This window comes from Triticum aestivum, chromosome 1A, assembly GCF_018294505.1.
Source record: "Triticum aestivum cultivar Chinese Spring chromosome 1A, IWGSC CS RefSeq v2.1, whole genome shotgun sequence".
In the NCBI taxonomy this organism is placed as follows: domain Eukaryota; kingdom Viridiplantae; phylum Streptophyta; class Magnoliopsida; order Poales; family Poaceae; genus Triticum; species Triticum aestivum.
The window spans coordinates 316974627-317046715 of record NC_057794.1 but is presented as its reverse complement, the minus strand read 5'-3'; the positions used below and the strand labels follow the sequence as shown (position 1 = coordinate 317046715).

At 46.4% G+C, this 72089-nt stretch overlaps 1 long non-coding RNA gene across 1 annotated transcript; it reads right to left on the bottom strand.

Annotated features, from left to right (window-relative positions):
* Nucleotides 1–38209: 38209 nt before the first annotated feature.
* LOC123122761 (uncharacterized) lies at nucleotides 38210–48039 on the bottom strand. The gene is made up of 12 exons (XR_006460368.1): nucleotides 47685–48039; nucleotides 45756–45898; nucleotides 45553–45628; nucleotides 40613–41213; nucleotides 40313–40532; nucleotides 40026–40220; nucleotides 39766–39939; nucleotides 39303–39680; nucleotides 39048–39212; nucleotides 38893–38955; nucleotides 38685–38797; nucleotides 38210–38262 (listed from the first exon to the last, which is right to left on the bottom strand). It is a non-coding gene; the product is annotated as an uncharacterized lncRNA (long non-coding RNA).
* Nucleotides 48040–72089: the final 24050 nt, after the last annotated feature.

Here is a 72089-nt window from a genome sequence, read left to right as displayed (position 1 = left end):
TAGTGATTGGTTTGAGTTGTATGTTTTATTTAGGTGTTGTCCTATGGTGCCCTACATTTTGCGCAAGCGTGTGCGATTCATGCTTTAGGGTGTTGCAATACGTTCATGATTCGCTTGTAGTAGGTGGCGTGAGTGACTAAAACACATACCCGAGGAAGGCAGTTGATGCGTATGGGAGTAAAGAGGACTTGATACTTAACGCTATGGTTGAGGTTTACCTTAATGATCTTTGGTTGTCGCGTATGTTGCTAGAGTTCCAATCATAAGTGCATATGATCCAAGTATGGAAAGTATATTAGCTCATGCCTCTCCCTCATATAAAATTGCAATAATGATTACCGATCTAGTTATCGATTGCCTAGGGACAAATCTTTCTCTTCTGTTACAAAAGCTTTCTACTAAACAACTAACTTTTATTATCTTGCAAATTACTTCTAGTTTTATTCTCGCTAAGTACATCTAGGTTTATTCTTGCAAACTTATCCCTACACCTACAAAATAGTTTCATGCTTGTTCCAGGTAAAGCGAACAATAAGTGTGCCTAGAGTTGTATCGGTGGTCGATAGAACTTGAAGAGAATATAAATCCTACCTTTAGCTCCTCGTTGGGTTCGACACTCTTATTTATCGGAAAAGCTACAATTTATCCCCTATACTTATGGGTTATCAGTGACCTCGCGAAAGGGATGAAGGCTAACATTCTCGTAATCGTTGGTGAGGTAGATTGGTGGTGTATCATCCCTCTCGTCGTCCGAGGCCGAGCTGATACTCACCACATCGGTGTTTTCATGGTCTTCTGGGTCGGTGACGAGGCATTCTTTCGATGCTCGGTTAAGGAGATAAGCCCACGGACCATCACGACCAGCTAGACTGCCGGCGCAACCTCCTTCTCATGATGGTGCAGAGGCAGCTCATGGGTCGCGTTGGGGCCGATGGTGCGGTGCATTTACCAGACCCGTCACTACTTTTGTGAGGTCCTTTTGGAGATCTCAGGGCGGCGAGGTTGGCCGATGGTTTGAAGTCAACTCGGACCGCCCCGTCAGCAACAAATGTAAGGGAGCTAAAGGTCAGGCTCTCTCCCGACGATAGGCCGCTGGAAGCAGAAAAAGATTTGATCCATGATCAGTCTCTAGCCGGTGCCGCCCGTGCCTGGCGCGCCAACTGATGGAGTGAATTCTCGTCAGATCCCTCGGTAGGGGTCCAAGCACAGCTGGAAGTCATGGATCGAAGGTCACATGAGGGGTTTATCCAGGTTTGGGCCTCCGGAGAGTAATACCCTACATCTTGCCGGGTTTTATGATTCATAATGGAGGGATACCTCGTGTGAGGGATTACAATGGTGTATGAAATTTCTACCAAAGTTCTCCTATCTATGAATGGATGATTCAGGAGGAACCCTAGACCTCCCTTTATATAGACATGATAGGTCTAGGGTTTACATGGTAGATGTGATCTGGGGTGCCACCGCCCCCTAGTCTTGGGCATCAAGAAGGTCGTCTAGCCTCCTAGGGTTTGCACCTGTCATGGGCCTGTTGAGCCCCCTTGTGGTTGATGAGGACATGCTCCTTGGCATTAGCTACCCCCAGTATAGGACCCCGCCAGAGAGCAGAGAGTAGAGAGGATGAGAGGGTAGAAGAACACCCTTATGTTTATCACCTCCGTGCTGTCACCTCTTTGTCATGCCAAAGTCGCGGTCAAGTTGCATTTAGTGCTTTGTATAAAATTTTAAATTTTATGTTTGGTATTTCTTAGCTATATGCCTGTGTTGTGGTGTTTTTGCTAGTAATGTGAGTATTGTGGTGGTTTTATGCTTTTCACCCTACCAACGAAGATTAAAATGTTGCACCGTCGGTCAGAGTATTCTCCTCTCCAAGCCACATAAAAATGCCAATAGTTATTGGAGAATGAAGTTTCACTCACACTTATAATTATGTTCCTTGATTTTTTGTGATGAGAAATCTATACCTACTAATAAATAAATTGATATTCTTGGTCTGTCATGCACTTTTACAAAACATGTTAAGGAACGCAGTAATTTTAAAAAAATTCCTACGCACACGCAAGATCATGGTGATGCACAGCAACGAGAGCAGAGAGTGTTGTATAGGTACCCTCACAGACCGTAAGCGAAAGCGTTATGACAACGCGGTTGATGTAGTCGTACGTCTTCACGATCGACCGATCCTAGTACCGAAAGTACGACACATCCGCGATCTGCACACGTTCGGCTCGGTGACGTCCCATGAACTCATGATCCAATAGAGTGTCAAGGGAGAGCTTCGTCAGCACGACGGCATGATGATGGTGATGACGATGCTACCGGAACAGGGCTTTGCTTAAGCACCGATACGATGTGACCGAGGTGGATTATGGTGGAGGGGGCACCGCACACGGCTGGAAATAATCAACTTGTGTGTTCTAGGGTGCCCCCTGCCCCCATATATAAAGGAGAAAGGGGGGAGGACGGCCGGCCTTGGGGCGCACCATGGAGAGGGAGGAGTCCAACTAGGAAGAAGGAGGGTGTTGGGAATATAAATACTGAGTATAAACCGCCCAGGAGGGGCCGGGTTATACCCATAAGGAGTTATGCATATTGAAGCCTATGAAGACTAGGAGCATGGCGCTTTGTTATAGAGATCTAAAGGCCCAGGGCCCAAAGATGGATTAGGGCCCGTAGACATAAACCGCCATATGGTGTGTAACTTGTGTTGTAAGATAGAAAAGGGTAGAAACCGAGCCGGACATGTTTATGAGCCGGCTGGGATTCTGTATACCACCGGGTGTCAACCTATGTACATAAAGGGACGGCCCGACGGCAGTTCAAGGATAGACAACAACAACTTGAGAGCCAGGCAAAGCGGATTCGCTCTCTGGTCATCGAAACCCTAGCAATCCCATCACAACTGGATTAGGCTTTTACCTTCACCGCAAGGGCTCGAACCAGTATAAACTCCTTGTGTCCTTTGTCCTGCTTTAACCCCTTTAAGCTAACTACGTTCCGATGGCTCCACGACTAAGTCCTCACACTAGGACATCTGCCGTAACAATCCCATGACAGTTGGCGCCCACCGTGTGGCTATTGCACGATGGTTTCAAGTTCTTAGAGGGCAGCTTCGAAGGGCTCAAGGGATACGTTGTGGGCCGGATGACCTAGAGTCATCGCGGCAAGCTCTACATCGACGATGCAGGCTGGGGCCCCGAGGCCGGTTCAATTGAGTATGGATATCGGGTCCCCTTTGGTAGTATTCACTTTTTCATTGGCAAGATCGGCGAACCGGGCCCTGAGTCGGACATCTACACCGACATCGTCGAAACGGCTCAGCATGCGAGATCCGCCTGGGTTCAGCCTGCCATGAAGCGTGCATTCGTGGAAGTCATCCACGGAGTGGAATCTGAGGATAGATCGGTATCTGGTGGTGAAACCGTCGTTTACTCTGATGACGAGTCATCTACCGGAGAGACCGAGTCATTGTACCAACTGCAAGATGGCCGGCTTGGGGGCTGTTCCGATGGCGACAGTATTCTGGAACCCTTTGATCTGCCGAGCCAAGTTGCTATTTTCATGGCCGGTACATAGTCAACACATCATTCTTCAACCGCAGCAGCAATGATCTCCGGTTCAGCAGCAGCGACAGCAGCTGGGGCAGGAGGCCCTGTGCCACCGCCGACTCAGGTTTTGTCCGATTTATTCGACACTTTGGCAACACTGATGGCGACTAAAGTTAACCCGGCGAATCAGGATCAGCATAACGCAGAAGTCGCGAAGGTGAAGGATCAGATAGCTCAAGCCAAGGCAGACCTAGCAGCCGAGAACACCAGAATGGCTGTGGAGCGGGCCAAGTTGGATGCACAGGCTTATCGGCTTATGTTGGATCAGAACGCATCAAATGATGTAATGAGGAGAAGGTACCGGTCCCACCTGCCTCCGGTTTATGAGTCAAGGAATCTCTTTAACACGCCAGGAGCAGGACAAGTAATCAGCCAGTGGTAAAGCGGGTAGAAGCGCCTGGAACAAGGGCGCCAGTTCAACCGCGCACAATGGATCCACCTCGTCCGAATATCCCGCCGCAGCACGTGTCAACGCCTCCGGGTCATTACTCCAACCCCCTGGATAACATAGTCGCTGCCACTTCATGATTGGCAGCCCTCCCAGTCGAAGGTGAGTCCCCCGTAGCGGTTGAGACGCGACGGGCTAGGGAGATCCTTCAGACAGCTTTGACTCAGCAAAAGGCGTATTCATACAGCTGCGAGAGGATTCATTCCACCCCCCGCCCAAGCCAGAGTTACAGCAGGCACCTTGATGAAACGACCGTGTCAAGCAGTGTGCGGGACCGTAACCCGCCTCGAGGGCATAATCCGGCAGGTGGTGGTACTAATGCTCAAGATTTGGTGGATCAGGGCAGAGCGCATCGAGAAGCCGAGTTAGCGGCGCAGTACGCGGCCCGTCAACTTAGTCTGGTTCGTCCAACAACTTCGGTGGAGCCAGGAGTTACCTCCAGCTCTTTGGGGGTATCGTGTCTCGCCCTGGCTCGACGTAATGTACGGCTGCCCAAGGATTTCAAAGGTCCCCGCAAAGTGCCCAATTATACTGCCGATTTACCCCTTGAGTCATGGCTCAAAAGCTATGAGATGGCAATGGAGATGATGGATGTGGATGATGCGGCCCGTGCTAAATACTTCACCATCACTACAAAAAAATACACTTCCGTGATGATACGTGTTTGTCATAGTAGGTCGCGTTTTCTGTCATGCATGTACATCCATGACAAATTTATGACAGAATCAAGATAGTCATACATGTGCTGTCATAGAAGTGTTTCATGACATTGCCAAAATTATCATCACGAAAGTGTCCACTCCCATAACGATAAATCGCGTGTCACAGAAGTTCTTTCGTCAAGCGTGACCGACACATGGCATCCACCGTAACGGAACGCCATTAAGCTATCGGGTCGGATTTTGGATCCGATAACCCGTTAACAGCCACGACCAATGCCGATTTTCCACGTGTAAAATTCTCATTGGCTGACGGATCCACGCGTCAGCTCCGCGTTGGCACATGTGTCACTCATCAAACGGTCGAGATGGGCCTATGATATGTTGACATGTGGACCGGCCCAAAAGTGGCCCACAAAGATTAAATGGGCCGGCCCAACCGAAGGACCATAAGATTTAGCGGACCATAATGGGCCGGCCCAGCTAAAGGCCCACAAAATTTAGCGGACCAAATGGGCCGGCCCAGCTAAAGGCCCACACGATTTTGCAGACCATAATGGGCCGGCCCAGCTAAAGGCCCACAAGATTTTGCGGACCACAGTGGGCCGGCCCAGCTAAAGGCCCACAAGATTTTGCCGACCGTAATGGGCCGGCCCAGCTAAAGGCCCAACATTCTTTGTCAAATCGGCCCGTCAACGGCCTGTCCTAAACTTGTCATCAACGCGGCCCATGGTCACTTCTGGCCCGTTAATAGTCCGCTAAGTAATTGGGCCGAATTACGGCCCGGTGTATTTCCGGCCTGTAAAAGGTCAGGCTTCATTTGGGCCCATTTATAGGCCATCAAAACTTTTGGCCCATAAACGACCGTGAAGGATTTGGGTCATATTCGGCCTGTTAGAGGCCCACTATAGCTTTGGGCCACTTTCAGCCTGTTGTCATTTTCGGCCTGTTAACACCGGACGTAAACCATGGGCCATATGTGGCCCAACGTCATATCGGGCCCATTAATGGCCCATATAAAAATGACGATAATCTAGCCCGACCGAAGTTTTGGCCTGTTAAAGGCCCGTGTATTAGGTCGGCGCATTTACGGCCCGTCCGAATTTTGGCCTGTTAAAGTCCAGTGGGTTATTTGGCACAATCAGGGCCCAATCTCACTTTCGATCTATTAAAGGCCCATGTATTTTATGGGCTCGAGATATTTACACCTGTAAACGGCCTATTTTTACTGAGGACCTAAATTATGCTTAGGCCTGTTAAAGGCCCACTATGGGCACATGCCTACCCGAAAAATATGAAAGCTTATGCTGATTTAGGCCGAGATATTTTTAGTGGGCTACATGCCAATTTCGGCCCGTAATCGTTTTTAGCCCAATTGGAATGGGCCCGGTGAATGTTGGCATGTTGGGCTCCTACGAAGGTTTCGGCCGAATACATTACTAAGATAAACCTACACTATACAAAAATAGCGTCGTAATTACTGCAGCCTGAGGCAGCATCATAAATGTTGTATCACAATAAAATAAATTCCAACCATACAACAAAAGGCCTGTTGGCATAAAGTTTACAGTCCTTCCAGATAAAAGCACCATCAGATGTATAGAAGCATAGATCATTTGACCTGGGTGCTAATGTTTCAGGCTGTAGAATCTGATGGAGCAGCACGATCTCCACCTTTTTTCCGCCATTGCTCTTGAACAACGAAGCGAATGTCTGATTGTCTGGTTTCAAAACCATTCATATCTTGACGACATTTATCAACCACTATTCTTGTTTCTGAAACAACGTCCATTAGGGACTGAACTTGTGTCTGGAGCACAGATATATCACTCTGTCTAGTAGGAAGATTTTGTTCAGTTGGCGATTTGGACGAGGTTACCTTGACAACCAACCCAGAATTACGCAGGAAGGTGCTTTTTGCACCATTAGTGGAGAGATACTGACGCACTGCAGCAAGAGGTGACATTGTGCCTGTAGTAGCCTCGTCACCTTCGGGTGGTTGTGGCTATTCAATCATTTGTTCCATAGCTTCCTGAAAGTTTGAACTTGTAGATTAGTGTACCAGATAAGTTGCTAATGAGACAAAAACAAACAAAGTAGGTTAAACGTTTATACATAACTTATTTTGGTGAACTACTGTAATACATTAGCATGTATTGTAGTGCCAACTACATAATAAAATCACTTTCGAAACATATGTCCATGTAGCATGCCTACTGTATTGTCTATTTCCTCACATTTGTTGACATCTAAGGATAAAGAGACATGGTTTAAAGTAGGATGAACATAGTATGACATCATTCATATCATGGGCAAACAGATATAAAACAAACAGGCTATTTTATCATTGTGTGCGCACGTGAACATAACAACTAGATTGCAGATCAAGACCAAAAGAATATCCTTCATCTCTTTTAAACCATGTAAGATGAAATGATACATTAAGACAACTGTGAATAAAAGTGAACAGAGTAACTGACATTGGCTGCAAACCAAGTAGTTAAATGAACACATCACAGTACCAATCAGCTCAAGGCAGTAGGAGTAAGGACTTACAACAGCGGCTTGAACTGGTGTGCTCATGCCCTTCATCTTGCTGGTGTGGCAATCCTTGAAGATTTGCACTGCATTCGGTTCAGTTTCTTTTTGGTCTGCACGGGATTTCCTCTGTATTTGGAACAAGTCAATATAGATACGATAATACACTACTAGGGAAAACCTTATACACAGAACATTAGTAGTAGCGCAGGATAAAAACGCACGCTGGTGCTAATTAGCAGCAACGCGGTATTTAAAACCACGCTACAGATACAGTTATAGCAGTAGCGCGCCCGAGCACAAAAGCGCTACTACTAAAATTCCCACGGCTTAGCTGATAGGCTACACATAGTAGTACCGCGCTACCGCTACTTGTTTTGTAGCAGCGCGTTTACGAACAAAGGCGCTACTACTAATGAAAATAAAATTAAATGGAAAGCAAATAAAAAGAGAAGGAATAGCAGTAGCGCTTGTTAGGAAACGCGCTAGAGCTACCATAGCAGCAACACACATCCTGGAACGCGCTACTGCTACTTTTAACTTAACCACGCGGTTCGTTCTTCCCCCACGGCCACTTCCCCCAAATCCCTACTCCTCCGTCGTCGGCCGCCCTGCATCGTCGTCGGCCGCCGCGCACGACCCGTCGCTCTCCGCACACCTTTGACGCCGCCCCCGCCCCCGACCGCGACCTCGACGCCACCCCCGACCCCGACCTCGACACCCCCCCTACATCGCCGCCCTCCGCCTTGCGCCCGCCGCCCCGACCCCGTCCCCAACCTCGACGCCGTGTGCCCCTCTCCCTAACTCCGCCGGCGCCAGAGGTGAGCACGCCCTCCTCCTCCTCCCCTACCTCTTCCTATCTAGGGTTCTTAGGGTTAAATTTCAGAGTTCATCTAATTAGTTAGGGTTCATCAAATTAGATGCTAATTATGGCAATAGTTGTTAAGTAGAATTAGTTTTAGAGTTCATCGAATTAGTTAGGATTAAATTTTAGAGTTCATCAAATTAGTTAGGGTTAAATTTTAGTAAGTCTTTAATAGAATTAGTAAGAAAATTAATATAACTAGTTGAACTAGTTTATTTTTAGTAAAAACTAGTTTATTTTTAGTAAGTAAATTAATAAACTAGCTGAACTACTTTAGTTGTAGTTGAACTAGTTTAGTAAGTAAATTAATAAACTAGTTCAACTAGTTGAATTAATAGAACTAATGTATTTTTAGTAAGATAATTAATATAACTAGTTGAACTACTTTATTTTTAGAAAGAACTAGTTTTTTCTATTTATAGTAAGTTTATATTTAGTAAGAACTAGTTGAATTAATAAAACTAGTTGAACATGTCATATTTGCTCAAATAGGATATGTGGTTGCCCAAGTGGCCGTTCATGTTCAGTTTACACCTCCGAGTGGCATATGTTTTGTCAGAGTGTTGATTAATTTCCGTTCCGGCAAATTTCAGGCGCTTGATATGTCCTTTTTTAGAAAAGGTCATGCCGTATTTTTTCGTGAATTCTGGCATGACTTGTGCTAGAATATGTAGGAAATATCGAGTGGCCTGGATTTTCTCGAAAAATAATGATCTAATTTAGGTTTTTTAGTACATATATTTAATTGTACGAGTTTAATCTTTGAATTATGAACGTAGGAAATATCGTACTCGGACAACGACAGTCTCCCGGGGTAGTGCAGCTGGTGCCACGACGATCGAGGTATGTGCGACATGTTCGTTGAGCTAGACGAAGATCGGTGCTTCAACATTAAGCTTGAGGAGACCTTGGATGTTGAAATGGTACGCAACAACGACAAGTGTTTTTTTCGTAATTAAGCATGACTTCAACTATTTCAATGTCTAATTTTCATCTTTTACAATTCGACTAGCTTATCCCATGGCATGCAAGACGCTATGTCTTGGAGAGGATGACTTTTGAAGACCATGAAAATTTTCAAACAAAGAAAATACACCTAAAGACCCATCATGATATCGATTTTGAAGTAAATCTGTACAATTCTCAGAGCGTAACCCATTTTGGTTGCCAAAATTGGGAAGCACTTTGCAAAATGTATGGTTTTTATGAGGGTATGATTGTCACCATGGATCTTGGTGATCCTGACATCGAGCAAGACAATATGGACATTTGGGTCCTTGTTGATACACTTTCGATTCTACCGCAATGTGAGTTTCTCAAACATAGTTATTAACTAATTTATATTGATTATTTCAAAATAGTTGACAACTTATATCCATTGACAGCTTATTTTGAATCTTCAAAGAATGTGCAGAAGATGGTAGACAAAACCCACTACACTGATGGCTCCGAATTAACTTATAAGGAGAAAAGTCATCTGATTGCTTATTGTACTTATCTTGAGAATTACAATGCCTATTATCGAACTCCTCCAAATTATGGTGAATACGTGCCACTAGTGCACGTGTTGAACCACGATAACTTCTATGGAGATACCCTGGTAAGATTTTTTACTATTACGACATCCATGCATCTTTTGCATACTTCTAAAACTAGTACATCATTGCTAACTACGAAGTTATTACTATGTTTTTCAACAGAAAATCCCGATGGATTGTGTGCCTCATCTGATGTATCAGAATGGTCGCCTTGCAGCTCTGAACATACAGCCAGGTCAATCTAAGGAGCTCACCTGTTCATATCAGATTTCTAAAACCGGTGAACACATGCTAATCAAAGAATGGAAAAAATGTTTGGACATTCGCAAGGAGGTTCTTGGAAGTAACATTAAGCAAAAGGCAAGAATTGGAGACAGGATAATCTCCATTCTCCATAATGGAGAGTCAGGGGCTATCTTGTTTTTTGCTATTTTACCTTAGAGAATATAGTAGGTCCTAAGAGAATGTAGTAGGTCCTATGAGGTACAATATGTTTATTATGTGATACAATGTGTTAGAGTTGATGATGAGGAGTACTTGTGATTACGACTAGTCACCAATTTGCTATGTGATGTCTCATTGATGAAAACGATGATCTTGAGGAGGTGTTATATGACAATGATGTATTATGATGATAAGTTGTTAATGATATGATGATGATATTTATTATATCATTGGGTGAAAGAACCGCAGATTAGTTTCAAGTGGATGTCCATCCACTTGAAACTAGTCCACGGTTCTTTCACCCCGTGATGTAATAACTCATTATGATGTAAAAACAATTTCTAAATTCCTGTTATATGAAAACTTGTGTAAAGGGGTAAGAATACAACATGAAATAAAAAAGAAATAAAATACGAAATAATAGTAGCAGCGTGGGCAGGGAGAAGCGCTACTACTAATTACCAGTAGCGCTCCTCCGGGAAGTCGCTACTACTAAGTCGATTTAGCAGTAGTGTGGTCGGAGGCACACTACTGCTATACGTTAGCTGTAGCGCCTTATCAGTAGCGCATCGCCCGGCGCTACTGATAGGCCTAAAACCCGCGCTGCTGCTAGGATTTTCTCTAGTAGTGATATGGCACAAAAAAAAGAAGGAAGTAGCAGCTATTTACAAGAGCCTTGTAGTGTGCAATATAGCTACGAGATCCCGTGGTCTGTTGGAATTTCACTTTAGAACGGTTGGTTTTGTTCTTCAAACAGTTAGCCTAGAAGAAGATACACTTATAAGGCACATACATAAATACAAGTTCAATATGTGGTCTGATCAAATACATATAGCCTACCTGATACTTTGGATCAGACCAGTGTTTAACGAGGGTTGTCCAGTCTTCATCTATAATATATTCCACTGGAGATGTTTGGGCGATTTCATTGTTAGCCTTGCCTTCAAAGTGAGATTTTCTAAGGTGGTACCGATACTGTCGCAGAGCAGACTGAAAAACATGAGTGCATGCTTGTCTAGTTGCATCATCTTTCGGATCCAACTTGAACCTCATCTGTTGAAAAAAGAATGTGAGTCTTATTAGGAGGAAGCTAGAAAGTATGGGACAGAGGAAGACAATATTACTAATTGCGATGAATAACATTACTTACGGATAAATGGTCAAGGAAGGTGTTAAATTGGGTATTGTATTTCTCATTCCTGTATTGGATCCACGTTGGGAGGATATGTGCATGACACCTAAAGGCAACGGCTGCCTCTGATACTAACTTGGCTGACTCTGTAGCATCACGTGGCCTTTTTAAACCTACCTCAAAATGGATCTCCATTCTTCCTCCTTTAGATTTTGTTAATCTGTCAAGCATTATCCCTGATGTCCGTTTTCCGCTTGCGCCGTGGTGCTAGTTCAACAATGAATATGGAAAGTGTTAGTGTACATCAAACTGTGAGAGTACATATAAAGGAGCATGCAACTCTAACTTGACTCGGTCAGGTACCGTCTTGGTGTTGATGCTCATGATGTTCATCTGATCTTGCCAAGTCCTGTTGTGTCAGTAGTGCTTCAGAAGTATTGTTAGGTGTGAAGGCAACTTGGGAATTGGCCAGTTCCGGAGCAAATGAACGAGAAACTGGTTGAGATGCTAGTACAGTTGAAGCGGATGCTGCAACTGGTGGAGCAGGTGATACCGTGTTTGTAGATTTAGCCGGTGGACTTGGACCTTCTACTGCACTATAAGTACCAGCAGAATCTCGACGGCATCACCTTTTCCGTTTCACCCGACGAGTAACAACACTCCCTACTATATTATTTTCCTTGCTCTTTTTTGACTTTGCCATGTCAAGCTGTACCCACAACACAAAAGAATAAAATCACTCTTCAGAACTCATTGATGCATGATACAGACAAGCAATACTTTGATGTAAGACAATCGTATGAGGATGGAATATGTAAGAAAAACAGGACGGCATGACATATTTACAGCTACGATGTGCAAACTAAGTAGAAGGATTTTCAAGAAAATAGAAGTAATGCAAGCTAGACACCATATGAAAGATGCAACCAATATTACTCTGCCAAGTTAAGAGTGTCTTTTCATAAGTCGCAATTCGAAAAATTAGAAGCAGTACAACGTAGAAATCAATGCAAGATGCAACCACTATCAAACTGCCATGTTAAAAGCATCCAATCATGAGTGACTAATGCGGGATACACAACAGCAGTACTTTGATGTAAGAACATGGTATGATAGATAGATGAAGTGTATTCTAGACACAGAAAGCCATGTCATGTGCACATGTATAACGTATAAACTCAGTAGGTACAATTTAATCAAAATAGAAGAAATACAGTCTAGACAACATATGCAACATGAAACCAATTATCACACTGTCAACTTAGAGCAAGCACCCGCGATGGTGGAGTACGGGAGATGAACTCATCATGTAGACTTGGGACTTCAACTTCATTAGCAGTAGCAGTGGCAAATCTAGAGAGTCTCTATTTGCGTCGGTGCGGAGGAACACCAACATCCCCTAACTTACTCTTTTCCTTCCTATTTTCTGATATTGCCTTATGAAGTCAAAACCACAAGAAGATGAACACAATTAGCTCCGCATAACTGGTTGATGCATGATACAGACGAACACTACTTTGATGTAAGGCAAGCGTGTGATAGGAGGATGGAATATATACAAAAAAGACATCGTTTCATATTCACACGTACGATAGGAGGATGGAATATGTATGAAAAAACAATAAGCGGAAGGCAATTCAACAAAATTAGAAGAAATGAAAGCTAGGCACCATATGAACATGCAACCAATATCACTCTATCAGGTAAAAAGTGTCTCATCGTAAGTGCCATTTCAAGAAATTAGAAGCAGTACAAGCTAGAAGACAATGCAAGATGCAACCTACATCACAGTCCCAAGTTAAAATGTGTCTTATGGGTAAGTGATCGTTGCAGGTATAAGTTGTAAGCTACGCAGATGCAATTCAACATAATCAGAAGCAATACAAACTAGACATCATACGGAAAATGCAACTACGTATAACAGTTCCTAGTAAGAGCAAGCACCTGTGATGGTGGAGTAGGGGAGATGTGCTCATCATGTACACGTATGTTCTAGAAATAGGAACACGTGTCATATTCACATGCATTATGTGTAAAGTAAGCAGATGCAATTCAAGTTAGAAGCAATACAAGCTAGACATCATACGCAACATGCAACCACATATAATAGTGTCAAGTTAGAGCAAGCACCTGTGATGGTGGAGTAGGGGAGATGTGCTCATCATCTACACAGCTATGTTGACTGTCCAGCCTTGTGTTGTCTTGTGAATCTTGTTGGGAGGATGGCGGAGTAGAATCTGTAGAGACCCCCTGTTTGAATTGTTCCGAAGGACCACCATCATCCACTGCCTGACTAATTTCCTTCAGCTGTAATGATTTTGCATTGTGAAGTCAAACCGATAAGAAAAAGGAATAAAATTCGCTCTTCAGAACTCATTCATGCATGATACTGACAAACACTACTCGGATGAAAGGCAAACACATGATGCGAGGATGGAATATGTATGAAAAACATGATGGTGTGACATATTCACACCTATGATGTGGTAACTAAGCAGAAGGCATTTCAACAAATTAGAAGCACTGCAAGCTAGACACCATATGAAAGATGCAACCAATATCACTCTGCCAAGTTCAAACTATATGTCGTTTCAACAAATTAGAAGTAGTACATGCTAGAAATCATATGCAAGACACAACCAATATCACAGTGGCGACTTAAAGGTGCCTTATCATAAGATATAGTATGTACCAAAAACAGGGAAGCGTGTCATATTCACATGTATCATGTGTAAGCTAAGCAGATGCAGTTTACACTAATTAGGAGCAATACGAGCTAGACACCATATGCAACATGCAACCAGATATCACACTGCCAAGTTAGAGCAAGCACCTTGGATGGTGAGTAGGGGAGCGGAGACTTGGACCTTGTAATGCACTATCAGTACAAAGAAATCGGTACAGATGCTCCGTTTACGTTGCTGCAGAGGACCACCATCATCGCCTTCCTTACTCTTTTCCTTCCTCTTTCTTGATTTTGCCTTGTCAAGTCAAACCCACAAGAAAAAGGAATAAAATTTGCTCTTCAGAACTCATTGATGCATGATACTAACGAACACTACTTTCATGTAAGACGAACACTACATATCACACTGCCAAGTAAGAGCAAGCACCTGCGATGGTGGTGTGGGGGAATTGCAGTGATCAACTAGAGAGATACGTTGACTATCTTCATTTAGCCTTGCTGTTTCTTGAGAATCATGTGGGGAGGATGACACTGCACTCTTTAAACGAGTATGGCGCTCACAGAAACCCACCCGAGTGACTATCTCATCATAAGTGATTGACGAGGGATACAAAAAAGCATTAGTTTCATGTACGAACATGGTTAATAGACATATGTAGTATGTATCAAAAACAGGAAGGCATGTCATTATCAAAGGTATAATGTGTAAAGTAAGCAGATGCAATTTAACCAAATTGGAAGCAATACAAGCTAGACACCATATGCAACATGCAACCACATTTGACAGCGCGAACTTAAAGCAAGCAGCTGGGATGGTTGTGTGTGGCAATTGAGATCATCAATTGCAGAGCTAAGTTTACTGTCTCCAACTGCTGACACTGCACCCGTTAGAGCACCGGAATGCTTAGTGCTTATCTTCGAATTACACTGGAGCGACTTCTGTCTTTTCTTTTCTGCATTCATCAACACTGCGTCAGAGTCTGAAATACCCATGCATAAAAAACATTAGTGTGAGTATGGGTGAAGTGTGTGCACAATTAGTACAGTGTAAAGGTAGCAGATAGCAGGTCGGTGAGAAATAAATGACGGGAGACATATGATAGCTCTACAACATGCATGGCACACTAAATTACTATAGGATCCTATGAAAATAACAGTCGACTGAAAGCAAATAGGTCAGTCCTTTTTTTTGCACCGTCCGATGTACAAAGAACGGATGGATCGCCTTCATCTACCTCCAGCGAGTCAGTGTTGACGATCTTCCTCGAAACGCCAGCGACCACCGGCCTAGTATTCCTCCCCTGCCTGCACCCTCCCCTCGACCTCGCCGCACCGCCGTGCTTGGCACCGCCCCCCGGCCATCCATTCAAGCCCCGCCGACCTCCAGATCAGGCGCAAGCAGCTCCTCCGCCCCACACCCCTATGATAGACACTGATGCGCCGCTTCCCCGGGGAACAGGCGTACTAGGTGCTCTGCGCGCCTAAGCGGGTGCTGCTTCTTTTAATTGCGGTTCGACTGACCCTAAATTGAAATCCAGGTGGGCTACTGACCTCTAGCAAAGGTGAAATAGTAAAAGGGAGGAAACCTTGTGCATTTAGTATCACGAAGAAGATGCAGTAAGAAGCGCTCAACTAGTTTCTTTTGTGGGATGCATACGGTGTGAGCAGAGACGTAAGATTTGCATGAATAAGGGAAGAGGAGTACCTCTTTCTGCTGGCAGTGCTGTGTCCTCCTTCTGTTTTTCCGACGATCTTCTTGTTGTTCGCCAGAAACCAGAAGTTGTGGAAGACGGTGCAGCCTTGGACGAACCCATGGCCAAGTTGTTGAGTGTGGTGCGGTGGCCGTCTGTCGGTGGCGGGGAAGCAGATCCGAGGCGGCGAACGACGGCGTAGCAGGAACAGCTCCGGTGCGGTGGACGGTTGCGATAGTGGAGCCGCAATAGTGAGGCGCAGGACGGCGTGGTCGGAGTGGTTCTGGTACGGCGCACGTCGGTGTCAGCGTCGGTGTCGTGGAGGCATCTCTGCCTCGGCTTCAGCTGCTAAGTCCTTGAGGGCGTTGCGGTTGCGGTTGCATTGGACGACGACGTCGGGGTACCGGCTCCGGCGTGATGGAGGAGGGCGGCGATGGATTGGCCGCTATGGGGTGGAGGACGGAGGAGGCTGGGGTTTCGCGGCTGGTGGAGAGGGCGTTTTCGCACCCACGGAGTATGAATGGGGAAATGGAGGGAGGCGGGGAACTAAGGGGGAACAATGTTTCGCTTCGAGACGTGCTTGTTTGAAATTTGGGGAAAGTTACAAACTTTCCCCCCATCTAAAATTTCAGACATATTGCGGGTTGGGGGTAGGATAGTCATGTCAGGTGTCCCAAATGTGGGCGGGATAGATTTCGGCCGAGCGCATGGGTAGGCGCCCACGGCATATGAATGCTTCTCTGGCGTCTTGGTGAAGTTACAAACCTACCCCGGTTTAGACCTTTGGACATTGGGCCGATAGGCTACACGGGCCAGAGTCAGGACAGTAATTTCCTACCACCAAAACATTAGTCTCGCGCGGTTTCGGGTGACCAGAGGCCTATTTGGCGCTTCATTCAATATTTGGGAGTAGAAGCATTAGGCCTCCTTTGGTTTGTAGGATTTTTGTAGGAATTCTATAGGATAGGATTTGCAAAGGAAAAATTCCTTTGAAGCCCTTTGGTTTGTAGGAATGGATTCCTATTCCTATGTAGGATAGGAATCAATCCTTCACGTTTTGGAGGAAAAAAACATTAGCCTAGACTCAATGGAAAAAATCCTATCCTATGCACCAAATGACATCTCTTTCTCTATAGGAATTGACATGCATGTCGTCTCACTTCCTATGATTTTCCTATTCCTATAAAATTCCTATCCTATGAACCAAAGAAGGCCTTAACGTTTTCGGTTCTCTTGAATTGAACTTTCAGGATTTGTCAAACTTCACAAATCTTTACTCTTGAAAATCCTAAAGCTACGATTATTTTGGAATGGAGGGGGTGCATTTGAATATACGTTGTACACGAGTATATATTAAAAAATATGCAACTTACCTCAGTTCATGCATGGTTCCAGATATAATCTCCTTGGTTGCAAAAAAAGTTAGATATGCGTATGAATATATATAGCATGTTCAAACTCACAACAAAGATTGATGCCCCCTTTTACATCTGATTTACAAATGCCATTATCTCGGGTTCAAATAGATGAATGCACTTCCTATGAACTCAAATCTTCGAAACCCCCTTTATGTTGAATTCGACATGTATTCTATTTCGTAGCTAGCAATTTGGAATGTATCCATGCAAGTGACAAATGTATAAAGTGCTTCACACTAACAACATGAAGTGCACTAATTAATGTTTATATATGAATTGCAAAAGCATCCATTGCCTGTATTTCAAACCACTCTCACTCTATGGATCGATAATATGAAATAAACACATGCACATGCTAGAATTCAATTGCAGTTGAAGAAAGAGCCTACTCCTGGTACTGTATATTAGTGATAGGGGTGTGTACAATGTACACGTGAATACCATGCATTGTGCGTGTGCGTTTACTATCGACGAACTAGCCCCCAAGCTTGTATAACATACTAAGGGCCTAGGGTTACAAATCATATATAGTCAGCTTATCACCAGTGGGGATAGAGTCCTCTGCGACTCTGGTAGCTTCGTGTTGTACGCCGAGTCCTCCACATGGGTCTTCGTATAACACGTCTCGGTCCAACCTATATGTGGCGTAGGATGGAACTGACCCATGAGTCTTCATGTTGACCCACCACAACTAGAAATGATGTGCCCACCACACCACACACGCAATCGACCACTAAGAAAATAAGCATATACAATAGTACAACGGTATCTAGCTCACGATACGTCTCCATATTCTGTTGATGACATTGACGGACTTTGCATTTGATGTGTGCCCCATATTTTGTTGATGACATTTACAGTCATTGTATTTGAAGCGAAAGCACGATATGGTCACTGGACTTCAGAATAAGCTCATCACGGTCACCACATACATTTTGTCGTGCTAACCAACATGTGGTTGGATGGTGAGAGGACAGTGGTTTCTCGAGCCCACCAAGGTTAAAGTCCCGGTGCTCGCATTTATCTTGTGTTAATTTCAGTATTTTCCGGTGACATACGTTCAGTGGGAGGAGACGTTCCACTCGACTACGAGGCACCTATGGTGACTTCGTAAACTCTCAAGATCATATATGTTGGTCCACTCTCTCGAAGGTGCTCATAGGGGTAGGGTTCGCGTGTGTGCGCTTATAGCGGTGAGTGCTTGCACGTATATATGAGCCCTTGCGTTTGTACCGTGTTAAACAAATACATATCATGATTATACGGTCACTGGCTCACCCGTACAACTCCGTATTTTGTTGATGACACAATCAATTGACCAGTCAAACGTTCCACGCGGCACAAGTAGTGTTGCACCATCGGGGCGCGTAACCGTGGGGCCCACCTGTCAGCCCGTATATGAAAGAAAGAAATGGTAGTTTGAGTCTGTACTGTGTTAATAAAATAGGAGTACATTTTAGGGTGATCATACAGTCTCTGGCTCACCATACATCTCCGTAATTTGTTGATAACACGATCAATTGACCATTCAAACGGTCCACATTCAGCAGCGCACATTACCATAGGGCCCACCCGTCAGCGCGTATATGAAGGACAGAAATGGTAATAAATTAGTGGTCGGTGGGTATTTGAAGTCGTGAGACCTCTGGTTGGCAGTCACCGGCGGTTGGGGGGCGTTCATTGGGCGGTGGGGTGGGGATCCCCGGAGTAAAAGCTCGACGGGGGGGGGGGGGGGGCTAGAGGGATGGCTGGTGCGGCGGCGGACCGGTGGTGGGGAGTGGTTTCGGGGAGGGCGGGCCGGCCGCGGGCGGCGGGGGCGGGCGGTTCGGCCGGTGGTGGCTGGCGGCTCAGGGGGTGGAGTTTGATGATAAACTGGAGGCCCTTGATTTCGTATCCAACGGCTGGAAAATCTAATGACCAGAGATGAAAAAGTCAGTCGACTGACGTGTAGCCTCACCCCGCACGTACACATGCACGCACACAAGACACGCACGCATGTAGGCGTGCAACACTGACACGTACACACGCACGCATGCTGGCGTGCAACACTGACACGTACACATGCACTCACGAATACATGCACATACGCACCCATGCATGCAACACTGAAACGTACCCTTGCACGCACACAACACTCGCACGCCTACATGCACACAGCACACGACGCAAGACACACGTTCAACCTATACGTGCATGCACCCTTTGTTGAGGACATGGATTGTTACGGGTATTAATCAATCCTATCTGTGATAAGCAGAACATTGATGTTTGCAGCGGTTTTATGAATCACAACGTATCGAACGGGCTATCAACATAGTAGGCTTATCTACATGAAAAAGATGACGTCACACACAATGAACAATCATCGGTTTATGAAATGCCCGCTTCTGACCGCCCTACCCACCTAAAGGTTCCTCTGCTGTGCGCTACCTGCGTTGGGTCACTGACATGCATGCCATGCACCAAAAGAGCCCACATGTCAGTGGAAGAACGGCGCGGTGTCCTAGGTCAGAGTCGAGGGCGCCACTCGCGGCACACCTGACTGAACACGCCTCCGTGCCGCATTCAAACGCCTCCATGAAACCCGCCCGTGTCGAAGCCGAGAAACCCACTCTGGACACACGTCCGTTCATGACCGGGCCGCTCCCCTATCTCCTCCACCATTTTGTCCACTCTTACAATGGCTTACGGTGAGTAGTTATTCCGCATCCAAGCCGGTTGGGTAGCCCGCCGGATATGAGCTATGCAGCTCATTGATCCACCTCCCTCCCCTCGCCCGACGGAGCCAGTTGCCGCCCCAAGCCGGCGCGCGGTTCAGCAACTCGCCGCTCCAGGCCAGCTCGACAAGGAGCGGCGCACGGGCGTCGTTGCTGCCATCCACGCTGCCGCCTCGTACCGTGTCTCCCGTTTCTGTGGCCGAGACTCCCATGTCGGCGGCCGCGCCATGCAAGAAGCGACAGAAGCCGGGTGCACGGAGAGCGACGAGTCGGTGGCCAGCGCCTCCGCGTCCGCCACCATCATCGAGGAGAAGTAGAACACGGGACGCCGCCGCCGCTTGGGTCCCATGAAGGCCACCGTGGAGGCGATGCCGACGTACACAGCAGGTGTCTTGCCGGATACTTTTTTTGCGAGGACCTTCGTCGACCCTGCATGGGCTCCACGGAAGAGGGGAATGTTAGGATGAACTCGAGCCAGTGCCGGCCATGGCGAAGTAGTGGCCGGTGATGAACTCGAATTGGTGCCGGCCACCATCATCTTCGGCACCAGCCAATGATATCAGTTGGGCAGTGGGGAAGCGAGCTGTCCTTTGCGCTGAAGCATATACCTCCGGGGCTCCCGGCAGTCCGGTGATCGTGCTGCCGGACATGAGGAACACAAATCGATCGGCCGGCGACCATTTAGGCCAGGTATTATATACCTATGCTGTCCAGAACTAGCACCGCGTAGTTCATTTGAATGTAATGAAATCCGTCATGTTTGTATGAAAATCCGGTATTTTATATGATTTCCGTCGTTATTTATATGAAATATCAGTTTGTCTATGTGTTTGCATGAATTTCGTCCGGTTGGTTGAGTTGCTGTCATAATGTGTGCGGCTACGGTGGATGGCGTAATTTGCGTGTCGCCGGTCGGTCTGCGGGCGGCTCGGGCAGCGTTGTGGGACAAAAAAACACAGCTCGTGCGAGCTCGTCTCCAACGTGTGCGCTGGAGGATGCATGACAGCATGAGCACCCGGGCCATTCCTCGTTCATCGGTGGCAAAGGTACCGGTGGAGAAAAGGGTCGCCAATATTTTGGCTACCCCGGGCAAGATCCAAACAGCCCCTCCCAATAGATTCAAATCCCTCGTTCGCCGTGGAATTTTGCCATGTGTTGTTTTCATGGACTAGCAAGATGCCCGTGCATTGCACAGAACATCAAGATGCATTTTTTTACAAACTCCCGTATGCATGCAAGGGATAATTAATGTCCTCCTTTGCTAGTACCATGAGGCAAACACCATTAATATTGCATCGATTAGTGTTAGTGGCATTGTATATCTGCAAATTGTAATTTTGATAGTGGCCCCTTGTATATAAAAATGGAGGGAGAAAGATGAGAGATAAGGTGAGGAGGAGTGGGGCGTGGTGATGACTGGTGGTCGGACTGGGCGGAGGCATGGGGATGGACGACACATTATGTCTAGGTTTGTATCTCTCTCACACACACCCACGTAGGTGGGGGACGTGCACGCAGAGAAGAGGTGCACGCACGGCGCACGTACTCCCGTCTCTTTCTCAACCACACCCGCGCGGGTACATGGTGGAGCTCATTTCTGTATGAAAAAGGCAGCCCACGTGGTAATTTGGCACGTGTACTGGTTGTCCACTTGGTGGAGGGAGGATCGTCTACCACGGGTGAACAAACAAATTGCGACTTAATGCGTTATGTTAAATTAAAAAAAGAGGCAAACCATGTGGGGCCTACCTTAGAGGCAAGGCTCTATACACTTGAGTACTTTTGATGTGTCCCGTCAACTCGCAGAACGAGGAGAAGCTTGCTTAGTACGCCGTCTCCCCCGCCCACGGGCGTGGTGGCTCACAGGATGAGGTGAAGCTTGCTTACTACGCCTTACGCCTGCTCCCTCGCCCACGCGCGTGGTGGCTCACAACACGAGGAGAAAATTTTACTACTCCCTCCGTTTACTCCTCGTCCCTACTACGTACTTTGGTTAGTACTCCCTCCATTTACTTATACAAGGCCACTATAAAAAATACATTTTGCATCTATACAAGGCCACAAATAGTAATCGAGACAAAAGTTACTACTCCCTCCTTTCCAGTTTATGGCTCAATTTCAAAATCTCTCCAACCAAGGTAGACGGTGAGTGGTCGAATTAATTTCGTATTTCGCACAAGTAATTAGTACGCTCGTTTTTCTCAAGAAGTTATGTTTACCGAGGCATTAATTAGAACGAATGCATGAATGACCACTAAATTTCCATGAACTTGTACATGCATTGGTTAGTTTCCTCTTGACACTGCTTGCGTCGGGTGATCTAACGCACCTCGAAATCCAACATGTAATGGTACTACTACTAGTATAGTAGAATTGAGACTTATCAAATGGAAAAACGAATGTTTTTTAGATGAGCCCTATAAACCCTAGTGGGTACGTACTCCGTAAAAACAGATTTTTCCAAAACTAAGTCGCTCCCTTTCATGAATTCTGTAGTATACTCCTCCGTCGACGCTCCCTTTCATGAATTATGTACTTCCTGTCGCCGACATGTGGGACATATAGCAACCGGGTCAACGTGTCAAGCACCAAATAACAGTGCAGAACAGCAGGGGGACTCACCCCACTTGTACCGGCCAGTAGTAGTAATGAGCAATGAGACGTCAAATCACAATGCCGCACTTTCCTAGATGGACGAAGCAACCATTATTTCACACTTCGGTTCGCCATCATCTCAAACCACGTACTAGTATTGCTTCTGCCTCAAGAGGGACACGCGCATTGCCTTGGTACATCATGACACGTGGGACCGCATGACAGGCAACAGGACGGGGTTAGAAAGTTATAACCAATCGGTGGATTCGTAAGCATCGGGACTTTCTCACTTCTCATGAGATTCGATTGAAGACAATAACGCTAGAACGATATGTAGCCAACCATGCAAACACAAGATTTGTCACATTCTTCCTGCTGAATGCGAGGTTACTATTGTCCATCAGGCTTAAGTTTATCAGCAGCATGGTTTTGACGGATGGGTATGTCGAAGAGCAAAAAAATGAGTTTTAGGTGGGCAAAAGAGCTTCTGAACATGCCGGGATTCTATTTACAACATATTGTGGTCATAATCCAGTAAATTTTATAACCCGAGATATTCATTCTATGGACCTGACCGATCCATTTGACCATGACTGCCGAAAACAGTGCTGGAGTTAGATGTTGTTGCCCTTTTCAATCTGTTTTTTTTTGTAAACCTAATGAACAATTAACCCTCGTGCTTTTGTACAGTTTGTAAGTTGGAGTTCACTAGTAGAAAAAGGGCCTTCAGTCCCGGTTCATAAGGGCCTTTAGCCCCGGTTCTGGAACCGGGACTAAAGGGTCGGTACTAATGCCTATCCCTTTAGTCCCGGTTCAATCCAGAACCGGGACTAAAGGGCGCGGCCACGTGGAGCTCCACCTTTAGTCCCGGTTGGTAACACCAACCAGGACTAAAGGAAATTTTATGATTTTTTTTGAAAAAAAATTTGAATTTTTTTTTAATTTTTTTTTGATTTTCAAATTTCTGAATTATTTTAACCTCTAGTCTGTAATCACCAACCCTCATCACTTCTCAATTTATCCTCTAATCACCCCTCATCATTCCAAATCATCTAACTTCCCGAACGGTCACCCATCCTCCCACTCCCCCGGCCTGAGCACGCTTAACTTCCGGGTTCTATTCTCCCTCGCTCCAAGTCTGCACTTGTTGTTTTCCTGACAATACTAAGATGTCAATCCTATTAACCTTCAGGCATTGTGCTTGAGCATGAAGTGACACATTTCATAGTTTTATTTTGAAACTATTGTTTTAAAAAACAATAATTATTTAGTAACACTAATAATTCTTGAATAATTAGTTTGACCATTGTTTGACCACAGTTTGACCATAGTTTGACCAGATTTGACCAAAATTGAAATAACAGAAATAATTATTTAGTAACACTAATATTCTAGAATAATTAGTTTGACCATTGTTTGACCATAGTTTGCCCACTGTTTGAATTTTTTTCGATTTTTTTCACTCTAGATCTTAAAAGCCCCATAACTTTTTTTCCATTAGGTTTTTGAGGATTTTGAAAATGTTTAACGGGGTTCCCATATAAAAAAACTTTTTGAGTAGATGATTTTTCATATAAAAAACTTTTTCATCCCATTTTTACAAATTTCAGAGAGATTTTGCAAATAAAGTCAAAATTCACATTTGCAAATTTTCCCAACAACTAGACCACATATCACATGGGAAACTTATTTTCTTTTATTGTTTTGACATTTCCATCATTTTCTTTTATTTTTTGAAAAACTGAAAAGACGATCCACGGGGGGGGGGGGGGGGGGGGGGTAGAGTTTGAAAATGGGACCTTTAGTACCGGTTCGTGGCACAAACCGGGACTAAAGGTCTCAACCCCATTAGTCCCGGTTCGTGCCTCAAACCGGGACTAAAGGTCTAATCTTAAGTCCCAGTTTGAGGCACGAACCGGGACCAATGGTTGTGGGCCAGGAGCGAGGCCCATTGGTCCCGGTTCATCCCACCAACCGGGACCAAAAGGTCCAGATGAACCGGGACTAATGGCCCACGTGGCCCGGCCGGCCCCCTGGGCTCAAGAACCGGGACCAATGCCCCCATTGGTCCCGGTTCTGGACTGAACCGGGACTAATGGGCTGACCCGGCCTGGACCAAAGCCCTGTTTTCTACTAGTGGTTAGATTTTCCTGCCCTTTTCAACTCGTTTGTGACTGTCATATTTTCTTTGAAACAAGGAAAATGGCTTGCCATTCGTTTAATTTAGAGTGAAATATTGTAACAAATCCAAACCAAGGGAAATAACATCACTCTCGCCGGCTGCTTGAGCTCACTGTGCATTACAGAAGCCAAGTGATTAGCCCCCACCAGCACCCACAAACTTATTTCGAACTAGCACATCAAATGGACTATAAATTTCCATAGGAAAGGTTGCATGACCGTGACAGATTTGGATTCTGACATTTGGGACCCGCGAGGAAATAGCCTATCCAAGGTGGTGTCGACTTACTAGCCAGTCAACAAACGATTCTGCCTACCAGCCGTTGGATTGACATCCAACATCTGTCATGTATCTTTTATCTCTTGTCTTCTTCTTTCTCCAATCGCCCAAACCAAACCACCCCGCCGGCTCCGCCTGCTCCCGCCTCCCATGGCTGGCTGCGCCTCCGCCACCCTACCGTACGTACCCTCCAACGTTGGCCAGTCCCTCCCTCTATTCCCCCACACATCCTGTTATTCTCCGGCGACGTCAGCCCCAACACGCACCCGCGCCCGAACCAGTCAACCCTCGTACTCCCCTCCGCCTGCGACTGGACCGGCGAATCTTCAACGGATCATGTTCGTTCCGTCCGAGGCCTCACCTCGTCCTCTGCCTTGCGGCCTTGGTTCGCTCGCCGTGCGCGCTGCGCCACCCTCTTGCGTTGTCAACATCGTCAACAACCGAGAGGAACAAGGAGATGACTGTACGTGGAGAGGATGACAGTAGGGACCCACCAGCGTCATGGCAGTATGCAAGCAAGTGCCTCTATAGTACAAGCCCAAAAAATATGGTTCCTCCTAAAGGTTGGACATTTGGGGCTCACGCCATTGTCAACATAGTCAATAAACGAGAGAATTACACTACGAGCGGCTGACACCAGGGACCCAGCAAGTCGCGCAGTTTTTTTTGAGGAACAAGCAGTTGTTATTTATACTAGTTTTAGCGACGGATCAGGGTAACAACGGGGCTATGCGGGGGCTGTGGCCCGTCTAGCCAGGGATTTATTTATGTTTACCACATCATGAGCCCAGCTGTGTTTTTTTCTTGCTGAAAATGGCTAGCCCAGTTCTATTTTTTTAAAGAAATACCCAAACAAGGCCTACTTGCTTTATCGGCCCTGCTGGGCTGCAAATCTTTCAAGACGAGGAGGGTTACATTCGGTTTGCCCAGAAATGGGTTGTACATTTTTAAAACACACCAAACCGGGAACTAGTTTCAATTTTTTTTATTACAAGATCTTAAATTCCATTGATTTTTATGCATGGACAATTATTTGGATTTTATATTTTGGATTAAAAACAGTTGACCGCACCAAAATATGCAAAATTTCGTATACTTTTTAACCGTGGCCACAATATGGGATGTGATGCTAACAAAAAGAAGATGAGCTCCAAGAAATTCTTAAGAATTAGGAAATGGGTTGTACATTATTAGAAACAATGCAGATGGGCTGTATGCTGTTTTCCACAGATTTGAGGCTGACTTGTGCGCCTACTACAGGTTGACGCGTATGCTTTCATAAGAAAAGGTTGACGCACACGCAACGCCCTGTCAACTTAGTCAACACACGAGAGCAGTGACTGTTGGATGTCCATCCAACGGTTGTCGTGCTTCTTCAATCTCTTCTCTTCATGCTCAAGCCGCTCAAACAAGCACCGGCGGGACTACCTGCTCCCTCCTCCCGCGGCCGGCTATGCTGCCGCGCAGGCCTCACGGCCCCACCATACTCCCATCGCTGGCCTAGCCATCCCTCTACTCACCCACACATGCTGTTATTCTCCGGCGACGGCAGACGAACCAGTAAACCCTTGTACTCCTCCGCGTGGGAAACAACTGCCAAGTATTCCCTGGCTCCGTGTCGTGCCCTTCCTAGGCCTTGCCATCGTCCACCGCCCTGGTGCTCTCAGCGCGGCCTCGTCAACGTGGTCAATGAACGACATCCATCGGAAGTGGACTGTACGTGGAGAGGCTGACAGCTGGGTCCACGGTCGCACGCAAGGAAATGCCTCCTTATTACGTGCAAAATAATGATTCCTCCACCTGACAGCTAGGACCCACAGGAAGGGCCTCTATATTTCACGAAAAAAACGTTCCCCCCGCTGACAGGTCGGACCCACCAGCTATATCTTCGCACGCAAGGAAGTGCCTCCTTATTACGCCCAAAAAAATGAATACCCCCCTACTAGCTGGGACCCACCATATTGTTGGGCTGACTTGTGGGCCTACTAAGTTGACAGGGATGGTCAGCTTTGTCAACTTAGTCAATACTCCAGTGACCGTATGATGTCCATCCAACGGCCATAGTGCTTCTTCAACCTCTGGTCTTCTTGCTCCAGCCGCCCAAAGCAGCGCCGGTCGTGCCGCCTGCTCCTGCTTCCCGTGGCCGGCTGTGCTACCGCGGAGGCCTCACCGCCCCCATACTACTCCCACCACTGGCCAGGCCATCCCTCCACTCACCCACACCCCCTGTTATTCTGCGGCGACGGCAGCCTCACACCGCAGCCGAACCAGTGAACGCTCGTACTCCTCTCCGCGTGGGCATCCAATGTCGTGTCTTGCACGGCTCCGCGTCGTCCCCTTCCTAGGCCTCGTTGTCGTCCACCGCCGTGGTGATCTCGGCGCGGCGTGGTCAATGTGTTCAACGACCGACTTCCATCGGAAGAGTACTATACGTGGAGAGGCTGACAGCTGGGTCCACGGCAGCCGCAAGGAAGTGTCTCCTTATTACACGGAAAATAATTATTCCTCCACCTGACAGCGGGGATCCGCCGGATGGGCCACCAGTATTTTGCGAAAAAAATCATTTCCCCCTGACTGCTGGGACCCACCAGACGGGCCACCGTATTTCACGAAAAAAAACATTCCCCCCTCTGTCAGCTCGGACCCACCGGAAGTGCCTCCTTATTACGCACAAAAAAATGAATACTCCCCCGGCTAGCTAGGACCCACCTTGCTGGGAGGCTGACTTGTGGGCCTACTAAGTTGACGGGGACGAAGGGCTTTGTCAACTTAGTTAATATGAACGATTCTAGCTCCAGTGACCGTACGATGTCCATCCAACTGCCGTAGTGCTTCTTCAACCTCTGGTCTTCTTGCTCCAGCCGCCCAAAGCAGCGCCGGTCGTGCCGCATGCTCCTGCCTCCCATGGCCGGCTGTGCTGCCGCAGAGGCCTCACCGCCCCCTAATATTCCCACCACTGGCCAGGCCCTGCGGCGACGGCAGCCTCACACCGCAGCCGAACCAGTGAACCCTCGTAGTCCTCTCCGCACGGGCTTTCACTGCCGCGTCGTCCCCTTCGTAGGCCTTGCCGTCGTCCACCGCTGTGGTGCTCTCCGCGTGGCATGGTCAACGTGGTCAAGGAACGACTTCCATCGGAAGAGTACTGTACGTGGAGAGGTTGACAGCTGGGTCCAAGGGCCACAGCCCAGTTTTTTTGTGATTTGCCAAGTAAGTCGCTTTGTCAGGCGTGTTGGGCTGCAAATCTTTCAAGACGAGGAGAGCTTTCATTCGGCTGGCCGAGAAAATGGCCCATTAGTAATGAGAAATGGGTTGTACATTTTTAAAACAAATCAAACCGGCAATTAGTTTCAAATATCTTTTTTTCATTTCAAGATTTTAAATTACATTAATTTTTATGCATGGAGAATTTGTTGGATTTTATATTGACATACATTTATTTTTAAAATCAGTTTGAATGTGAGTCGAAATTTCGGGATTAAAAACAGTTCGGACCGCACCGAAATATGCAAAATTTCGTATAATTTTTTAACCGTTGCCACAATATGGGCTGTAATGCTAACAAAAAGAATATGAGCTCCGAAAAAACCTTAAGAATTAGCAAATGGGCTGTAAATTATTAGAAATAATGGCAGATGGGCTGTATGCTATTTTCCACAGATTTGAGGCTTTCCTAAAAAAAAGGTTGACGCACAAGCACTGACAGTTGGATGTCCATCCAACGGCCATTGTGCTTCTTCAATCTCTGCTCTTCCTACTCCAGCCGCTCAAACAAGCGCCGGCGGGACTGCCTGCTCCCTCCTCCTCGCGGCCGGCTGTGCTGCCGCGCAGGCCTCACCGCCCGACCGTACTCCCATCGCTAGCCTAGCCATCCCTCTACTCACCCACACCTGTTGTTATTCTTCGGCGATGGTAGACGAACCAGTAAACCCTCGTACAGTCATACTCCCCTCCGCATGGGAAACAACTGCTGAGTCTTCCCTGCCTCCGTGTCGTCCCCATCCTAGGCCTCGCCATCGTCCACCGCCCTGGTGCTCTCGGCGCGGCCTGGTCAACGTGGTCAACGACCGACATGCATCTGAAGTGGAATTTATGTGGAGAGGCCGACAGCTGGGTCCACGGCCGCACGCAAGGAAATGCCTCCTTATTACGCGCAAAATAATGATTCCTCCACCTGACATCAGGGACCCACCGAAAGGGCCTTTGTATTTCGCAAAAAAACGTTACAGCCGCTGACAGCTCGGACCCACCAGCTATATCTTCGCACGCAAGGAAGTGCCTCCTTATTACGCACACAAAAATGAATACTCCCCCTGTTAGCTGGGACCCAGTATAGTGGCAGGCTGACTTGTGGGCCTACTAAGTTGATGGGGACGGAGGGATTTGTCAACTTAGTCAATATGCACGATTCTAGCTCAAGTGACCGTACGATGTCCATCCAACGGCCGTAGTGCTTCTTCAACCTCTGGTCTTCTTGCTCCAGCTGCCCAAACCAACGCCGATCGTGCCTCGTGCTCCTGCCTCCCGTCGCCGGCTGCGATGCGGCGGAGGCCTCACCGCCCCCTACTACTCCCACCACTGGCCAGGCCATCCCTCTACTCACCCACACCACTTGTTATTCTGTGGCGATGGCAGCCTCACACCGCAGCAAACCAATGAACCCTCGTACTCCTATATGCGTGGGCATCCACTGTCGCGTCTTCCCCGGCTCCACGTCGTCCCCTTCCTAGGCATCGCCGTCGTCCACCGCCCTGGTGCTCTCGGCGCGGCGTGGTCAACGTGGTCAAGGAACGGCTTCCATCGGACGTGGACCGTATGTGGAGAGGCTGATAGCTGGGTCCACGGCCGCAGCAAGGAAGTGCCTCCTTATTACGTGCAAAATAATTATTCCTGCACCTGACAGCGGGACCCACCGGACGGGCCACCGTATTTCGCAACAAAAACGTTTCCCCCTGACTACTGGGACCCACCATCTACATCTTCGCACACAAGGAAGTGCGTCCGAGCAAAAAAACGATTCACCCCCTGACTGCTGGGACCCACCAGCTACATCTTCGCAGGCAAGGAAGTGCCTGACAGTCGGAACCCACCTGGTCGAAGCGTACATAGCGTTGTCATTCTGGACGCGAACGTGTACGTACATACTGGTCGATGTAGAGGCGCGCACGTGTCGTAGTAGAGGTGCGCACATAGCATTTACACGTACGTACAACGGCCAGGGTGCAAGAAAGAAAATACGGCCACGTATGTGTACATACGGGTGGGGTCTCGAACGCCTACTCGCGCATACGTACGGCCAGGGCTCATGTACATGGCTGGGTCGAAATGGAGAAACAGCGTCGTCGTCATGTTCATGGGGAGGCAACGGAATGCATCATGTTCATGGGGAGGCAACGGAATGCGTCGTGTTCATGGGGAGGCAACGGAATGCGTCGTGTTCATCGGGAGGGCTTTGACGGAACAAGCGACGGAAACGAGGCCTGGCGTACCGCAGAATAGAGGAAACGACCTTGTGTTCGACCGGCCAAGTTCGAAACGGGATCCTGTTCATCGGGAGGGGTCTGGCGTACCGCAAAACGGAGGAAACGGACCTCCTATGGTCGAAACAAGGGTCCTGTTGATCGGGAGGGGTGTGGCGTACCGCAAAACGGACAAAACAGACTTGTGTTGGAGCGCTACGGTCGAAACGGGGGTCCAGTTCATCGGGAGGGGTGTGGCATACCGCAAAACGGGACTCCATGGGATACTGTTCATCTCCACCGTCGACCCCCTCCAGCCTCCACGAGCTATTGTTCATCCACCGTCGACCTCCTCCGGCCTCCACCTGCGACTGTTCATCCACGGGCTCCTGTTTATCCAGCCTCCACCGCGCGCTACTCCACCGGCTACTGTTCAACCAGCCCTCTCCACGGGCTCCTGTTCAACCACCCCTCCACAGGCTACTGTTCATCCTGCCCTCCACCATCTACTGTTCATCCTGCCCTCCACGGGGTGGTCCTGTTCATCCAGCCCCAACCGGCTCGATCGATCGGGCTCCTGTTCATCCAGAGGCAACACCACGGGGTCCTGTTCATCCACCCCCACCGGGAACTGTTCATCCAACCCCCCTCCCCCCCCCCCCCGCAACACTCACTGTTCATCCAGAGGCAGCATCGATCGGCTTCAGTTAGCAGCAATAGCGAAGGAATCGCTCGATCGGGTTCAGTTAACAGCCATCGATCGATCGCTCGGGTTCAGTAACACGTAGCCTGCAGTGCAATCGCTCGGGTTCAGTTAGAGCCCAACGCCTCGCTCGGGTTCAGTTAGAGCCAACGCCTCGCACACACACGCGTACGTGTAGGAGAGAAACACGCATCGCTCGGCCCCCGACCTCCCACCGTAACCGGGAACTACCCGAAATTTTCCTCGCCCTCGCTTCTACCACGGTTTTTTCGTCATGGACGGCCCAAATAATGTCATGCAGCTATGTCTCCGGCCCGCCCAGGACGAAAAGCCCATTTTCTGTCATGATTTTTTGTCATAGAAGTAGGAGCCCACCACATCTATCCCGACTCTGATAGTACCAAGGACCCCGAGTTTAATGATGAAAAGCCGAGGAAGGGAAAGAAGAGTGGCAGTAACAAGGGGCAGCAGCATAACCCGACGGGTCATGGAAACAACGGTAAGCGCAAAGCAGATAACAGTTCGGATTTTGTGGCTAACACCAACACGCAGAATAATAATCAGTGTCGTAAGGGTAAACCGCCCCCGTGGAGTGGAGGATCAAGTGTCAATCTTGAGCGCCTGTTAAACCAGCCTTGTCAAAGGCACGAGACATGAGAGAGACCAGCCACACACCTTTGGAAGGATTGCTTTATTATGCGGGAGTTCAAAAACTCGGATCTTTTCCAATACGATCATGGGCAGCCTGGCGGTTCAGGAGGCGGTTCTCATGGGCCGGGTTATGGTGGAGGCAGTTCTGGTTTGGGACTTCAAGGCAACCAAAGTGGACATGGCAATCAAGGCAGCCAGGGCAACCAGGGCGATTATAATCATCAGGGGAGTCAGCAGCAGCAGCGGCAACAATCTGGTTACCAGAGCAATCCGGAGCAGTTGAATAGTGGGCAGTATCATGTCTTCACCACTAGCTTATGCAAGTGTGATCAGAAGCTTCATAAAAGGGCAGTAAACTCTGTTGAACAGGCAGTGCCCCGTTATCTGCGCTGGTCTGAACAACCCATTTTGTGGAGTCGAGAGGATCATCAACCCCGGGTTGATAATCCGGGTCATCTGGCATTGGTGGTGGCACCTCAGGTTGGGGGGGTATAAGTTCACCAAGGTGCTCATGGATGGAGGGAGCAGTATCAATATCCTTTATTATGAGACCTTCCGTCGCATGGGGTTACAGATAAAAATCTTAAATCATCGAACACTATTTTCCATGGTGTGGTGCCTGGTAAATCGGCGTACCCAGTTGGTAAGATAGCTCTAGAGGTTGCTTTGGAGATGAGTATGATTCAAGATCAGAGACATTGACTTTTGAAGTGGTGAAAATCAAGAGCCCATATCATGCCCTGTTTGCAAGGCCCTGTTATGTTTTATCTGCAGCTCAAGATGCCAGGTCATAAGGGAACCATCACAATACATGGGAGCCATAAGATTGCTTTGGAATGTGAAGAAGGTGATGCGTCCTATGCTTAGTCGGTTTATGCAATAGAGGAGTTGAAGTTCTACAAGGACAATGTTGATCCGGCAGATATGACTTCTCTTAAAAAGCCAACTACAGAGCATGATCCGGCCTTGAAGTTTAAAGTGGCTGATGAGACTAAGCTGGTTGACTTTGTTCCTGGCGATTCATCCAAGCAGTTCAGCATCAACACTAACCTGGATCCGAAATAGGAAGGCACGCTCATCGAGTTCATCCGTGAGAACTGGGACATCTTTGCATGGAAACCTTCTGACATGCCAGGTGTACCGAGGGAACTCGCTGAGAACACTCTTAATATTGATCCTAAGTTTAAACCGGTCAGACAGTTTCTCCGCCGCTTCAATGAAGAAAGGCATAAGGCTATTGGTGAGAAGGTAGCCCGGCTCTTAGCAGCAGGGTTTATTGTGGAGGTTTTTCACCCTGAGTGGTTAGCTAAATCGGTGCTAGTACTTAAGAAGAACGGCACTTGGTGTATGTGTGTGGACTACATAGATGTGAACAAGGCTTGTCCAGCTGATCCCTTTGCTCTCCCTCGTATTGATCAAATCATTGATGCTACAGCGGGTTGTGAGCGTTTGAGCTTTCTGGATGCTTATTCTGGTTATCATCAGATCAAAATGGCAGTTAAGGACAAGGAGAAGACAGCTTTTATAACTCCCTTTGGAGCCTTCTCCTATGTATCTATGCCTTTTGGGCTCAAGAGCACCCGGGCGACTTATCAGCGCTGCATGCAGAATTGTCTTCATAATCTGATTGGGCGCAATGTTCATGCTTATGTGGATGATATTGTGGTGAAGTCCAGAAAGGATCGGACATTGATAGATGACTTAAAGGAAACTTTGGATAATCTCCGGGATCTATAAGATGATGCTTAATCCGGCCAAGTGTGTTTTTGGTGTTCCGACAGGCAAGCTCTTGGGTTTTCTAGTGTCTAACTGGGGCATTGAAGCTAATCCGAAAAAGATCAAAGCTATTATGTCTCTGGCTAAACTGGCCTGTATTAACGATGTTCAACGTCTGGCAGGTCGTATTGCAGCATTGAGCCAGTTTATCAGCCGATTAGGAGAGAAGGCTATCCCTCTATACCAGATGATGAAAAAGACATATAATTTTGTTTGGAGTGATGCTGCTAATGTGGCGTTTGCGGACTTGAAAAAGCAGTTAGCTGAGCCACCTGTCCTTGCTGCTTCGGTCGATAAAGAGCCGTTGTTGTTATATGTGGCTGCTATTGCCCGGGCTGTCAGTGTGACCATTGTGGTGGAGCGCAAGGAGGCAGGGAAGGAGTATCTGGTTCAACGGCCGGTTTATTATATCAACGAGGTACTTATTGAGTCTAAGCAGATGTACCCACATTGGCAGAAGCTGGTGTATAGAGTTTTTATGGCAAGCCGGAAGCTCAAGCAGTATTTTCAAGGTCATCCCATCACTGTGGTCAGTTCTGTCCCTTTGGGAGAGATAATCCAGAACAGGGAAGCAACTGACCGGGTTGCCAAATGGGCCATCGAGCTTGGACCTCACGGGTTAAGGTATATGCGTCGCACGAAAAAAAAGTCCCAAGCACTTGTGGATTTCATCAATGACTGGACAAAATTACATGCGCTGGAAGAAAAGCCAGATAACACTTATTGGACTATTCATTTTGATGGGTCCAGGCAATTGGAGGGCTCAGGGCTGTAGTCGTGTTAACTTTCCCACGAGGTGATAAGTTTTGTTATGTTCTCCATTCAATGTTCCCTTGCACTAACAATGCAGCTGAATATGAGGCCTTACTTCATGGTCTTCGAATTGCTAAGGAGATGAATTTAAGACGGGTTAAGTGCTTTGGTGACTCGGACCTGGTGGCTGAGCAAGTATCTGGTACTTGGGATTCCAAGGACCCACTTATGGCAGCATATCGTCGAGAGGTGGATATTGTTGCTGGTCACTTCAAAGGTTATCAGGTTGATCATGTGGACCGGCAAAAGAATGAAGCGGCGGACGCTTTGAGCCGTTTGGGTTCCCAACGGAAACCGGTGCCATCTAATGTTTTTCTGGATGTTTTGCATAACCCGTCGATCAAGCTACCTACAGAGGAGGATTTTCCTGTTCCTGATCCGGAGGCTCAGTTAGTGGCAGCTCTTCACGTTATCACAGATTGGATAGTCCCATATTTGGCGTATATGAACCGGGGCAAGTTTCCAGGGGATGAAACTTTGGCCAGGCAGATAATCCGGCAATCCAAGTCAATGACCATTGTCAATGGAGAATTGCATCATTGCAGTGTAACAGGGGCGTTTCAGCATTGCGTATCTCCTGAAGAAGGCTGCAAGATTTTGCGTGAGATCCACGAAGGAGATTGTGGTCACCATGCCGGTTCAAAGTCCCTAGTAGCGAAGGCCTTTCGTCACGGCTTCTATTGGCTGGGAGCTCATGCTGATGCTGAGGATTTGGTAAAAAGGTGTGATGGTTGTCAGAAGTTTTCATGCCAAGCTCATGTTCCGGCTCAGGAATTGAGGATGATTCCAATTACTTGGCCGTTTGCAACTTGGGGGCTTGATATGGTTGTGCCGTTTAAAAGGTCCAAGGATAAGAAGACCCACCTTCTGGTGGGGGTTGACAAGTTCACTAAGTGGGTGGAGGCAGAGCCAGTCAGTAAGTGTGATGCAGCCACGGCGGTTCAATTTATCAAGAAGGTGATTTTCCGGTTTGGTTTTCCACACAGCATCATAACTGATAATGGTAATAATCTGTCCAAGGGTGCTATGGAAGAATATTGTCAATGTGAGCACATCCGGCTTGACGTGTCATCAGTGGCCCACCCACAATCTAATGGTCAAGTGGAGAGAGCCAATCAAGAGATCCTGCGAGGCATCAGGCCCCGGCTTATGGTTCCTTTACAACGAACGCCGGGTTGTTGGATGGAGGTGTTACCTTCTGTGTTATGGAGCATCAATACCACGCCCAACAGATCTACGGGTTATACACCTTTTTTCATGGTTTACGGAGCAGAGGCGGTTCTCCCTAGTGACATCCGTCATGACTCACCCCGTGTGGCGGCTTATGTTGAAGATGACAATGAGAAGGCACGACAGGAAGCACGTGACCTGTTAGATGAGGAGCGTGATATCGTAGTGGCGCGTTCGGCGATTTACCAGCAAGATCTACGTTGTCATCACAGTCGTCGGGTTAAAACCAGAACAATTCAAGAAGGGGATCTGGTGCTCCGACTCATCCAGGATCAGACTGATATGCACAAGTTATTCCCGCCTTGGGAAGGACCTTTTGTGGTCAGCAAGAATCTACACAATGGGTCATACTACCTTATCGATGTTCGAGAGCACAAAGACTCACGTAAATCAGAGGTGGAGACCCACCGGCCGTGGAATATAGCTCATCTTCGGCCTTACTACACCTGAGCCATAGGCTCCTCTTATGTACATATTATTGACAATGTATATATTATGATGATCAATATAATAGACCGGCATCCCTGCTAAAGCGGGGTCTCTGCCGTTATTCTTTAAAATGTTTTTGGTTACATGGGGGCTTCTGTTTATAAAGCGGAGTTCTAATTACCCATGGATCCGGCTCATAAGCTACACATAAAAAAACTTGGGGGCTTACCACCCAGGGTCAAAAGGAGCCAAAGAGAGTCTCTTGCAAAGCACAACTCAAACATAGGCACCCATTGAGCACAGCTCAAAATATTACTAGGGGGCTCTTTGCTTCTACAAGAACAAAGAGTCTATAACCTTGTAATAGGCTATAAAAGCCAGGCTTGGAAGCCAGGTGTATTCACCTAAAATCCCGGGTTATCCTGCCTTTTTTTAAGTAAGCCACTCTGCCCAGGTAATCCTGGTAGACCCGTCAAACGTTTGACAAGTCAATCTTATAAAGACCCTGAACTTGTCATAGTTAAAAGGACGATTGGTTGATGTGAGGTCCATCTTATAAGGCTTTGTAAAATGGTTTAACTCAGTGGCCTGGCAGCCCATGAAAAGCCTCACAGTTTTTGCATATTTTCTTTTGAAATCTTTCTGATATTTCTTTTGAAGTGTTTTATGCTAATCCGGTGTTTATTGACCTGGCCTGGCTGTTGATTATAAGTCGGCCGAGCAAATTGAAAGTATTGCTGGTGTTTATTGACCCGGCTTTGCTGTCGATTATAAATCGTCAGGATGCACTCAGCTATAATCTGGCGTTCATTGAGCCGGTCCGGCTTTCGGCTACAAGTCGCCCGTATGATATACGGATAATCCGGTGTTTATTATAACCCGATACAACTTTCCTATAAACTGGCACAACATGAAGGAGTTGCCAGTACTCAAGGTTTGGGTTATCACCCTAACTACAAAAAGTTGGTAAACCAACGATGTGAATCAATATCACAAGTATGATATATCTCATATTTGATTATTCTTAAGTATAGCCTTGGTTATAAACCCAGGTTATATATTGGGCAATATGACCTATCCGGCGATAAACCGTTAGGACACTTTCAACTTGTTATATGCAGAAACAGGTCAAATAAAGCTGCTAAGGATCATAAGTAGACATAACATAAATCATGGCGGATTAACAGTATCATGCAAAGTGAATATGCACGATGGCATAGGAGACCAAGTTTTTAAACTAGCCTATTACAAGGCGTTTTCATGCCCAAAAGGATAATTGTCTTCTCAACAAAGATTGTGGTATGCAGAAGGCTAAACCGGCCTCCAGATCACGATTCTTCGTCGGGCTGACTGGACGGCTGCGAATCCTCCTGCGCCGGTTCATCCGCCTCCTCTCCACCCAGCGGCTGGAAGTCAATGGTTGTCTAGTCGATTCCAGTTAGGTCCTTGAATTCAGCTTCGTCGCTTATAAGGGTGGAGGAGTCAACATCAGGGGCATAGGTATGCTTACAGATTGGTGGGATACGATATTCCACATCATGAGTTAGCGCAGCAAGTCGTTTGTTGTCAGCATCCACTACTGGAATCAGGCACTTTGCCATCTTCCATGGCAGATGGCAAAGCCACGGACGGCGTATGGCAAAGGGCTCTGTCATCTGCCAGCACATGGCAAAGGGCCGGCTGAATAAACTCTGGTAAAGGCTTCTTTGCCGTCTGCTGGCAGATGGCAAAGGGCCTGTAGCCTTTGCCATCAGCTGGCCGATGGCAAAGCCTGAGGAACGGGGTTAGCCACGTTAGGGGGCTAACGGCGTGCTTTGCCATCCGCCAGCAGATGGCAAAGGCTGCAGGCTCTTTGCCATCTGCCAGCTGATGGCAATGGGTGCAGGCTCTTTGCCATCGGCCAGCTGATGGCAAAGGCTGCAGGCTCTTTGCCATCCGCGAGCTGATGGCAAAGGCTGCAGGCTCTTTGCCATCCGCCAGCTGATGAAAAAGGATGCATGCTCTTTGCCATCTGCTAGCTGATGGCAAACAGAACAAATAGGCCAGACGAGCGCATTACAGGTTGCTGCCACGTGGCCTCTTTGCCATCTGCCAGCGGATGGCAAAGTGCCTACATTGCCTCTTTTAATTTTGTTTTTTCTTATATCAATTCATTTTCACAGAAAATCAAACATATATATATATATATATATGACCAATATAGCATATTCAACACATATTACCAATAGTCATGAACGCAAATATATCCAACACATGTTACCAATAGTAGCAAGTTTCATCCATACATATACATAGTTTCATCAATATTACACAGTTTCATCATTGGTAGCGAGTTTCACAAAGTCAAAACAAAAACTAAAGACAAGCACTCCATCAACCCATGCTTCCGTGATCTGAAGCAAATCTACAAAATGGGAAAGAAGAAAGTTAGAAGAAGAAGACTAGAATAAGAAGATTATTATGATGCAACTTATATCTGTAAAATAGGTCATTTTGGAGCTAAGTATGGTTATTATGTCATTTTTGAGCTAGCTAAGCATACTAAGTCATTTTGGTGTAAAAAATGCTAAGCAAGGTCATTTTGGAACTAAGCATATATATTATGTCATTCTAGAGCTAGCTTAGCATATTAAGTCATTTGGAGGAAAAAATGCTAAGTATAGGTTATTTTAGAGCTATCCTAGGTTAAATAGGTCAATTTTGAGCTAGCTAAGCATATTAAGTCATTTTGGAGGAAAAAATGCTAAGTATAGGTCATTTTCGAGCTATCCTAGGTTAAATAGGTCAATTTAGAGCTAATTAAGCAAAGCACTAGGCAAAACTTACCGTCAACCTGTAGGTGAAGGATCGGGGTTCTTGCTCGCAGTAGTGGCAGACGGAGGAGGATTGGGGTTCTTGCTCGCGCCAATGGCAGACATCGATGCTTGTCGGGAGTTATGCTATACCAAATTAAAGATCATTTGCAATGTCTTGTTAGCATGATGCAACTCAAATGTGAAGACTAATAAGTAATGTCCATTCAAATGAAACTCACCGTGTCCGCCGGAGCAATGACTGGCATCGGCGGAGGGGTCTGACCGTTCTTCTCGCACATGGACTGCACATTTGGTTTTGACGAGTCAGTCATATTAGTTACTAATGAAAGGAACATTGCGTGCATGATTTAGCTAATATGTAGAAGAAACTTACCGCGAAGATCTCGTATATGGCCCGGTTAGCCAAGTCGTTCCGGTTCCTCTCCTCCTCCAAAAGCCTAGCCGTCCTCTCCTTAGTCTCCCCCTCCCTCTCTGCCGTCTGCCTCCTTTCCTCTGCCAGAAGCTCCTGGGTCTTTGCTCTCTCTTCCTCAATAGCAGCCTGCAAAACCACTCCTCTTTAGCATTGTAATCATCGACGGTCGCAGACATAATGTAATGGAGGAAAGGTATCTGATTCTGTATAACTAACCTTGATTTCAAGATCCATTGGCCGTGGAGGAGGCCTTATCTCAGGATCGGAGCTCGTCTGGCGCCTCTTGATCTGCGGGAGAGTGCTAGTACAACGTATCAGTCCATCCCCAATGGCTAACAAGCCATGGTTCCTCCCGCCACCAGATATCATCACCAGCTCAGGATCAATAGGCTAGCTCGGGTTAAAGTCCGGCCCTTTCCTTGCCTTCCACTCGTCTCTGTACCTCACTAGCTTGTTGTGGGAGGCACGGTTGGTGAAGTTCTTTGGATCATCGAGATCAGACTCGGAGAATGCCTTGGCCTTCTTATACGGGGCACTATGGGCCATGGCATATATGTCGAACAGCTCTGGCACATCCGTCTTGTTGTGCCGCGCCTAAAAGAGAGGAACAAAGTATTGGTTAAGGGCTCAAGCTAGCATGAAGACTGAATTTGCATGAATCATGAAGCAAACCACATACCCAGTTATCCCCGTACTGATATAGGTTGACGCGGCCTTGATGGTGTGGCACGCTGCTCATTTTGCCACGTCGATCCTTTGCATTGTTGTGGGTGGATAGCCATTGGGGACAGCACCACTCATCCACCAATGCCTCCCAACAATCCAGCCTATCCGCACACCATCTCGGGAGCACCTAAGTTAAGTAAGAGAAATTTGAGAGCTACGCCTACGAATCAAATCAAGGAAACTAAATACAAGGCCTTAAGAACAGGTAATTACCTTCATGTACTTCTCCTTACTTAGATACTTTTTGCAGCACTTCGACTTGGACATCCTAATACCAATCGAGGCGAAGTAGTCTCGAGTAGCCTGCGTCCGAGCCCCGTTCCGCCAGTTTTGAAGTAGTCGCCTGCACTCCGCTTCGATAACCCGAGCCGCGGCCTCCTCCTATCCCTCAGCACATCTGTAAAAGGTCTGCAATCAAACAAGAAAACACAGATTAGTACAATCACTAGGGTTTCCAATCAAACAAGAAAACACAACATAGACGAGAGAGGAAAAATTACCCAAAACGTCTGGATCACAACATCGGCCACCTTGTGGCACTCGACACCGCCGATCCTCTCCCCCGGCGGGGCCGGGGCAGCCAAGTAGTGCTCCCAGGTCATTCCTAGCTCTGGAACCTAGCCCTCACCAAGTAATGTGACCCACCCCGGGAAGCTCTGGCGACAAATCACACCAAGGACTGTGTTGGACCTGCGGACACCATGACCGTGTTTCCAAGACCTGCAGTATGACAAGGCTAACGCATTAGATATTCAAAGAAACGTGAAGGAAAAAGGTTAAAAAAGAGTAAATGCACTTACTTCTCCCCATCACGTGTAATCAACCACCTCTGGTCATGGGTCACTGGGGTGGGCGGGAGCTTTGTACCACCATGCTGGTAGACATTTCCCCCCTCCACCAGCTCACTCTCGCTATAGCTATCAGAACTATAGCCACCCTCGTCACCATCAGCATGGCCACTCGACTCCGGCCAGTCCACCATGCTGCGACGTAGCCTGATCCAGAGTCTCGTGGGACGGAGCCTCAGGGACCGGAGTCTCGTGGGGCGAAGGCTCGTCGGCCCGAGGCTCGTGGACCGGGGTCCAAGACAGGTCCACCTCAGGAAGCTCCATCTCAGACGGGGCAGTCCTGTGGTCAGGTGAATCAGCTGAGGGTGGCGGCGAGGAAGGCGTAGTGGCAGCCTTCCTACCTCTCCCGCCGCCACGTCCACCTCTACTAGCCTTCTCCTTCTTCTCCCCCCGACCTCTCCCGGCCAAAGAAGAAGCGACCGCTGGTGGTGTCTTCATACTGAGATCCAGAGCTCTCCGGAGGGTCTGGGGTGGAATGGAACTACCCCTCCCACCACGCGCCGAGGAAGGAGCCTTGGAGCGCTCTCGACCCGCGCCCACCATCTGTCAACACCTGCAATGACAAAGAGTAAACAAAATTAGTACAACATAAAAAAAGAATACCTGACATGAATAATAATATGTATATAATTTAAGTGTATCATCATCATGAACATAAAAAAATGGAATACCTAACATGAACTATAATATTAATCTTCATCGTCTATATATGCTTCAGGGTCAATAAATGCATCATCATCATCACTATCAGTAATGACGTGCTCATCATCATCATCATAAATGCATCAACATGTGGAAGGCCTCCTTTACGTAATTGGTCAAGCATTGTCAGGTCATCCGTAGCAGTAACCTCTTCTTGTTATGGCTCTTCTTCTTCCGGCTCATGCTCGGATTCACTGTCGGTATCTACTTCAATGTTCTGGGGTGAAGTAGAGCGGTTCTTGAAACGTCTTTTGGAAAGACGTGTTTCTTGGAAGAACTCTCCTTCATATGTGTCTGGGTTAATGTGAGGCTCTAATCCTCTTCATTGGGGGGAGGTGGTCTAACATGTGGCGACACTTCATAAACAACATTCCAACCATTGAGATTTGGATCACTTTGGCAAGCCCACTATAGATAGAAAACTTGGGTTGCCTGTTGAGCCGTAATATAGACATCGGGAACATCCAAATGGGTGCTTTGTTTGATTTCGACTAGCCCTAGATGTTCATGAGTCCTTATAGTCTCCTTTGGCTGGAACCAATAACATTTGAAGACTACGATGTTCGGTGGGTTTGCACCATAGAATAGAAGTTCATAAATTGCTTCAACTCTTCCATAATACTCGGTATCTCCTTCGCCGATAGCAGAGACACAACAATTTGTAGACTTTCGGTCGGCCATAGATAGCTCTTTAGCATAGGTACGAAAGCGATACCCATTGATGTCGTATTTGTCAAATGAACGGACCTTATAGTCAAAACCATTAGCGACTTGTCTTAATTCGGCGTCCATAGACTCTGAACTAGCCGACAAGTTTAATACAAAATGATTGTTGCATTAGCCGGAAAATAGATGAAGAAATGAAATGGTCTAATGGAAATTACCGTTTGTTTGAACCAAGAGATGAAACCGGGATAGCCGCATCCATGCATTGCCAGAAGCTCATACTCTTCGACGGAATCCTTTTGGATCACCGCTCCATACGAGAATTTGGCGATGTATCGACTGTATCAAATATCCGGGAATAAGAGCAGTTCAAAGGAATTAGAGGTTGCGAAACAATGTACCGAGAACTTACTCGATGTACGGTCGCACTTCTGTTAGATTGTTCAAGATATACAACGTAATGGTCCGCCATTCGTCGACATCCAACAATAAGGGAGTATAAGCACCGGTTGGTGCGAGCTTCCCTTTGAATAGGCTGAGGTTGCATCCACCCTTTTTAGGGTCGCCAGCATTGTACCGAGGCTTGGGATTATGCAAATGATGATTTTTGGCTTCATAGTGTGCTGTCACGAAGTTTGCCGCCTCCCCAGTAATGAATGCCTCGGCCATCGATGCTTCAATTCAACGTTTATTTTTACATTTTGCTCAAAGTGTCTTCTGCATCCTCTCAGTTGTGTAGCACCAATGATTCTGCATAGGCCCCCCCCCCAATCGTGCCTCGGTCGGGAGATGCAAAATTAAATGCTGCATTGGATTAAAGAAGCCCGGTGGAAAGATCTTCTCTAACTTGCAGATCTCCAGCGCCAACTCTTCCAGTTCTTTTAGCAAGCCAGACGATAGTTCATTCGCACAAAGAACATGGAAGAAATAGCTCAGCTCTGCCAGTACTAGCCATTCATCCTCAGGGATAAAGCCACGCAACATCACCGGCATTACCCGCTCAAGCCATATGTGCCAATCATGACTCTTGAGACCAAATATTTTTAATTTTTCAAGGCTCGCTCCCCTCTTTAGATTCGCTGCATACCCATCTGGGAACATCAACTCGTTTTTCACCCACAGGATAACTTCCCTCATATCTGTCCTTCCAAGATTGAACCATGCCTTTGGCTTCGCCCAGTTCTTCTTTCCTTTCAGTTGTCGCATGTTTTGTAGCGGTCTATCACATAGAGCCTCCTGGTCGACTCTAGCCTTAGGGTTATCCTTTGTTTTCCCCTCTATGCCGAACAATGTACCAAAGAGGGCCTCGCCGACATTCTTTTCAGTGTGCATCACGTCGATGTTGTGTGGGAAAAGGAGGTCTTTGAAGTAAGGCAGGTCCCACAAGCATGTCTTGTGAGTCCAGGCGTGTTCCGAATTATACCCCTTGAAATACCCTGGATGCTTTGGATCTGGCTCGAGAGCGTTTAACTGATCTAGGGTATGTTGGCCTGTCAACGCAGGTGGTGCAGAGTTTTTGACAACTCCACCTTTGATGAAGTTCTTCTTGTCTTTTCTGAACTTATGACGAGGATCCAGAAACTGTCTATGCATGTCGAAGCAAGAAAACTTGCCACCCGCCTGCAACCGACGAAACTCAAGAGCTGCCTTGCATGTGGGGCACGGGAACCTACCATGCACACACCAGCCAACGAATAGCGCATACGCCGGCACGTCATGCATCGAGTACATGTACCACACACGCATTAGGAAGTTTTTTTGTAGCGGCATCGTATGTCTTGATCCCATTGTCCCAAGCTTCTTGCAATTCATCCTTAAGCGGCTGCATGTACACATTCATACTCTTCCCCGGATAGTTGGGCCCTAGAATTATCAACGTTAGGAAAATGTTCTTTCTTTGCATAATCTGTCCGGGAGGGAGATTGAGTGGAATGACAAATACATGCCAACAGTTGTATTGGGCTGCCATCATACCAAACCCGTTGAGCCCATCTGTGCTTACGGCGATTCGAGGATGCCTTGGAACTGCCGCTTTAGCATGATGTATTGCATCGAAGCGCTTCCACGCAAAACCGTCTGATGTGTGTACCAACATCGGCTCCCCATCTGCATCCAGTCCGGTTCTTTTGCCCAATTTGTGCCATGTCATCTGTCTGGCTGTCTCTTCGACCATGAAAAGACATTGAAGTCTTGGTATGATTGGCATATACCGAAGAACATTAACTGGGATTTTTGTCTGACTCTTCTCACCCATACCGTTGTCTACCACAACATACCTGGAAGACTGGCAAACGGGACAATACTTCAAGTCCGCATACTCAAGCCTAAATAAGGCACATCCTTTCTCACAGGCATCTATCTTCTCATAGGGCATCTTAAGTACACGAAGGATTTTGCCCGACTGGTACAGGTTTGCAGGCATTACATGGCCTTTGGGTAGAAAGCGTCCAAATAGTGTCATCATTGCGTCGTAGCATTCTCTGCCCAAGTTGAATCGAGCCTTTAGAGCCATTACTTGTGCGATGGAATCCAGCTGACAAAGCTCAGTGTGCTCGTGGAGAGGACGTTTTGAAGACTCCAACATATCATTGAAGGCCTTTGCAGATTCCTCCATCTCATCATCCGAATCCCGAGCATCATCAAAGTCTTCCACCATGTCTTCCATCCCGGTACCATGCTCGTCGGTGCGACGACGACCCTCCTCAGCTCTGGCACATTGGGCAGACCCACCATGAAATGTCCAGACCGTATAATTAGGCATAAAACCCCACTTCTGTAGGTGTTTGCTCATTTCAAACTCTGACCGCTTATGATAGTTGTCGCACTCGACACATGGGCACCAGGTTTGTCTCTGTCCATTTGCAAATGCGACTCTCACAAACCCCTTGGTTTTTGTTATCCATTCGTGGGTCATGTCTTTCTGACTAGTGTGACCGGTGTACATCCACGCACGATCACTCATCTTGCCTAGCTACTAGACACACAAGAAATATATACATAATTCAACAAACCATATTCATTAGTTAATAGAGTTTGTCAGTTTTATTACATCCATGCAACCTAGACGCTAATAGGTAAAGATAGGTCCTAATCCCACCCGAGTATGTGTAGATTGGGTTCGTTTTCCCATGCTCTACTCCGGATCCAACGCAAAATTTCGGCAGCATCTCCCCGTTGTTCTCCTGATACACATCTCGGCAATAAGCAGAGAGGATGTGTACCCGGAGAACAACAGGGAGGCACTGACGAAATTCTGCATCGGATCCGGAGCAGACCATATGGGAAAACGAACCCAATCTACACATACTCGGGCTACCCATGGATAACGTTGGACAATTCGAAAGAATCACGGTTATAAATATGCAAATGCATGCATATTTATAGATGTAACCCTTTCGAACGGGAGACGCATAGTGGTCATGCATACTGATGATTCAATCTACCTATAGCTAGCATGTTTCATCGACACGAAGACCGGAACATAGTAAATGATTGGGGGAGGAGGAGATGTCATTTGTGCTCACCCATGAACATCGGGGCAGAGCTCGTTGAACGCACGGGGAGGTCGTCGAACACCAGACCCTCGCAGCGACGAAACAACTGCACATTTAAATCCACCCGATCAACACAAATATACATGCCTTTCAGTGTGCAATTAAATAGTCTGTCCACTTTACAATGTGATTTTTTTAGTAGGGGTATAAGTGAGAACTCATAGACATCTTACCTTGGGCAAGAAGTGCTCAAGCGAGGAAACAAGAGTGACCAAGGCTGGATCAAGCCCAATCTCCTCCTTTGCCTCCCTTAATGTTGTTGCTGCATCATCAGCATCACCCTCCTCTGCCTTTCCTCCGGGCAATGCAACCTCCCCTGCAAATCTCAAGTGGAGAAAAGAAAATCAGATAGGGTTTATCCAGCTCGTGTCTAGGTTGGTATCTATTTGTGAACCTGATTGTTCAAATATAAAAGCTAATTAAGCCAAACCAGCACTAAACAGAAAAAGCTAGGTTAAAAATCCACTTAAAATTAGGGAGTGTCTATTTAGTACTTGATTGTTTTTCAATTCAGTAACATTCACATTTCCTGACAAATTAACGGAGGACACTTGTATGTCCAAAAAAACCCACCCCGGCGACTGTATGCTTTCTATTTCTAAAAAATGGGTCGGGCTAGACTGTCACCCGGTTTCAACTAAACCTGAACCACAAATACCCTGGACCATGGTGAACAACTGCCCATCAGCTTGCGACCCATCAAACAGCCGAGAGCAGATCGTGTGCTCCGGAGTATCGAGTACTCCGGCTGCACCACGGACAGCAGAGCCGTTGGATTAAATATGTAGGTACAAGATTGAATTTGTACGCCCATATTACACAAATTGCAGAACGGCCCCCATATAACTACAGAATAACCATAACGTTCCAATAACCTAGCTCCAAGAGATGGGCCGCCCCAGATTTGGAACAGAAAGTATACACACATAGTTGTTCGTTCCCCTAAAAAATGTAGCTGCTCGTTTTCGGTTATAAAAGGGATATCTAGTCATTTGAAGCTAATGCTTTCAGCGTCCTGACCTTCATCCAACAAACATGACAGCAGCTCTATAGTACAGATAGGACCATGTAATTTCCAAGATGACATACCAAAATAAACACAATACAAACAGATTTAGCAAGGTAAAGGTAATTCAAAGAAAATGAAGAATTAGTAAGCACATAAACCAAAGTCTGAACTGAAAAAAATCTGCATCAGGAACGTAAAGACGACAACATCAAGTGTATTAACCATCTTTGTCAAATTAGAAGGCAACACAGCAAATACTGGACACGTTTTAATCAACGAGGAGCAAAATGTAAAAACCATTTGAGTCGTCATGGCCAACTTGGTAAATAGAGCAATGTACTGATGTTGGACTTTCATGGAGGCTACTTGCTCTGCAAACAAGAAAGGGCACTAGGAAAACCTGACAAAGGACATAGTACTATTTCAACTATGGTTGGGAATCTGTAGGAATACAGTGCCATTTTTTTACACCTTAATAAGGAAGGCCAAGTCAGGATCAACTAAAGCAGACATTGGAATACATATAGAAGTTGAAGAAAATGAAATACAAACAAACATCTTTGTTTCAGGAGCTGACAAACAAGCCACTTCCCCGTTAGAAACAGAGACTATGGCCCTTGATGTCGCTGCATAAATAATTTCCAAATTCATATGCAAGCAGGTCATTTTTCTGGTGGATAATCTGACTCTGGACAAGGCAAACCTATATGTTAATATCCAAACCGGGAGCAACAGATGTTGGAGAAGCATTGCAGCTATTTTGTATCTACATGGGGATATTTTGTATCTACATGGGCAAACCAAGGTCATCTTTTTCTGAATGTATATCAAGGTTATGTCGTACATATGTAGTTTTATATCAAGAAACAACAAGAAGAGAATTTTGTCAATTTTGGTTGAATTCCAATTGCAACTTTGACTGCAAGTCTGAACATTGTTTTTTGAAAAGGGGGAAGACCCCGACCTCTGCAAGTCTGAACATGGACATGAGAAACTCCAAATTGCGTCCTGACCACGAAGGTCCAACACTTACAGTGTAAATCCCCTAGAAATTATAGTCCATATTAGCACAAGAATTTAGAAAGAAAAGTACCAGATATTTAAACTACGGTGGATGGCGCGGTGGCAGGGAGGGCCACAGGGAGGGGGCGGCGCCGCGGCCTGGCTCGGTGGAGGGGCGGGCGCAGGGGCATGCCGCGGTGGCCGGGAGGGCCGCGGGGAGGGGGCGGTGCCGCGGCCTGGATCGATGGAGGGGAGGGCGCAGGGGCGGGCTGTGGTGGCGGGGAGGGCCGCGGTGGCCGGGAGGGCCGCGGGAGGGGGCGGCGCCGCGGCCTGGAACGGTAGAGGGGCGGGCGCATGGGTGGGCTGCGGTGGTGCTGGGCGGTGGCGGGGAGGGGCAGGCCCCGGCGGTGCTGGGCGGTGGCTGGGAGGGGCGGGCCGACGAGGTGCTGGGCGGTGGCGGGGAGGGGCGGGCCGGCGGGGTGCTTGGAACTGGCAGGGAGGGGCGGGCCGGCTGCATTGCTGGGCGGCGTCGGGTACGTGGGGTGGGTCGCGTGGCTGCGGTGGTGGCTGGGAGAGGTGGGGAGAGAGAGAGAGGGGGGTGGGGCCGGGCTGGAAGAGAGAGGGGGGAGAGAGAGTGGTGGGGCCGGGCTGGGAGAGAGGGGAGGTGCTTTTTTGAAGAAGAAGAGAGGGGAGGAGATAGTCCCACCTCTTTGCCATCAGCCAGCGGATGGCAAAGGCCCATATCTTTGCCATCAGCCAGCAGATGGCAAAGCCCACCTCTTTGCCATCAGCTGGAATCTTTGTCATCGGCTGGCTGATGGCAAAGAAGTGGGGCTAGTGGGCCGTTACAGCTCCGTTATCCACTGGGCCCACCCACTTCTTTGCCATCTGCCAGCAGACGGAAAAGATTCTTTGCCATCGGTTGGCAGATGGCAAAGAGGTGGGGTTGATTGGCCGTTACAGCACTGGACCCCACCCACCTCTTTGTCGTCTGCCAGCGGACGGCAAAGATTCTTTGCCATCGGCTGGCAGATGGCAAAGAACTGGCTGATGGCAACCAGGTTCTTGGCCATCTGTCAGTTCTTTGTCGTCTGTTTTTTGTAAGCTGATGGCAAAGACGTTCTTTGCCATCCGCTGGCAGATGGCAAAGAACTGACTGATGGTAAATTCTCTGTTCCAGTAGTGATCATAAACCGCCTAATAATGAGAAAGATCTATTTCTTCAGCCGATTTGCTCGCTAATGGGTGCATTTCCTTCGTCAAAACTCGAAGATCTTCATTATCAAACTCTGACGCGTCTTCCTTTATGCTCGGATAGTCGCATCATATGTCAGCCGAGTCAAGACCTGGTATCCAGGCTTTAGCCCAGATTAGCGCAGTCAGAGCACCTGCCCTTGCAGCTGATCTTTTTAACTCGTCCAACTGGGCAGGAAGCATTGGCAGCTTTTCTAATGTTTCCTTGATCAGGGTTGGGGGCGGTTTGTTATGAGCAGTAGTACAAATGATCCGTTATGCGCTGGTATATAACTGCTCTATAAGAGTATAGGCAGCCTTCAACTTCTTCTGCATATCAGAGCCCAGATGGGTAATGCGAGATCCTGCATCATTGCACATATTGATAAACCGGCAGTTTATGGGATAATACATGTTGAAGCTTATCATAAGGGTGCTTACCAAACACAATAGTGGTCATGGCATTGGTTTGCCGCTTCAAGCCAGCCAGTTCTTCTGCTACCGGATTAAGGGTTGTTACAGCGTCCTCTACCCGTTTTAGCAGCGCTACTTTTTCAGCATCCCATCCTGCCCGTTTGCTTTTAGAGCCTTCTTTCAGTTGTTGCATGGCTGTTAAAGCGCCAGTCAGCTCTTCTTTAGCCTTGGAAGTTTCTACTTGCTGGGACTTAATATTTTCCTGAAGGTCGGTGATTTGAGATTCTTTTTGGCTCAGATCAGCCTGCAAGAGACATTTAATGAGTTAGTAGTGCATATTTGAAGTCCCAAGCACATAACATGTTATACACTTGGCACTTGGGAGCTAATGCATATGGCTTTTATCAACTGACATTTTAAATATACTTGGCACTTGGGGGCTAATGTATATTTGCTCAAGTCAAAGTTACGGATTTTTTCTTCCTCAATCGGTCTACAAAGATGGTTATCAAGAATTTTGGAAGCTTCATGATAGAAAGGTACCGATTCATCCTAAAGGTATGAACCGGTCCGTTGGGGCCTACACAGGCAAAGTTGAAGTTTTATGAAGTCCCGATTCACGTTGATATCATAAACCGGCCCTTGGGGGCTGCTGGAGTTGATATTAGAAATTGGACACAAGAGAACAATTATGAAGAGTTAACCGTGTTTACCTCATATCGCTCCTTCATCAGGCCCACTAAACCGGCCTCATAGTCGCGGCTTGTATACAGGCGGTTTAAGAAGCCGGAGTGAATCTCTTGGGGGTTGAGGTGGGCATAGCTGGATAAATCTATTTTCCACTTTCCCTTATCCATAGTAGAAAATTCTTCCATGGCACTATTCTTTGATAAAGCGACAGGATTGCCAGGGGTGGTGTGGCCGACGCCAGTCACAATGACATCATCCGATTGGTCATCAGCCTCTTTGTCTAGGCTTGGCGTTTTATCTGCAGCTTTGGCCAGACTTGGCGGGTCAGTAGCATGGCTAGCGGGATCATCTTCCATCGGTTCAGCGAAGGTTTCATGATGTTCTGGTGGTGGATCATCATGTATAGCGTCAGCATTCGACTTAGATTGTTTTGGGATCTGTTCTGGTTCAGTGGTCAGGTTATCATCAGTCGGTTCATCCAATTTGGCCCTTTTGCTAGGCCTGGCCTTGGCTCTGAAAGGAAAAGACATAAAGGTTAGTATAATAAACAAGTATAAAGCGTCAAGAGTTAAGTTTAAAGTGCTCACCCAGGAATAGTCTTGAGAGGAGGGATTTGTGTGGCAGTCGACTCGCCGGATGATGAATGAGGTGTTCCCTGATAGTTTGAATTAGACGGATTAAGAGGTTGCCTGAAATAACCTGCCTTGGGATAAGGAGTATAAGAAATATATGAGACATCTGATCGACGTTTCCGGGTTAAAGTGTTCGGTAAACCGGCTAAAGTAATTACATGGCCACTGTGCCGGGTTGTGCGGCGAGCTTCATGCTACTGTTTCTTCAAAAGAAAGTTGGGATCCAGATAAGCTAGAGTGTGTGAAAATCTTACTTTCCGGATTGCTTGATGGGTTTTTTGTGTTGGTAGAGGATCTGAACCGGAGTAAAGAATAATTACCTCTACATCATCAGCTTGGCTGGCTTCAGCGTCATCCTGATAATAGTCATTCTCAATGAGGTGTATGAAAAAAGAACCAAGAGAATCAAGTTCTACCTCTGATTCCGGATTATCCAGATCATCATCAACGTTTGGTTCAGAGGATTCAACGGTTTTCTTCTTGGCAGGGTTTTTGGTAACCTTAGTCTTGGGGCGAGGTGTCTTTGCCGGTTTATCCTATGGTTTTTTCTTCTAGAACAGATCATCACCCTGTCAAAGATTGATAATATTTTGAGGGAATATTTAAAAGGATTAGGTTAAAATAACAGTTATATGATTCTTATAGATGGCGGTTTATTGGAAGCGCAGAAGGGACTTAGCCCTGTCTCGCTGCAGACAGCCTATGGTTCATTCAGTATTTTCTTAACAGCCTTAGTAACTTCAGCTTCTGTTAGCTGAATGTCCACATGCCATTGAGGGTCTTTTAAGTCGCCTGTGTACTCGCACATTAAACCGGGGCGTCGGCTTAAAGGCAGAATACTCCAGGAGATCCAACAGCGAACAAAATCAATGCATGTTAAACCGTTTGCAACGAAGGCCCGAAGCTTTGAAAGCTGTGGAGCATACTTGACTCGTTCTTTGGCGCTAAGTCATTGGGGAAATGGATGCGTGTTAGTAAGCCGATGAGGGCGATAACCCGGCAGAGGATTCTCATTAGTTGGAGACGTATCTCGGCAATAAAACCAAGTCTGATTCCAGTCCTTGGGGTGATTATGGTGCTTGGCCTGAGGGAAACTAACATCTTTCCTCTTCTGGATTGAATCCCCGCCAAGTTCAGTATTGGGCCCGTCTAGAAATTCGGTACGGCAGTTTAAATAGAAAAAGTCCCTGAACAATTCAATGGTCGGTTCTTCTTGCAGATAAGCCTCGCAAAACACTTGAAAATTACAAATATTGGACACATAGTTAGGTCCAATATCTTGAGGGTGGATCTAGAAGCTAGCAAGCACATCACGAAAAAACTTTGACCCGGGAGGGTTAAAACCACGGTTCAGATGATCAACAAACAGAACTATCTCACCATCCTTGGGCTCGGGAGGATTTTCTTGACTGGGGGCTCGCCAATGGATTTCATTTTGTTTTGGTAAAGAGCCAGTTATGACACATCCTTTCAGATCTTCTTTTGTAATCCGGGATGGAACCCAGTTACAAGCATAAAAAGTCTTGGCCATTTTTTTGACAACCTGAAGGAAGGTTTGTGCAGGTTTAAGAGTCATGGTTGACAAGCATAAAGCATTGCAGGTTAAGAGACAAAAGGTATTCAGGCATGCAAAATTGTTAAACCAGAGGTTGATGCTGTTATAAATGATAAAGTGATTGGCGGTTTACAAGGGGACTAATGGTATATGGTAGGTTATTTTCTAAAAGATAAACCGCCTACATGGATAATGAGAGTATAGATCTGAAGCCGAAAAATGACTAAGTGAGGAAGAACAAGTTTCACAATTTCACATTACAATTTCAGATCTACCACATGTCAGGAAAAGGAAAATATTTAGACCTAAAGGTTGGTGCTTGAGAAGTTCATGAAGTTCCAGATCGGGGTTTTATACACAAAAGAGATGATCTAATGGCAAAAGAAGGACTATCATTGCTACCGCACAAGAGTATATCAGGTTTGGAGTCTATCATATTGGCTCTAATGAAGGACAGGGGAAGAACACCACGAAGCTTCCATGAGCCCGCGCGAACCCTAAACAGATCTATAGAGGAAAGGAAGAAGAACTCACCGAAACCGTTGAACAGCGGAAAGGCGCCGCGATTCTCTGGTGCGTTCAGGGTGATACAGCGGCCAAGGTTGGGGCAGAGGCGAAGGTCGACGGCGGCGGGAGCGCTCAAGTACTGAGGCGACGCGAGGTGGAAGAAAGATGAAGAGGCAAGGGGAGAAAAAGAAAGGGACCCTCGGCCCTATTTATAAGACGAAGGGATAAGCGACAGGTGCGGGAATTGAGGAGCCCAAAAAATGGATATGTCACAGAGTTGTCGCCTCGATATTCGGAGGATCATTAATAAAAGTATGGTATATATGGTTTTTTTAATGAACATGTGACGTCATGGCGGTTTATTATAATACTAGAAGATGACGTCATGATGGATTACAAGGTTTGCTCGAAGGTATTGAAGAAGAAATTTTCCTAAAGTGTTGAAGATTGACATGAACAGGTTCAAATCAATCTGGGGCCTAATGTTGGGGATATAACTACTGAGTATAAACCGCCCAGGAGGGGCCGTGTTATACCCATAAGGAGTTATCCATATTGAAGCCTATGAAGACAAGGACCATGGCGCTTTGTTATAGAGATCTAAAGGCCCAGGGCCCAAAGACGAATTAGGGCCCGTAGACATAAACTGCCATATGGTGTGTAACTTGTGTTGTAAGATAGGAAAGGGTAGAAACCGAGCCGGACACGTTTATGAGCCGGCCGGGATTCTATAAACTGTCGGGTGTCAACCTTTCTCCATAAAGGGACGACCTGGCGGTGGTTCAAGGACAGACAACAACAACTCGATAGCCAGGAAAAGCAGATTCGCTCCCTGGTCATCGAAACCCTAGCAATCCCATCACAACTGGATTAGGCTTTTAACTTCACCGCAAGGGGCCGAACCAGTATAAACTCCTTGCGTCCTTTGTCCCACTTTAACCCCTTTAAGCTAACTACGTTGCGATGGCTCCACGACTAAGTCCTCACACTAGGACATCTGCCGTGACAATCCCACGACAGGGGGGAAAGGAAAGAGAGGGAGAGAGGGAGGGAAAGAAGGGGGCGTCACCCCCCTCGTCCAATTCGGACTCCCAAGGGGGGTGGCCAGCCCTATGGCCCCTCCTTTCTCTCTCACAAGGCCCATGTTGGCCCATTAGTTCCCCCGGAGGTTCCGATCACTCCCCGGCACTCCGATAATTATCCGGTGACCCCTGGAACTCATCCAGTGTCCGAATATAGTCATCCAATATATCAATCATTATGTCTTGACCATTTCGAGACTCCTCTTCATGTCCGTGATCACATCCTCTGAATTATCTTTGGTACATCAAAACACATAAACTCATAATACTAATCGTCACCTAACATTAAGCGTGCGGACCCTACGGGTTCAAGAACTATGTAGACATGACCGATACACGTCTCCGGTCAATAACCAATAGCGGAACCTGGATGTTCATATTGGCTCCCGCATATTCTACGAAGATCTTTATCGGTCAAACCGCATAACGATATACGTTGTTCCCTTTGTCATCGGTATGTTACTTGCCCGAGATTCGATCGTCAGTATCTTAATACCTAGTTCAATCTCGTTACAGGCAAGTCTCTTTACTCATTTCCTAATGCATTATCCTGCAATGAATGAAGGAAATATGCCCTAGAGGCAATAATAAAGTTATTTTTTATTTCCTTATTTCATGATAAATGTTTATTATTCATGCTAGAATTGTGTTAACCAGAAACATAATACATGTGTGAATACATAGACAAACATAGTGTCACTAGTACGCCTCTACTTGACTAGCTCATTGATCAAAGATGGTTATGTTTCCTAGACATAGACATGAGTTGTTATTTGATCAATGGGATCACATCATTAGGAGAATGATGTGATTGACTTGACCCATTTCGTTAGCTTAGCACTTGATCGTTTAAGTTTACTGCTATTGCTTTCTTCATGACTTATACATGTTCCTATGACTATGAGATTATGCAACTCCCGAATACCGGAGGAACACTTTGTGTGCTACCAAACGTCACAACGTAACTCGGTGATTATAAAGGTGCTCTACAATTGTCTCCGATGGTGTTCGTGGAGTTGGCATAGATCAAGAATAGGATTTGTCACTCCGATTGTCGAAGAGGTATCTCTTGGCCCTCTTGGTAATGCACAATACTATAAGCCTTGCAAGCAATGTGACTAATGAGTTAATTGCGGGATGTTGCATTACGGAACGAGTAAGGAGACTTGCCGGTAACGAGATTGAACTAGCTATTGAGATACCGATGATCGAATCTCAGGCAAGTAACATACCGATGACAAAGGGAACAACCTATGTTGTTATGCGGTTCAACCGATAAAGATCTTCGTAGAATATGTAGGAACCAATATGAGAATCTAGGTTCCTCTATTGGTTATTAACCGGAGACGTGTCTCGGTCATGTCTACATAGTTCTCGAACCCGTACGGTCAGCACGCTTAAAGTTCTGTGACGATCGGTATTATGAGTTTTTGTGTTTTGATGTATCGAAGGTAGTTCTGAGTCCCGGATATAATCACGGACATGACGAGGAGTCTCGGAATGGTCGAGATGTAAAGATCGATATATTGGAGGGTTATATTCGGACACCGGATGAGTTCTAGGGGTTATCGGATAAATAACGGAGAACCGGGAGGTTACCGGAACCTCCCTGGGGGTTATTGGGCCTTATGGGCCCAAGTGGAGGAAGAGGAGAGGCGGCCATCTAGGGGCGCGCGGCCCCCCTAGCCCAAACCGAATTGGACTAGGGGGCCGGCCCCCCCTTTCCTTCTTCTTCTCCTCCCCTTCCTTCCCCTCTCCTACTAGGACTAGGAAAGAGGGGGGAATCCTACTTGGAGTAGGATTGCCCCCCCCCTTGGGCGCGCCTCCTCCGCCTTGGCCGCCCCTCCTCCTCTCCCTCCTTTATATACGGGGAGGGGGCACCCCTTGGAGACACCAATTGATCTATTGATCTCTTAGCCGTGTGCGGTGCCCCCCTCCACCATAATTCACCTCAGTTATATCGTAGCGGTGCTTAGGCGAAGCCCTGCGACAGTAGCTTCATCGACATCGTCACCACGCCGTCATGCTGACGAAACTCTCCCTCGAGCTCTACTAGATCGTGAGTTCGCGGGACGTCACCGAGCTGAACGTGTGCGGAACACGGAGGTGCCGTACGTTCCATGCTAAGGATCGGTCGATCGTGAAGACGTACGACTACATCAACCGCGTTGTTATAACACTTCCGCTTAACGGTCTACGAGGGTACGTGGACGACACTCTCCCCTCTCGTTGCTATGCATCACCATGATCTTGCGTGTGCGTCGGAAAATTTTGAAATTACTACGTTCCCCAACAAAGAAATCATTAGTCATATTGCTTGCAAGGCTTATATTGATATGCATTACCAAGAGGGCCTAGAGATACCTCTCCGACAATCGGAGCGACAAATCCTAATCTCGATCTATGCCAACTCAACAAACACCATCGGAGACACTTGTAGAGCACCTTTATAATCACCCAGTTACGTTATGACGTTTGGTAGCACACAAAGAGTTCCTCCGGTATTCGTGAGTTGCATGATCTCATAGTCATAGGAACATGTATAAGTTATGGAGAAAGCAATAGAAACAAACTAAACAATCATCATGCTAAGCTAACAGTTGGGTCAAGTCAATCACATCATTCTCTAATGATGTGATCCCATTAATCAAATGACAACTCATGTTTATGGTTAGGAAACATAACCATTATCGATTCAACGAGCTAGTCAAGTAGAGGCATAGTAGTAACACTCTATTTGTCTATGCATTCACACATGTACTAAGTTTCCAGTTAATAAAATTCTAGCATGAATAATAAATGTTTATCATGATATAAGGAAATATAAATAACAACTTTATTATTGCCTCTAGGTCATATTTCCTTCAGTCTCCCACTTGCACTAGAGTCAATAATCTACACTACACAGCAATGATTCTAACATCCATGGAGTCTTGGTGCTGATGATGTTTTGCTCGTGAGAGAGGCTTAGTCAATGGGTCTGCAACATTCAGATCCGTATGTATCTTGGAAATCTATATATCTCCCTCCTTGACTTGATTGCGGATGGAATTGAAGCGTATCTTGATGTGCTTGGTTCTCTTGTGAAATCTGGATTCCTTTAACAAGACAATTGCACCAGTATTGTCACAAAAGATTTTCATTGGACCCAATGCACTAGGTATGACACCTAGATCGGATATGAACTTCTTCATCCAGACTCCTTCATTCGCTGCTTCCGAAGCAGCTATGTACTCCGCTTCACATGTAGATCTCGCCATGATGCTCTGCTTGGAACTGCACCAACTGACAGCTCGACCATTTAATAAAAACACGTCTTCGGTTTGTGACTTAGAGTCATCCGGATCAATGGTCAAAGCTTGCATCGACATAACCATTTACGACGAGCTCTTTGTCATCTCCATATACGAGAAACATATCCATAGCCCTTTTCAGGTATTTCAGGATGTTCTTGACCACTCTTTAGTGATCCACTCCCGGATTACTTTGGTACCTCCCTCCTAAACTGATAGCAAGGAACACATCAGGTTGTTGGGGAATGTAGCAGAATTTTAAAATTTTCTATGCATCACCAAGATCAATCTATGGAGTCATCTGGAAACGAGGGAGAGGGGAGTGCATCTACATACCCTTGTAGATCACGAGCGGAAGCGTTCAAGAGAACGGGGTTGATGGAGTCGTACTCGTCGTGATCCAAATCACCGATGACCTAGCATCGAACGGATGGCACCTCCACGTTCAACACACGTATGGTTGGGAAGACATCTCCTCCAACTTGATCCAGCAAGGGGGAAGGAGAGGTTGATGGAGATCCATCAGCACGACGGCGTGGTGGTGGAAGCAACAGCGATCTCAGCAGGGCTTCGCCAAACTCAGCGAGAGGGAGAGGTGTCACGGGAGGGAGAGGGAGGCGCCAGGGGCTAGGGTGCGGCTTCCCTCCCTCCCCCCACTATATATAGGACCCCTAGGGGGCGCCGGCCCTAGGAGATGGGATCTCCAAGGGGGCGGCGGCCAAGGGGGGTGTAGTGCCCCCCACCCCTAGGGTTTCCAATCCTAGGCGCAAGGGGGAGGCCCAAGGGGGGTGCACCAGCCCACTAGGGGCTGGTTCCCCTCCCACTTCAGCCCATGGGGCCCTCCGGGATAGGTGGCCCCACCCGGTGGACCCCCGGGACCCTTCCGGTGGTCCCGGTACAATACCGATTACCCACGAAACTTTCCCGATGGCCGAAACTTGACTTCCTATATATAAATCTTCACCTCCGGACCATTCCGGAACTCCCCGTGACGTCCGAGATCTCATCCGGGACTCCAAACAACTTTCGGGTTACCGTATACTAATATCTCAACAACCCTAGCGTCACCGAACCTTAAGTGTGTAGACCCTACGGGTTCGAGAGACACGCAGACATGACCGAGACGACTCTCTGGTCAATAACCAACAACGGGATCTGGATACCCATGTTGTCTCCCGCATGCTCCTCGATGATCTCATCGGATGAACCACAATGTCGATGATTCAATTAATCCCGTATACAATTCCCTTTGTCAATCGGTACGTTACTTGCCCGAGACTCGATCGTCGGTATCCCAATACCTCGTTCAATCTCGTTGCTGGCAAGTCACTTTACTCGTACCGTAATGCATGATCCCGTGATCAACCACTTCGTCACATTGATCTCATTATGATGATGGATTACCGAGTGGGCCCAGAGATACCTCTCCGTCATACGGAGTGAAAAATCCCAGTCTCGATTCGTGCCAACCCAACAGACACTTTCGGAGATACCCGTAGTGCACCTTTATAGTCACCCAGTTACGTTGTGACGTTTGGCACACCCAAAGCACTCCTACGGTATTCGGGAGTTCCACAATCTCATGGTCTAAGGAAATGATACTTGACATTTGGAAAAGCTATAGAAAACGAACTACATGATCTTTAAGCTATGCTTAGGATTGGGTCTTGTCCATCACATCATTCTCCTAATGATGTGATCCCGTTATCAATGACATCCAATGTCCATAGTCAGGAAACCATGACTATCTTTTGATCAACGAGCTAGTCAACTAGAGGCTCACTAGGGACGTGTTGTGGTCTATGTATTCACACATGTATTACGATTTCCGGATAACACAATTATAGCATGAACAATAGACAATTATCATGAACAAGGAAATATAATAATAACCATTTTATTATTGCCTCTAGGGCATATTTCCAATAGTCTCCCACTTGCACTAGAGTCAATAATCTAGTTACGTTGTGATTAATCGAACACCCATAGAGTCATGGTGTTGATCATGTTTTGATCTAGGGAGAGGTTTAGTCAACGGATCTGCCACATTCAGGTCCGTATGTACTTTAGAAATATCTATGTCTCCATTTTGAACACTTTCACGAATGGAGTTGAAGCGACGCTTGATATGCCTGGTCTTCCTGTGAAACCTGGGCTCCTTGGCAAGGGCAATAGCTCCAGTGTTGTCACAGAAGAGAGTCATCGGGCCCGACGCATTGGGAATGACTCCTAGGTCGGTAATGAACTCCTTCACCCAGATTGCTTCTTGTGCTGCCTCCGAGGCTGCCATGTACTCCGCTTCACATGTAGATCCCGCCATAATGCTTTGCTTGCAACTATACCAGCTTACTGCCCCACCATTGAGAATATACACGTATCCGGTCTGTAACTTAGAGTCGTCCAGATCTGTGTCGAAGCTAGCATCGACGTAACCCTTTACGACGAGCTCTTCGTCACCTCCATAAACGAGAAACATATCCTTAGTCCTCTTCAGGTACTTCAGGATATTCTTGACCGCTGTCCAGTGTTCCATGCCGGGATTACTTTGGTACCTTCCTACCAAACTTATGGCAAGGTTTACATCAGGTCTGGTACACAGCATAGCATACATGATAGACCCTATGGCCGAGGCGTAGGGGACGACACTCATCTTTTCTCTATCTTATGCCGTGGTCGGGCATTGAGCCGTGCTCAATCTCGTACATTTCAATACAGGCAAGAACCCCTTCTTTGATTGATCCATATTGAATTTCTTCAATATCTTGTCAAGGTACGTACTCTGTGAAAGACCAATGAGGCGTCTCGATCTATCTCTATAGATCTTGATGCCTAATATGTAAGCAGCTTCTCCAAGATCCTTCATTGAAAAACACTTGTTCAAGTAGGCCTTTATGCTTTCCAAGAATTCTATATCATTTCCCATCAATAGTATGTCATCCACATACAATATGAGAAATGCTACAGAGCTCCCACTCACTTTCTTGTAAATGCAGGCTTCTCCATAAGTCTGCGTAAACCCAAACGCTTTGATCATCTCATCAAAATGAATGTTCCAACTCCGAGATGCTTGCACCAGCCCATAGATCGAGCGTTGGAGCTTGCACACCTTGTCAGCATTCTTAGGATCGACAAAAGCTTCCGGCTACATCATATACAATTCTTCCTTAAGGAAACCATTAAGGAATGCCGTTTTGACGTCCATTTGCCATATCTCATAATCATAGAATGCGGCAATTGCTAACATGATTCGAACGGACTTCAGCTTCGCTACGGGTGAGAAAGTCTCATCGTAGTCAACCCCTTGAACTTGTCGATAACCCTTAGCGACAAGCCGAGCTTTGTAGATGGTTACATTACCATCCGCGTCTGTCTTCTTCTTAAAGATCCATTTATTTTCTATGGCTCGCCGATCATCGGGCAAGTCAGTCAAAGTCCATACTTCGTTTTCATACATGGATCCTATCTCAGATTTCATGGCTTCCAGCCATTTGTCGGAATCTAGGCCCGCCATCGCTTCTTCATAGTTCGAAGGTTCACCGTTGTCTAACAACATGATTTCCAAGACAGGGTTGCCATACCACTCTGGTGCGGAATGTGTCCTTGTGGACCTACGAAGTTCAGTAGCAACTTGATCTGAAGTTTCATGATCATCATCATTAACTTCCTCTCTAGTCGGTGCAGGCACCTCAGGAACAATTTCCTGAGCTGCGCCACTCTCCGGTTCAAGAGGCAATACTTCATCAAGTTCTACTTTCCTCCCACTTACTTCTTTTGAGAGAAACTCTTTCTCTAGAAAGGATCCATTCTTGGCAACAAAGATCTTGCCTTCGGATCTGAGGTAGAAGGTATACCCAATAGTTTCTTTAGGGTATCCTATGAAGACGCATTTTTCCGACTTGGGTTCGAGCTTTTCAGGTTGAAGTTTCTTGACATAAGCATCACATCCCCAAACTTTTAGAAACGACAGCTTAGGTTTCTTCCCAAACCATAATTCATACGGTGTCGTCTCAACGGATTTCGGCGGAGCCCTATTTAAAGTGAATGCGGCAGTCTCTAAAGCATAGCCCCAAAATGACAGCGGTAGATCGGTAAGAGACATCATAGATTGCACCATTTCCAATAGAGTGCGATTACGATGTTCGGACACACCATTACCCTGAGGTGTTCCAGGCGGCGTGAGTTGTGAAACTATTCCACATTTCCTTAAGTGCGTGCCAAATTCGTGACTCAAGTATTCTCCCCCACGATCTGATCGCAAGAACTTGATTTTTCTGTCACGTTGATTCTCAACCTCACTCTGAAATTCCTTGAACTTTTCAAAGGTATCAGACTTGTGTTTCATCAATTAGACATACCCATATCTACTCAAGTCATCAGTGAGGGTGAGAACATAATGATAGCCACCACGAGCCTCAACACTCATTGGACCGCACACATCAGTATGTATGATTTCCAATAAGTTGGTTGCTCTCTCCATTGTTCCTGAGAACAGAGTCTTGGTCATTTTACCCATGAGGCATGGTTCGCACGTGTCAAATGATTCGTAATCAAGAGGCTCCAAAAGTCCATATGCATGGAGCTTCATGCGTTTGACACCTATGTGACCAAGGCGGCAGTGCCACAAGTATGTGGGACTATCATTGTCAACCATACATCTTTTGGTATTCACACTATGAATATGTGTAACATTATGCTCGAGATTTATTAAGAATAAACCATTCACTAGTGGGGCATGACCATAAAACATATCTCTCATATAAATAGAACAACCATTATTCTCGGATTTAAATGAGTAGCCATCTCGAATTAAACGAGATCCTGATACAATGTTCATGCTCAAAGCTGGCACTAAATAACAATTATTGAGGTTTAAAACTAATCCCGTAGGTAAATGTAGAGGCAGCCTGCCAACGGCGATCACATCGACCTTGGAACCATTCCCGACGTGCATCGTCACCTCGTCCTTCGCCAGTCTCCGCTTATTCCGCAGCTCCTTCTTTGAGTTACAAATGTGAGCAACCGCACCGGTATCAAATACCCAGGAGCTACTATGAGTACTGGTAAGGTACACATCAATTACACGTATATCACATATACCTTTAGTGTTGCCAGCCTTCTTGTCCGCTAAGTATTTGGGGCAGTTCCGCTTCCAGTGACCACTTCCCTTGCAATAAAAACACTCAATCTCAGGCTTGGGTCCATTCTTTGACTTCTTCCCGACAGCTTGCTTACCGGGCACGGCAACTCCCTTGCCGTCCTTCTTGAAGTTCTTTTTACCCTTGCCTTTCTTGAACTTAGTGGTTTTATTCACCATCAACACTTGATGTTCCTTTTTGATTTCTACCTCCGCTGATTTCAACATTGAATATACCTCAGGAATGGTCTTTTCCATCCCCTGCATATTGAAGTTCATCACAAAGCTCTTGTAGCTCGGTGGAAGTGACTGAAGGATTCTGTCAATGACCGCGTCATCTGGGAGATTAACTCCCAGCTGAGTCAAGCGGTTATGCAACCCAGACATTTTGAGTATGTGCTCACTGATAGAACTATTTTCCTCCATCGTACAACTGAAGAACTTGTCAGAGACTTCATATCTCTCGACCCGGGCATGATCTTGGAAAACCATTTTCAGCTCTTTGAACATCTCATATGCTTCGTGTTGCTCAAAATGCTTTTGGAGCCCCGGTTCTAAGCTGTAAAGCATGCCGCACTGAATGAGGGAGTAATCATCAGCACGTGACTGCCAAGCGTTCATAACGTCTTGGTTCTCTGGGATGTGTGCGTCACCTAGCAGTGCTTCTAGGACATAATCTTTCTTGGCAGCTATGACGATGATCCTCAAGTTCCGGACCCAGTTCGTATAGTTGCTGCCATCATCTTTCAGCTTGGTTTTCTCTAGGAACACGTTGAAGTTGAGGACAACGTGGGCCATTTGATCTACAAGACATATTGTAAAGATTTTAGACTAAGTTCATGATAATTAAGTTCATCTAATCAAATTATTTAGTGAACTCCCACTCAGATAGACATCCCTCTAGTCATCTAAGTGAAACATGATCCGAGTCAACTAGGCCGTGTCCGATCATCACGTGAGATGGACTAGTCAACATCGGTGAACATCTTCATGTTGATCGTATCTTCTATACGACTCATGCTCGACCTTTCGGTCTTCCGTGTCCCGAGGCCATGTCTATACATGCTAGGCTCGTCAAGTCAACCTAAGTGTATTGCGTGTGTAAATCTGGCTTGGACCCGTTGTATTCGAATGTTAGAATCTATCACACCCGATCATCACGTGGTGCTTCAAAACGACGAACCTTCGCAATGGTGCACAGTTAGGGGGAACACTTTCTTGAAATTATTACGAGGGATCATCTTATTTAAGCTACCGTCGTTCTAAGCAAATAAGATGTAAAACATGATAAACATCACATGCAATCAAATAGTGACATGATATGGCCAGTATCATTTGCTCCTTTTGATCTCCATCTTCGGGGCTCCATGATCATCGTTGTCACCGGCATGACACCATGATCTCCATCATCATGTCTTCTTGAAGTTGTCTTGTCATCTATTACTTCTACTACTATGGCTAACGCTTTAGCAATATAGTAAAGTAATTACATGGCGTTTATGTTGACACGCAGGTCATAAATAAATTAAGACAGCTCCTATGGCTCCTACCGGTTGTCATACTCATCGACATGCAAGTCGTGATTCCTATTACAAGAACATGATCAATCTCATACATCACATATATCATTCATCACATCCTTTTGGCCATATCACATCACACGGCACATGCTGCAAAAACAAGTTAGACGTCCTCTAATTGTTGTTGCAAGTTTTTACGTGGCTGCTATAGGTTTCTAGCAAGAACGTTTCCTACATACGCCAAAACCACAACGTGATATGCCAATTTCTATTTACCCTTCATAAGGACCCTTTTCATCGAATCCGATCTGACTAAAGTGGGAGAGACAGATGCCCGCTAGCCAGCTTATGCAACTAGTGCATGTCAGTCGGTGGAACCAGTCTCACGTAAGCGTACGTGTAAAGTCGGTCCGGGACGCTTCATCCCATGATGCCGCCAAATCAAGATAAGACTAGTAACAGCAAGTAAATTGACAATATCGACGCCCACAACTGCTTTGTGTTCTACTCATGCATAGAAACTATGCATAAACCTGGCTCTGATACCACTGTTGGGGAACGTAGCAGAATTTTAAAATTTTCTATGCATCACCAAGATCAATCTATGGAGTCATCCAGCAACGAGGGAGAGGGGAGTGCATCTACATACCCTTGTAGATCGCGAGCGGAAGCGTTCAAGAGAACGGGGTTGATGGAGTCGTACTCGTCGTGATCCAAATCACCGATGACCTAGCGCCGAACGGACGGCACCTCCGCGTTCAACACACGTACGGTTGGGGAGACGTCTCCTCCAACTTGATCCAGCAAGGGGGAAGGAGAGGTTGATGGAGATCCAGCAGCACGACGGCGTGGTGGTGGAAGCAACAGCGATCTCGGTAGGGCTTCGCCAAACTCAGCGAGAGGGAGAGGTGTCACGAGAGGGAGAGGGAGGCGCCTGTGGCTAGGGTGAGGCTGCCCTTCCTCCCCCCACTATATATAGGACCCCTAGGGCGGGGGGCGCCGGCCCTAGGAGATGGGATCTCCAAGAAGGGCGGCGGCCAAGGGGGTATAGTGCCCCCCAAGCCAAGTGGGGCACCCCCACCCCTAGGGTTTCCAATCCTAGGCCCAGGGGGAGGCCCAAGGGGGGCGCACCAGCCCACTAGGGGCTGGTTCCCTTCCCACTTCAGCCCATGGGGCCCTCCGGGATAGGTGGCCCCACCCGGTGGACCCCCGGGACCCTTCCGGTGGTCCCAGTACAATACCGATTACCCTCGAAACTTTCCCGATGGCCGAAACTTGACTTCCTATATATAAATATTCACCTCCGGACCATTCTGGAACTCCTCGTGACGTCCGGGATCTCATCCAGGACTCCAAACAACTTTAGGGTTACCGTATACTAATATCTCAACAACCCTAGCGTCACCGAACCTTATGTGTGTAGACCCTACGGGTTCGGGAGACACACAGACATGACCGAGACGACTCTCTGGTCAATAACCAACAACGGGATTTGGATACCCATGTTGGCTCCCACATGCTCCTCGATGATCTCATCGGATGAACCACGATGTCGAGGATTCAATCAATCCCGTATACAATTCCCTTTGTCAATCGGTACGTTACTTGCCCGAGACTCGATCATCGGTATCCCAATACCTCATTCAATCTCGTTGCCGGCAAGTCACTTTACTCGTACTGTAATGCATGATCCCATGAACAACCACTTGGTCACATTGAGCTCATTATGATGAAGCATTACCGAGTGGGCCCAGAGATACCTCTCCGTCATACGGAGTGACAAATCCCAGTCTCGATTTGTGCCAACCCAACAGACACTTTCGGAGATACCCGTAGTGCACCTTTATAGTCACCCAGTTACGTTGTGACATTTGGCACACCCAAAGCACTCCTAAGGTATCCGGGAGTTGCACAATCTCATGGTCTAAGGAAATGATACTTGACATTTGGAAAAGCTATAGCAAACGAACTACATGATCTTTAAGCTATGCTTAGGATTGGGTCTTGTCCATCACATCATTCTACTAATGATGTGATCCCGTTATCAATGACATCCAATGTCCATAGTCAGGAAACCATGACTATCTTTTGATCAACGAGCTAGTCAACTAGAGGCTCACTAGGGACGTGTTGTGGTCTATGTATTCACACATGTATTACGATTTCCGGATAACACAATAATAGCATGAACAATAGACAATTATCATGAACAAGGAAATATAATAATAACCATTTTATTATTGCCTCTAGGGCATATTTCCAACACTGGTCTGGTACACAACATTGCATACATGATAGAGCCTATGGCTGAAGCATAGGGAACACCTTCCATTTTCTCTCTATCTTCTGAAGTGGTCGGGCATTGAGTCTGACTCAACTTCACACCTTGTAACATAGGCAAGAACCCTTTCTTTGCTTGATCCATTTTGAACTTCTTCAAAACTTTATCAAGGTATGTGCTTTGTGAAAGTCCAATTAAGCGTCTTGATCTATCTCTATAGATCTTGATGCCCAATATATAAGCAACTTCACTGAGGTCATTCATTGAAAAATTCTTATTCAAGTGTCCTTTTATGCTATTCAAAAATTCAGTATCATTCCCGATCAACAATATGTCATCTACATATTATATCAGAAATGCTACAGAGCTCCCACTCACTTTCTTGTAAATACAGGCTTCTCCAAAAGTTTGTATAAAACCATATGTTTTGATCACACTATCAAAGCGTATATTCCAACTTTGAGAGGCTTGCACCAGTCCATAAATGGATCGCTGGAGCTTGCGCACTTTGTTAGCACCTTTTGGATTGACAAAACCTTCTGGTTGCATCATATACAACTCTACTTTAAGATATCCATTAAGGAATGCAGTTTTGACATCCATTTGCCAAATTCCATAGTCATAAAATGCAGCAATTGCTAACATGATTCGGATGGACTTAAGCATCACTGCGGGTAAGAAGGTCTCATCGTAGTCAACTCATTGAACTTGTCGAAAACCTTTTGCAACAAGTTGAGCTTTGTAGATAGTAACATTATGGTCAGCGTCGGTCTTCTTCTTGAAGATCCATTTATTCTCTATGGCCTGTCGATCATCGGGAAAGTCAACCAAAGTCCATACTTTGTTCTCATACATGGATCCCATCTCAGATTTCATAGCGTCAAGCCATTTTGCGGAATCTGGGATCATCATCGCTTCCTCATAGTTCGTTGTAGCGACCAGACCTCGAACGGTCCAATCTCTGTGCTCAGGTGTCATCCCTGGATCAGTAATGCTGACACCACATAGTACTTGAAGGATTTATAACAGACTAGCAATCACACACTTATTACATCGAGTGTCTCAAAAGAGAACTTATTACAATAAATATGGCTTAAGGCCATCTAATAACGATAACATCGGAAGGCTTGGAAGATAAGTGAGTCCATCAACTCCAACGGCATCACTGAGTATAGAACCACGACCTAAAGGCACCTTAATTGTCGTCTAAAAAGTCTGCAGCATGAATGTTGCAGCCCAAAATGGATCAGCACATGGAATATGCTGGCAAGGTAACACATAGAGATGTAATGAAAGTAATAGGCTATACTATATGCATATTAGGCTGGTGGATAGCTCTATGGTTACAGTTTTTGCGTAAAGCCAATTTTTCCCTACTACAAAGGAATAACTTTTATATAACTATCATGGTAGTTGTTAAACATTGAGAATGGTTGACAACATTCTCAATCCCAATTAAGCATCAACATTAAAAACCCAACAAAATTAATTTAGAGTAACATGATGAGATTCACATGATAATCCAAGTACTAGATACTCAAGATGTCCATAACCGGGGACACGACTAACCATGATTAGTTTATACACTCTGCAGAGGTTTGCGCACTTTTCCCCACAAGACTCAATCTCCTCCGTTGGGATTCTCGCACTACAGGGTGTTTGCGAAACGGATGATCGAGACATAGTTTTTCAGAAGCACTAGCACCTTACGATCGGGTAGACTGTTACACCTACTTTCCCCTACATCTGCTAGTCTACCACTGTAAGAGTTCGCACGACTTAATCAACTATGCTAGAGCCCATAGTAGCTTGTGGCTGCACACGGAAGTTTCTAGCATGAATAATCTCATGATCCGTTTGAGCCTGGGTGGCGGTCCAAAAGAAAAACTGGCAATCGCTGGAATACCCAGGTGCCTCAATCCACCCAGATGTGTATTTAAGTTTCCACCTTAGATAAACCATTAATTTAACAATCTCACATCTATCATGGATACACTCACCCAATCCACGTCTACTAGCATAGCATGGCATAAGTAAGCAAACGTAGAAGTAACTCCCAAAGGCTTCATAATAAAACAGGTAATAGGTACTACCTCATCTACTTCCCAAACCCTTAGATCCTAATCATGCAATGTGTGAGAATTGATCTAATGCAATAAAACTGGGTAGTAGGAGGTATGATCAAAGTGTTACTTGCCTTGCTGATGATCCGCAAAACCTAGCGATTCGATGTAGCAAGCGGCGCACTCCGGGTACTCTATCGCAAACAAACAAGCATACAATAAGTACTCAAGTAATGCACAGGTAAAACTTGAATAAGAGATCTAACCAGAAAGTTCAACTTAAGAACTCCGGTTGGCAAAAAGAGTCAAATCGAACGAAGCAGCGAAAGACAAACGGCAAAAGAAACAGGCTTCATTTACTATTCTGGATCTAGGGCAATTTTTACAGTGGAAAAAACTTGTTTGAGTTGGTTAAACGGAAGGAGGGTTTCGAGACGAAACTCCAGGCGCTTGAATCGCCCAATTCCGATAAACGAGCGAAAAGTTATACTAGAACGAAAATCGGATCAGGAATCGCGATCAGAAAAATCGCGGATTTAATCCGAGAAAAAGAAAAACGACGAACAGATTAACGAACAAACGTTCGTTATCTGGATCTAAACGACGAACGCATTCGTTAAAACGAATGAACGAGCGAACATACGCTAATTACCTAAACCGAAAAAACCGATCTAACGAAAAAAACAGATCTAAGTTTAAAAAAACCGATCGGTTTTCTTCGCGAAAACCGAGGCAACGGCGTCTACCTCGTCGGCTCCGGCGAATGGCGGCGGCGGCGGCGCGGCTCCGGCGATCGTCGGCGGTGGCGGCGGGGCTGCGCGGGTGGCGGCACGGCGGGGCAGCAGCGCGACGGGCCGGGTGGAGGCGTGGCCCGGTGGCGCGGGTGGCGGTGCGGGGCAGCGGCGCGGGGCAGCGGCACGGCGGGTCGGCGGTGCGGCGGCTAGGATTAGGGTTAGGGTTTGGGGCGGGTGGCGGTTGGGTTGTCCTGGGCCTTGGGCGGCGCTATAAAAAGGCTTCGGCCAGGGAGTCCTGGCCGGATACGGCCCGTAGGTTGGTTCGGACTTTTTTTAAAATAGTTACGCTCATAAAAAAACAAAAGAAATACTAAATGAACTCCAAAAATCCCGAAATAAATTTTCCCCGGCTTCGAAAATCAAGCCGTACAGGATGAACATTTATTTGGGGCCTAAATGCAATTTTGAAAAACGTGCATTTTTCCTAAATTCAAATAAAATAGCAAAAAAACCAAAATAGAATCTTATTTGATTTTATTATTAAATCCTCAATATTTCTTAATTTTGGGAAAGTCATTTTATTCCCTCTCTCATATTTTTGATAATAGAAATAATTGAAGATAAAATAAATAAAATCAAATGATCCTATTTCCAAAATTTGAGAAAACTCAAATATGAAAATAACGAAATCCCCAACTCTATCCGAGGGTCCGTGAGTTGCGTAGAATTTCTAGGATCAACCAAAATGAAATAAAATATGATATGCAATGATGATCTAGTGTATAACATTCCAAATTGAAAATTTGGTATGTTACAAACCTACCCCCCCTTAAGATGAATCTTGCCCTCGAGATTCGGGTTGGCTAGAAAATAGGTGAGGGTGGTCCTTCAGCAAATCTTCCTCTCGCTCCCAGGTGGCTTCATCCTCCGTGTGGTGGCTCCACTGAACTTTGCAAAACTTTATAACCTTGTTGCGGGTGACTCGACTGGCATACTCAAGAATCTTGACTAGTTTCTCCTCATAGGTCAAATCACTGTCCAACTGAATCGCTTCCAGCGGCACTATATCTCTTAGTGGTATATCAGCCATCTCTGCGTGGCACTTCTTCAACTGGGAAATGTGGAACACGTCATGAACTCCTGACAATCCTTCGGGCAATTCCAACTTATATGCTACTTCTCCCATACACTCTAGAACTTTGTATGGTCCTACAAAACGTGGCGCTAACTTTCCCTTAACTCCAAAGCGCTTAACTCCTTGAAGTGGAGATACTCGAAGATAAACTCGATCTCTGACTTCGTAAACTGTCTCCTTGCATTTAGAATCTGCGTAGCTCTTCTGCCTAGATTGGGCTACCTTGAGCCTATCACGAATCAATTTCACTTTCTGTTCAGACTCCTTAATCTGATCCAGTCCAAACAACTGGCGGTCTCCAACTTCATCCCACGACAACGGGGTCCTGCACCTCCTTCCCTACAAGGCTTCGAAAGGGGCCATCTTCAAACTGGATTGATAACTGTTGTTATAAGAGAACTCTGCGCATGGCAAATTCTCGTCCCAACTAGATCCATAATCTAGCGCACAAGCTCTCAGCATATCCTCCAAAATCTGATTGACTCTCTCGGTCTGTCCATCTGTCTGCGGATGGAAAGCTATACTGACCTCCAGCCTGGTACCCAAAGTTTCATGCAACTGATTCCAGAAATTTGAGGTAAATTGGGTTCCTCTATCTGATACAATGCTCCTTGGAACTCCCTGCAGACATACCATCTTGGTCATGTATATCATTGCCAACTTGGCACTAGTATAGGTAGTCTTCACTGGAATGAAATGAGCTACCTTTGTCAAACGATCGACTACAACCCAAATCGAGTCATAGCCTGAACGAGTTCTGGGTAAACCCGTAATAAAATCCATGCCTAACTTATCCCACTTCCATTCGGGTATCGGCAATGGCTGTAGCAATCCTGCTGGCTTCTGATGCTCTGCCTTTACTCTCTGACATACATCACAAACTGCTACATACTCCGCAATATCCTTCTTCATTCCGGTCCACCAGAAAATATCCTTCAAATCCAAATACATCTTGGTATTTCCTGGGTGAATCGAATATGGTGAATCATGGGCCTCTTGCAGAATTAAGTTCCTGATCTCGGAATCATTAGGAACATAAACGCGGTCTTCAAACCATAAAGTATCATGCTCATCCTCATGAAATCCTTTAGCTTTTCCCTTGCTCATTTTCTCCTTAATAGAAGCGATCTCTTTGTCAGTTCTTTGAGCTTCTCTGATCTTGCCCATCAAAGTAGATTGAATCTCCAATGCTGCTACATAGCTTCTCGGTACTATCTCCAAACATAGCCCACGAAGATTTTTGGCTAATTCCCTTGGTAAATCTCCCGTCATTAAGGTGTTGACATGAATTTTACGGCTCAAAACGTCAGCTACTACATTAGCCTTTCCGGGGTGATAATGCAATCTCATGTCATAATCCTTGATGAGCTCCAACCATCTCCTTTGCCTGAGATTCAACTCCTTCTGCGTGAAAATGTACTTCAAAATCTTGTGATCCGTGTACACCTCACAATGATTTCCAATGAGAAAGTGTCTCCAGGTCTTCAATGCATGCACTACGGCTGCTAACTCCAAATCATGTGTGGCATAATTTAACTCATGAGGCTTGAGCTATCATGAGGCATATGAAATAACTCTTCCTTCTTGCATAAGCACTGCTCCAAGTCCTCGACATGAAGCGTCGCAATACACCTCATAATCCTTGGTCTGATCTGGCAAAATCAACATGGGTGATGTAACCAAACGTTTCTTCAACTCCTGGAAACTGGCCTCACATTCCTTAGTCCATATGAACTTGGTGTCCTTCTTCAACAATTCTGTCATAGGCTTTGCAATCTTCGAGAAATTTTCAATAAATCTTCGGTAGTATCCCGCAGTCCAAGAAAACTCCGGATCTCTCCGACTGTTGTTGGCACTTCCCAATTTGTCATAGTTTCAACCTTGGTGGGATCTACCACTATACCTTCTCCGGATATAACATGTCCGAGAAACCCAACTTCCTTCAACCAAAACTCACATTTGCTAAACTTGGCATATAACTGATGTTCTCTGAGCTTACCAAGTACCAAACGCAAATGCTACTTATGCTCCTCTTCGTTCTTCGAGTATACCAGGATATCATCGATGAACACTATGACGAACTTATCCAGAAACTCCATAAACACCTTGTTCATCATGTTCATTAAATATGCAGGTGCGTTAGTCAGACCAAATGACATAACGGTATACTCGTACAGCCCATACCTGGTGGTAAAAGTCGTCTTAGGTATATCCTGTTTTCGA